The sequence below is a fragment of the Notolepis coatsorum genome (assembly GCF_963971535.1).
Source record: "Notolepis coatsorum genome assembly, chromosome: 3".
Lineage (NCBI taxonomy): Eukaryota > Metazoa > Chordata > Actinopteri > Aulopiformes > Paralepididae > Notolepis > Notolepis coatsorum.
In genome coordinates this window covers 62067742-62139830 of record NC_140167.1, presented here as the reverse complement: position 1 = coordinate 62139830, position 72089 = coordinate 62067742, and the positions used below count along the sequence as shown (strand labels likewise).

The window sequence follows — 72089 nt, the reverse complement described above, 5'->3', positions numbered from 1 at the left end:
TATGAGGCGTTTTAAAAATTAAAACACAAATTATTCTGTTCAGTCCAAAGGTCATTGGCAGCAGTAATTGATCTAAAATGGACAATTTATTAGCGTAAGCATTGTTTTTGTTAGATTTGAAACTTTTCAAGGAACTTCATTTGCGATATCAGGGGAACCAAAGTCTGAGAAAGCCTATAATATTATCATGACACCATTTTCTTTGTGTGCAAAAGGGGAAAGGATACTGAAGGACTCGCAAACATTGGTGTCCAGGTCATACAGACAGCTGCACAACTCTCTGGGGTCAGAGGTGAACCCCGACAGCTGAAACACAGACCCATAAAGATTAGCAAGAGAGGAGAAGATAACATTATAGGAGACAGGAGCATGGGATACAGGTGAAACGGGACGCTCACCCACAGCGCGTCATCGTTGATCACCACCAACGCAAACTCATGGCGCTTGTCGATCTTGTGCTTCGTTCTGACAAACATCTCGATCATCTTCTGAGAGATGTTAAGAGCATTGGTTTTAGACCTGAGAGTAAAGCATGAATACACGGATGAGTCACTGCATTTATATAGCGCTTTTCAAGACGCTAAAAGCACTGTAGTGGGAATTGCTTCCTCCACCAGACAAGGACAAGGGTTTAAGAAACAATGTAACAGTACGAATGTTATTCAAGACCACAGCTGTGACATCTGCAGAAAATATGTTGTCCCCTTTGTTGTCTTCTCTCGTTCAGAATGGAAATGGTATGCACCCACTCACACTCACAGCTGCCTTGGATGAGGTGCTACACTGTAAACTAAAAAAGGGACTTCTTTGCACATGTTTCAGTTAAAATATTCATTTGGATTTGATTGACAAGACAGGTTGGATAACGAGCACTGGGGGTGATCTGAATCTGTGAGAGGAAGTCATCTAAAGCTTACCCGTTAAAGGACTCCAGGTTCTGCAAGGACATCTCCTCGGAAAGATCTAAACAGATGATCTGTCAGACGGAAGCAAACAGAAAGTTAGCCTACCAGCATCATCCAAGACATAGCATTCATAAGCTTGGTGTGAACACCATAGTGTGTAGTAAGTTACAAATAATTTCTTACTGGCCTACTTATGGTGGGTGTCTCTACATGGCAAGAACATAAGTATGTTTTAATGATTCTTACCATTTAGTCATTTAACTGACGCTTTTATCCATAGTGACTTACAAAATGTGAACAACAAGTCACCAGGAGGCGTCTATTCGAAAGGCAACCGGTTCATGCTTCCGCGTTCGCGTTTTGTGCTCTGATTGGCCACTGCTGTTTCTGGTCGCACCAATCGTGTGACGGCAAGTTATTTTGCCGGTTAAGCTTAGGCACTCTTTCGAAGTTGGTTAAGGTTAGAGTTTGTCTTAGAGCATGGCGATAGAACGCCAGCCCTGATTCCAAACTCTAACCTTAACCAACTTCGAAAGAGTCGCCTAAGCTTAACCAGTGATAAACTAGGCGTTAGGTAGTTTGCTGCTGGTCGAGGCGGAAATGGGCACGTCACGCGATTGGGCACACATGTCACATGACCAGAAACGTCAGTGGCCAAACAGATTCGCAAAACGCATGAACCGGTTGCCTTTCGAATAGACGCCACCAGGAGGGGTACATCTCTGGCAGCTAAGGGTCAGTGGCATTGTTCGTCAAATAGTATCGAGCTTGAGTGTTACACTATATAGACACAAGATAGGTAGCAGTATAAAAATAGTAGCATAGTAGTAGGGTACATAATAGTAAAGACAGTCTTTTTCCAGATAGTTTTGAGAGGTGTGTTTTAATCTTTTGAAAGGACATGTATCGTGGTTTTAAAAGGACAGGTGTCATGGTTTTAAAAGGACATGAGTCATGGTTTTAAAAGGACCGGTGTCATGGTTTTAAAAGGACATGTGTCATGGTTTTAAAAGGACATGTGTCATGGTTTTGAAAGGACATGTATCATGGTTTTTGGACTTGCCTTGTTGGATTGTATGGAGCCTGGTGAGGATGCAGGCTGCAGCACAATGCAAAGTTTCTGAGTACTAAAGCAATCAGTGAAATTATGGTCTCTACTAAGTCAACATCATGTCAGACAATGTTTAAATAGGGCCTGGTTTAAAAAACAAATAGTTTACTAGAAACCATCATTTAAGTTGTAGGCAGTGGCACATTAACTAAGAGCATGTGTTCTACAAAAGATGAACATGGCAAAAGGGCAGAAGATGTTGGATTAAAGGGGTTCCTACAGGCTCTGAATCTAGAATAAATAAGGCCAATTTTGAGAAAACATGAATACCCTTTATCACCCACGCACAGATACTGATACTTGCAGAGGAGTGATTTAGGCCCATGTTTAGTCTGTGGTGGGGAGTTTGTTGAGAATAGCCTGCTTCATTTTGATGACCCTTTGATTCTTGAACCGAGAGAAGTTTCATTCTTCAATAATAGAAGTGGCGGACAGTTATTTTTATTTCCCATTGGTTAATAACCTGTTCCTCACACCTGAGCCAGTACAGTGTTCCGTATCCCACACTGGTGCAAACGGCCAAGAAACACTAATTAATGTACAAAACAGATTATATCAGGTATGGGACGATATGCTTATCTCACTAGCGATATGATTCGAGACACAATATGGGGTTCACGGTTCGATACGACCTTGAATGTTACAATGTTACATCAAGCAAATGTATTGCATGCAAAATGCAGATTGCACCCTCCTGTGTACAAATTGTGTAATGGGCAAGAGAGAGCTTGTAAAAGTGATGGGGATAAGTCATTGAAGTACTACGGTACAATAAAATGTAGCCGATATTGCGATGAGTCTTCTCTGGCCCGCGATACATACTGTCACGTTTTTGTATCGTGATATATTAAATTTCTATATATTTTCCCCCATCCCTAGATGAAATCCACCTGGGTCCAAGAATGAGGCTGAATTGACTTGGCTCTTAGCTAGCATTAATAAAAATTTCCTGGGGTCATGTAGAACAAAGCAAGTTTGGAAGTCTCAATTGTCAAGCAGATTTGCATGTTATTTTATCTGTCAAAACCGTCTAGACCCAACGTTACCACTTTGTCAAAACCTTCTAGACATAATGTTACCACTTTAAGTTTCTGTCAAAACCTTCTAGACATAATGTTACCACTTTAAGTTTCTGTCAAAACCTTCTAGACATAATGTTACCACTTTCTGTCAAAACCTTAGACCCAACCTTAGACCACTTTGTCAAAACAGTCAAGTCAATTTAATTTATATAGCACATTTCCAAGCAGCGGCAGCTGGCACCAAAGTGCTTCACAGGCAGGTTGATAAAAAACAAAATAATACGATGCAAGATATAAAATTAAAAACACAGTAAAACAATGAATGTAATAAAAACAGGTAGGACACAGTAAAACAAAGAGGATAGACTGGCCAGGGGTCTAGTGGTGATTATCTCAAAAGAAACTGGTCAGACTACTGCTTGACCTTACTCCTAGAACCCACCTCACCCCTGCCCACTTTGACAACCTAGGATGGCTTAGAGTAGACGACAGAGTACAGCAACTTGCAATGGGCCTGGTCTACAAGATACACTACACGACCAAGGTACCCATGTACATGTCAAAATACTTCCCAAAGGTCAGTGAATACCACGATCACAACACCAGAGGGAGCTCCACAAATCATGTTAAACCCAGATTCGGCTCAAACAAGGGACTAAACACGTTTTGCAATTATGCCACATCAATGTGGAACGCCCTACTCAAAGCTGTAAAGGAATGTGAATCACTACCCACTTTCAAAACCACTCTCAAAGAACACCTACGGGAGACCGTATGTTGAGTGGGAGGCTGTTCCACAGTCTAGGCGCTGCGGTGGAGAAGGCTCTGTCTCCCGTAGTCTTGAGCCTAGTTCTAGGCACAACCAATGGTCAGTTGATCTGAGGGATCTGTGGGGGGTGTGGTGGTGCAAGAGCTCGGATAGATAGGGAGGAGCCGTGCCATTTAGTGATTTAAAAACATTTAGGGCTCATTTAAAATCTATTCTAAAGCGAACAGGCAGCCAGTGGAGCTGTCTAGACCTAACATTACCACTTTCTGTCAAAACCGTAGACCTAACGTTACGTTACCACTTTCTGTCAAAACCTTCTAGACCTAACGTTACCACTTTGTCAAAACCATCTAGACCTAACGTTACCACTTTGTCAAAACCTTCTGCCTAACATTACCACTTTCTGTCACAGGGTATCTGCAGGTTTAGCCCAGTCAGATTTAATGCTTTTTAAGACTTTTTAATGCCACTCAGAATTAAATTTAATACCAATTTCACAATAACAAAATGACAAATCATGCAACGACACCAATTAGTTTAAGTTTAGGGACACATTGGTCCAAAGATGTTTATTAAAACATAACTTGGAAACTTAAAAATCTTGAACTTAAAGGAGTAACTGGATTGGATGAATTTCAACAAAGGGGTGACCAAACATAAATAGCAAATATAGCTATACAAAATATACCAGGGGCCAAGCAGCAAGTGCAACAGCCACTGTCAGAACACATAACTATTACCACCCTCCCCAGGGTATCAAAAAAGTCAACCAACAAACAAGATTCTTGTACTGGATCTCCTCTCTGGTAAACAAGAATACCCTGAAGACTCTAACAGGAGCACTCATTCAAGGGTACTACGACTATGCTTGCACCTCATGGTACCAAAGCACCTCAAAGGCCCTAAAAACAAGATTACAAACATCACAAAACAAACTGGTCAGACTACTGCTTAACCTCACTCCTAAAACCCACTTTACCCCTGCCCACATTCAAAACCGCTCTTAAAGAGCACCTACGGGAGGCTGCAATTAGAAACTGGGCACCGTAAATGTCCAAACCCCCCCCACCCCTCCTAATGTACAGTCTCCTCCCCATCATATGTATATATTTTCTGTTAGGATCTCTGGGTAACAGTACTGTATATTTGCATATCGTATATGTCACAATTGTAACACTACAGTACTATATACCTGTATGTCATGTATGTCCCTATGCCATAAATGTCATGATGTCATGTATGTTGAGTATGTCATAAATGTCATGTCACTATGAATTGAAAATGGGGGACCCTGATGTAAACAAGACACACGTCTTTCTCTGGTCTGCATCCCCTTAACAATTGTGTGTATTGAGCCGTACTGTATTGTACCCATTCTGCAATCTGTTAAATAAAGTTTTCATTCATTCATCCAGTTGTTTTGTTTTTGTGGTTTGGTTGAATGAATGAATTCTTTGTTTAACAGATTGCAGAATGGGTACAATACAGTACGGCTCACACACACAATTGTTAAGGGGATGCAGACCAGAGAAAGACGTTTGTCTTGTTTACATCAGGGTCCCCCATTTTCAATTCATAGTGACATTTATGACATACTCAACATACATGACATTTATGGCATAGGGACATACAGGTATATAGTACTGTACTGTTACATTTGTGACATATACGATATGCAAATATACAGTACTGTTACCCATAGATCCTAACATACATGGGAGGATACTGTACGTCATTAGGAGGGGGTGGGTGGGAGGAAAAAATACATAGTGGGTGAAGCTCTCATCGAACATAAACACAAACGTGTCCTTGTTTACATCCGTGAATAGATTATTTTCAAGTTAAGACCTCAGCTTCAAGCTTTGGCGTGGAGCCGAATGTTATCCGAACTTCTGTTGGTGCAAATGTTATAGTCCTACCTGATGGCGCAGCTGGTGTGGAGGAAATAGTAGTTTGCAGAGGTAACATGCTTAGTGCTCAGCATGTGCGACGCGACTGCTATTTTTTTTGTTGCAGCGGGGCTCGTAATGGTCTTTGACTGGGACCAACCATCGCGCAAACAGTGGATTGTCGAGCCAGTTCTCGTTAAATTGGCACTTTCCCATATTAACGAGTGCAAATGCTAAACTAAACTAAACGTAATGTTAGCGTTATCGCTTCGCCTTGCTAACGTTAGCTAGACTCCGTTGCTGAAATGGTTCCCCGGCCCAACACAACTCCTTGTTGGTTCCGCCCCATTCCGGTCTGCGTGATTCTACAACACGGTCAATGAAAAGTCAAACTTTATTTCCCGTTAACCGTTTTCCCCCAGATTTCATAATAAAACATAAGATGACATTGCATTTTATCTTTCCTTTCTATGGCATTTTTAAGACCTCTGAAAATGGATTTAAGACATTTTAAGACAAACTAAGGCCTTAATTATTGATAAACAAATTTAAGACCTTTTAAGACTTTTTAAGGATCCGCGGACACCCTGTGTCAAAACCTTCTAGACAAGTTACCACTTTCTGTCAAAACCTTCTAGACCTAATGTTACCACTTTGTCAAAACCTTCTAGACCTAATGTTACCACTTTGTCAAAACCTTCTAGATCTAGACCTAACGTTACCACTTTCTGTCTAAACCTTCTAGACCTAACGTTACCACTTTCTGTCAAAACCTTCTAGACCATTACCACTTTCTCCGGACAGTTGACACGAGGCGCTCTGTGCTGGAACTCCACAGTGGGAGGGATGGGAGGAGTCAGTGGGGCCTGCTGAGGCTGCTGTGAGGGTTTGGGCCTCTCCTTGGCTGCAACAGGCACCGAGGTCGACAGCGGCACCGTGGCATTAACCACGCCCACCACCGCTACAGCCGGGGCCACAGCCTGTGCCACGGTGGCAGAAACGGTAGTGATGGCGGATGGGGGGCTGTCGCTGGTGGAGGCTTCCCCCTCCCCTTCCACCCGGCTGCCCACCGCAGGTTGGGGGGTGTTGGGGTTACTGTTGCCCCCCAAGCTGCCAGTGCTGCTACGCCGGTCCTCTGCCCCTTCGGGATTGGAGCGAGTCCGAGGTCGCAGCTCCACCAGGCGCTCCTCTCCATCTGCTGGGCCTGGCTCTGGGGTCTCCATGGATACACTGGTTGCTAGGGAGATTACCATGGGTTTCGGTTATGGATAGTTCACCAATGAAGAAACTAACGTCAACTTTTAATATTAAATTGTATAGCTAAACCAAAACAAACAACAACAGACACCACAATAGCTTTCGTTATTGTAGTCAAGACAAGTCCTTTATAAATAGGATAACTTGGCTAAGGCAAAACTACTCTGAAGTGGATCTGTGATCATTCATTTTCAACTGTTGATTGATTGATTGATTGAAAACTTTATTAACAGATTGCAGAATGGGTACATGCAGACCAGAGAAAGACTTTCGTCTCGTTTACATGATCAGGGTCCCCCATTTTCAATTCATCATATATGACACACACGACATACATACTGTGACAAAATGGCATCCAATGTAATAAAAAAAGTCAACCAACGAACTCGATTCTTGTACCGGATCTCCTCTCTGGTAAACAAGAATACCCTGAAGACTCTAGCAGGAGCACTCATTCAAGGGTACTACGACTATGCTTGCACGACATGGTACCAAAGCACCTCAAAGGCACTAAAAAACAAATTACAAACATCTCAAAACAAGCTAGTCAGACTACTGCTTGACCTGACTCCTAGAACCCACCTCACCCCTGCCCACTTTGACAACCTAGGATGGCTTAGAGTAGACGACAGAGTACAGCAACTTGCAATGGGCCTGGTCTACAAGATACACTACGCGACCAAGGTACCCATGTACATGTCAAAATACTTCCCAAAGGTCAGTGAATACCACGATCACAACACCAGAGGGAGCTCCACAAATCATAACCCAGATTCGGCTCAAACAAGGGACTAAACACGTTTCGCAATTATGCCACATGAATGAATGAATGAATGAATGAATGAATGAATGAAAACTTTATTAACAGATTGCAGAATGGGTACAGTACAGTACAGCTCAATACATACAATTGTTAAGGGGATGCAGACCAGAGAAAGACTTTCGTCTTGTTTACATCAGGGTCCCCCATTTTCAATTCATTGTAACATATATGACATACATGACATACAGATAGACAGTACTGCTACATCTCTACATTTATGACATACCAGATTTGCAAATACAGTACTGTTTGTGATACAAAAAGAGTCCAGAAAGAAAAGAGTATATACATTAGGCGTAGAAACTGTACATTGGATTGGGTGGGGGGGGGACTGTACATTGGAGGTGGGGGGGGGGGGTTGGGTAGGAGTGGGGGGGGGGGGGGGGGGGGGGGTTGGGTAGGAGGAGTGGGTGGGGGCTGTACATTGGAGGTGGTTGGGTGGGTGGGGGGGGGGGGTTGGGTAGGAGTGGGGGGGGGGGGGTTGGGTAGGAGTGGGGGGGGGGGGGTTGGGTAGGAGGGGTGGGTGGGGGGGGGACACTGTACAACTGTACAAACAACACTGTACATTGGATTATTGACAAGACCATACTTGGTAATTTACTGTACATTGGAGGGGGTTGTGTTCGGACATTTACAGGGGCCAGTTTCGAGTTGCAGTCTCCCTTAGGTGTTTTTTGAGAGTGTTTTTGAAAGTGGGTAGTGATTCACATTCCTTTACAGCTTTGGGTAGGGCGTTCCACATTGATGTGGCATAATTGCGAAACGTGTTTAGTCCCTTGTTTGAGCCGAATCTGGGTTTAACATGATTTGTGGAGCTCCCTCTGGTGTTGTGATCGTGGTATTCACTGACCTTTGGGAAGTATTTTGACATGTACATGGGTACCTTTGGTCGTGTAGTGTATCTTGTAGACCAGGCCCATTGCAAGTTGCTGTACTCTGTCGTCTACTCTAAGCCATCCTAGGTTGTCAAAGTGGGCAGGGGTGAGGTGGGTTCTAGGAGTAAGGTCAAGCAGTAGTCTGACCAGTTTGTTTTGAGATGTTTGTAATTTTGTTTTTAGCGCCTTTGAGGTGCTTTGGTACCATGAGGTGCAAGCATAGTCGTAGTACCCTTGAATGAGTGCTCCTGCTAGAGTCTTCAGGGTATTCTTGTTTACCAGTGAGGAGATCCGGTACAAGAAACGAGTTCGTTGGTTGACTTTTTTTATTACATTGGATGCCATTTTGTCACAGGAAAGATTTGCCTCTAGGATGGAACCCAGGTAGGTAATATCTTCTTTCCTTGTGACAATATTGTCACCCACTGTAACTGAGAAGCCGTCGGTCTTGCTGAGTTTGTTATTTGAACCGAAGAGAATGGACTCTGTTTTGCCCATGTGTAATGATAGTTTGTTATCAGCGAGCCATATGCAGATTTTGCTTAGTTCTGAGCTGAGGGTTTTTTCAACCTGTAACTTGTTCTTGTCAGAGACCAGCAGGGCTGAGTCGTCCGCAAACAGGAACAAGTTGCAGTCACAAGCTGACGACATGTCATTTGCATAAATTAGGAACAGTAGCGGACCTAGTATGCTTCCTTGTGGAACACCACAGTTTACTGTGAGGGGGGGGGATAGGGTACCGTTTTACCTCCACCATCTGCTCTCTCCCCTCCAGGTAGGATTGCATCCAGCTCACTGATAGACTTGCTTTTAGCTTGTCAATCAGAATGGTGTGATTGACAGTGTCGAAGGCCTTTTGTAGGTCCAGCATGACCATGCCGCAGTATTTGCCCGCGTCCACCTCTTGTTTGATGTGGTCGTTTAAATAGAGAAGGCATGTGTCAGTGGAGTGGGATGTTCTGAAGCCAGATTGGAATTCGTAGATTAGATTTTTTTCCGCAAGGTATTTTTCGACCTGTTCGTATACAATTTTTTCCATGACTTTCGAGATGGAGGTAAGGATAGAAACAGGGCGGTAGTTGCCTGGGTCTAATTTACTGCCTTTTTTGTGCAGAGGGGTCACTCTCGCAATTTTGAAGTCCTTGGGGACGTGTCCCTGTTTTATAGAGAGGTTTATTATGTGTGTGATGACTGGGGTGATGGCGGCTGCTGAGTCTCTGAGGAATTTGGAGGGGATGTTGTCATGGCCAGTGGCCTTGTTAGGTTGGAGGGCGCTCAGTTTTTTGAGTACCTCATCTGTTGTTACCATTTCCAGTTTGAAGTCGTCTTTGTGGACCCCTTAGTTTTTGTAGTAAGCTACTATGTGTTCTACCCCATAATGCCCTGAGTGGGAGGGTAGTTTGTTTACCAGTGTTGTGGCTATGTTTGTGAAGAAACTATTTAAGTAATTGGCTACATCCAGCTTTTCTGTGATGAGCGTGTTGTCCGTCTTTATGTTTATGTTTGAGAATCTGGTTTTAAGTCAATGTGAAACGCCCTACCCAAGGCTGTAAAGGAATGTGAATCACTACCCACTTTCAAAAACACTCTCAAAAAACACCTATGTGAGACAGCAATTCGAAACTGGCCCCTACAAATGTCCTAAGTACCTAGTTGTACAGTAAATGACCAAGTAAGGCTTTGTCAGTATTCCAATGTACAGTGTAAAAGGTGTGTGTCCCCCCTACCCAACCAATAGATGTGCTTTGGCAGATCTTATTATTCAGAGGTTGACTTGATAAATGTTACCAGTTTACTCACTTAGAACAACACGACTTCAACTTCAAAAATGAAACTAATTATCAACAACAGTGGCAAGCAGACACGGGTGATGTTTTGGCAAGATACTGGGATGACAGTACTGTAGCAAGTTCAGCTAACTAGCGTTAGCATAGCGAACTTAAAAGGATATTATGTTAAGCAAAGACCTAGCAAGGAACAAAACACTTGTGTTAAAAGAAATACAAGATGGCTTACGTGTTTCAGCGAGTATGGCTATTATTCAACCTCAAATTGCGCAAAACTCATTGAAAACAGCTAAACATATTTCAACAACGAACTAGAATTTGTTTTGCACTGACAACTTCCTGACCGGAAGTTATACATCTGGAATTCCGCTGGCGAAAGGCATCATGGTTAATGTATTTCATTCAATAGTAGAAGTAGACAAGGAAATGCCATATTTTCATGAAACCACTGTATGTTTGTTTGGACTACTTTACATAGAATAATGTAGTCTGGGGCTATTCAAAAGAGGTTTGTTTCTCCAAAAAGAAGACAACATGTTACTCACTCAGTCCAATCATTTATATGAGGCAAATAAGGGACTTCCACTTATTTATTTTTTTAAGAATTGAGCTTTTATCAAGTGGTGTATTCCAACAAAAACAAATGTGTGTGAATTTGTAAGGACAAGACAAGGACCACCTCTCAGATGGTAAGTCAACAAAGGCAGGTACTGTATAGAGGAGGTTGGTTTACTGTATGATCCCATTGTCCAGTTAAGGAAGGTGACAGACATAGGCTAATTGGTGGATATTACACTATTTATGTATGATAGATGTCTGTTGAAATTTGAGGTTGTCCTGGTCTTCTCTTCACTAGTTTGTTTACATATCGGACATCTAGCAGTGCTCTTGCTGGAATTTGATGTAAAATCTGTGTAAGCAAAGCGCACGATTCCGGGCGTCTCTTTAGGCATCTTAATTAAGTACTGAACATGAGGGTATCGACGTGAATCCGCACACGTGTCTGCCCTTCCACGAAATTAAATAATATTACGGTATTACGTAATATAGCCATTAATATCTTATGCCAAATGATTAGGGCCTATTACAAAATAATAAATAACTTTATTTATCAATTAACAAGTCCGAGTCCGAATGCAGTCAATGTTCAAGTCCAAGTCTGAGTCATCAGTGATGATTGATTGATTGATTGAAAACTTTATTAACAGATTGCAGAATGGGTACAATACAGTACGGCTCAATACACACAATTGTTAAGGGAATGCAGACCAGAGAAAGACTTTCGTCTTGTTTACATCAGGGTCCCCCATTTTCAATTCATCATAACATTTATGACATACACAACATACAGATATATACAGTACCGTGTTACATCCAGACATTTATGACATACAAGATATACAAATATACAGTACTGTTTCTAAAAGAGAATATATACATTTGAGGGGGAATAAACTGTACATTGGAGAGGGTTGGGTGGGGGGGGTTGGACATTTACCGGGGCCAGTTTAGAATTTCAGCCACCCGTAGGTGCTCTTTGAGAGCGGTTTTGAAGGTGGGTAGGGATTCACATTCTTTTACAGCTGTGGGTAGGGCGTTCCACATTGTTGTGGCATAATTGCGAAAACGTGTTTAGTCCCTTGTTTGAGCCGAATCTGGGTTTAACATGATTTGTGGAACTCCCTCTGGTGTTGTGGTCGTGGTATTCACTGACCTTTGGGAAGTATTTCGACATGTACATGGGTATCTTAGTGGTGTAGTGTATCTTGTAGACCAGGCCCATTGCAAGTTGCTGTACTCTGTCATCTACTCTAAGCTATTAAAGGTGGAGAGTGTGGGGGAGTCTCTGATGGTCTGAGGGAGGGAGTTTCAGAGTTGGGGTGCGTGAGAAGGCCCGATCACCAAAGTTTTTGAGCTTGAATGACAGGACAGTGAGGAAAGCAGTGGAGGAGGACCGGAGGGATTTCTCACTGTTAGAGTCTTCAGGGTATTCTTGTTTACCAGAGAGGAGATCCGGTACAAGAATCTTGTTCGTTGGTTGACTTTTTTGATTACATTGGTTGCCATTTTGTCACAGGAAAGATTTGCCTCTAGGTATGTAATTTCATCTTTCCTTGTGACAATGTTGTCACCCACTGTAACAGAGAAGCCATTGGCCTTGCTGAGTTTGCTCAAGTCCAAGTCGATTCACAAGTCCTGAAAATCACATTGATGTGCACATTGATGACCTCAGTACATCTCTCACACGATCACATGATTATGACAAGCCCCGGTGCAGAAATCTTTTCCTTTACCGTTTACCAGTAATTTTGTCCTTGATACTGCATGTACAGTAGGGGGGGAATTGCGTTTCACCAAAATATTTTATGTTTTGTTAACCTTCCATTTTTTAAAAGCCAAATTACTAATCCTAAATGACCGGATATTGCAGAGAATGCACTGACGCTGGTGACGTCGGGTGACCTGATCTGCAATGATAAGCTAGTTTTGGCTAGAGATTTCCCCCCTCCCTTATCAGAGAGAGAAATGTATATTAGAAGGCTTTGTTCACGGGATCACAGCTGCATTAACCACATATGAAGCTAAGAGCGATCTATTAATAGTCCATTCATTTTCCTAGAGCTGCAGCAAAGACTGAAGACTCAGGAGCAGCCAGAAAATATGTCACTTGTGAGAGGTCTATGACGTGCAACAGGTGCGCAGCCACACCTGCTCCCAGGTCTAATTAGCTTGACCCAGAGCTAGTGGGGCTGCTTAAACCAGCCACCTCTACACCACAGGTGCAAAACCTGCATAAGCCATGAAAGTAAAAAAAAATAAAAAAAAAACAGCATGTCATTTATCCAATCAGGTGCATGGGGAAATGTAAACATATAAAATTTGGACCCGCCATCATTTTGCAATACTTTTATTTCCCATCTTAAAGCTTTGTGGATGTATATATATATATATATATATTAGGCTACTCTTACACAAACATATTATCTATAGTACCTTTAAGACATTTCATCATGGTGTTCTACTTGAAAGTTGATTATTGCAAACTTTTACTTATTGCCCCAGTTCCACCCCTTAATGTGAGTGGGCATCTAAACTAAATAAAGGCATGGAATCAAAACAGGAAGAGGCACAATGTGGAGGGGAATGGGTGGGGATGTTTATCTGTTCACTATTTTCCACATGTTTCACCACCATGCCAAAAAAGTAGCCTTTATCTCTGAGATCCTCAAGAGCCGAGGAGAAGAAACAGTAGAGGAGTAAAAACAGGAGTGTGTGTGTGTGTGTGTGTGTGTGTGTGTGTGTGTGTGTGTGTGTGTGTGTGTGTGTGTGTGTGTGTGTGTGTGTGTGTGTGTGTGTGTGTGTGTGTGTGTGTGTGTGTGTGTGTGTGTGTGTGTGTGTGTGTGTGTGTGTGTGTGTGTGTGTGAGTGGGAGAGAGAGGAGGAAGAGGAAGAGGAGGAAGGTGACAGAGTAACAGAAAAGAGACATTAACAAAGAAAGACAGACTGACAGAAAGACAAGCTGACAGAAAGACAGGCTGACAGCCAGACAAGGATGAAGACATACAGACATGGAGACTGACAATAAGTGAGTGAAAAACGGATCTGTTAAACAGAGACAACGGGATGAAGAGAGAAACGGGAGAGAGAGAGAGAGAGAGAGAGAGAGAGAGAGAGAGAGAGAGAGAGAGAGAGAGAGAGAGAGAGAGACATTGGGACAGCATCAGGACTCTCCACCAGGCAGGCAGTAGGTTCCAGAGACTGGGGAACCATTGGAAGGTATAATTATAGAAAACAACAGGATAGCAGCGTTTGCACGGTGCACTACGTCACTGTGCACGGTTCCTCAAACTAGACGGTCAACAACAGAGGTAGGCAGGAGACCACACTCGAGTCCCTGACATCTGGAGCATGGAGGTAAGCTGTTATCTTGTGACTTTCTGTGATTATCTGCCTTGACAATTATTGTAACAATATTACAGTATCTCATATGTAGAGCATCACCGGGAATGTAGCTGCAATTAGTAATGTTCAAGTTGGCCTACTTCCAAAAGAACTAACCTCTTGCAGGAAGAGTGCAAGAGGTTAGTTTAGGTCCTAGTGTAGGATCTAAGTGTAAGAGAGTTGATTGAGTCAACCTACAGTAACTATTAACTATTATTAAGTCCCTAACTATTATTAAGCCTAACTATTCCAGTATTGAGCTGATGAGTAACTGCTTGATAGACTGTTGCTGAAATGTATCTGTGTATCTATAAATAAATAAGTTAGACCTCTTGTGAATTAAGAGTATCTCATATTTAACATTCAAATGTGTTGGTTACCTGCATTAGCAATATTTGGTGTGTGATGTTGCTTACTTTGTCTCTGATGTCAAAGTGTTTGTGTAGTAAGAGTAATCAGTTATCATCTGGTGACCGGTGTTACGTACCACGGATACTGAAGTTTGTGTCATAAAAAAAGGTTTAGGCTACAGTTGATCAAAGAGAACAGTGTTTATTCTGTCTCGCATGGAGGATGTTTTTTTCACCACTGGTCTCGGAAAAGTGATGTGAATCTGTATAATCTTCGCAATATCTAAAGGTTCTATGACAAGTTATTTCTTCTAGGACAAAGCCAAATCAAACTGAGAGACTGGTGAGAGTAACATTAGGCTCTCAGTCTGCCATTAAAGATGTTTTGTGGCCACCAACAGTATCTGTCAAGGAGTAAATAGTCATCTTTACAGTAACACATTTTAAGCTAATTTTAAAATCGTTTTTAGTGAAACCAGCCGAAATAAGAGTGAGAGATTGTAGGCTGAGTGACGTTTGCTCTCGGCGCGGCACTGAGGATGTTCTGGGGCCACTGGTGGTATTCTGAGCAGGAAATTCACTCTCAGGATGTGTCAGCTCCCCCCCCCCCCCCCCCCCATCCGCTGCTCAACACAATGGCTGTTAAAAAGCAGCAACAATAACCTCCATGTCATGAGCCAAACAGATGTTCTCTGTGTGTGCGTGCGTGCGTGCGTATTGACCCTTTATTTGTAAATGTCATAACTCCGTTCCTGGATGCAAACTGTGTGCACATCTTTTGAATTCTAAATCGTCACCCAGATCTCAAATATGAAATAGGCACGTCATTCTCTGCTGCAGTGAGCATTAGAGCTGGGTTCAGAGCATTAGAGCTGCATGGGTTTAGGGGCATTAGAGCTGGGTTCAGAGCATTAGAGCTGGGTTCAGAGCATTAGAGCTGGGTTCAGAGCATTAGAGCTGGGTTCAGGGGCATTAGAGCTGGGTTCAGAGCATTAGAGCTGGGTTCAGAGCATTAGAGCTGCATGGGTTCAGAGGCATTAGAGCTGGGCTCAGAGCATTAGAGCTGGGTTCAGAGCATTAGAGCTGGGTTCAGAGCATTAGAGCTGAGTTCAGAGCATTAGAGCTGGGTTCAGAGCATTAGAGCTGCATGGGTTCAGGGGCATTAGAGCTGGGTTCAGAGCATTAGAGCTGGGTTCAGAGCATTAGAGCTGGGTTCAGAGCATTAGAGCTGGGTTCAGAGCATTAGAGCTGGGTTCAGGAGCATTAGAGCTCAGGAGCATTAGAGCTGGGTTTAGAGCATTAGAGCTGGGTTCAGAGCATTAGAGCTGGGTTCAGAGCATTAGAGCTGGGTTCAGGGGCATTAGAGCTGGGTTCAGAGCATTAGAGCTGGGTTCAGAGCATTAGAGCTGGGTTCAGAGCATTAGAGCTGGGTTCAGAGCATTAGAGCTGGGTTCAGAGCATTAGAGCTGGGTTCAGGAGCATTAGAGCTCAGGAGCATTAGAGCTGGGTTCAGGATGATGAAAGACTATTGCCCGATTTGACCCAAATGATGCGTCATCTCCCTTTTAGGATTCTAAACTGGTCAGGTGTGACAGCCTAGATGCTGGGTCAGGGTGTGGTGCTGGTGATGAGGAGGAGGTGATCCCCATTGACCTGATGACCTTTGAACCCATCGGCCCTGACCCTGTGGCGAACTCTGAGCCTTCCCCAGCGGAGCTAGCACAGTGTCAGGCTGAGATGGGCACCCTGCTCAGCATCATCGCAGAGCTGAACAGGAAGATGGGGGCGCTGAAGGCACCAAGGTACAGTAACAAAGTGAGACTCAGGGAGACGAGTGTGAGAGAGAGGAGGCGCGTGGATTTGTGTCTATGAGGAGTGACACCGATATCAATAAGAGTGACGTGAATAGATTTATTTCTCGTGTATGTTTGTTTTTGTTTGTTTGTTTGTATGTTTTCTAAATCTGGGTTGGGACACAAAGCTGGGTCATGTTAGAACGGGAGAAACAGGAGAAATGTGTGACTTCAGCGGCAATTTTATATATTTTTTTTATTTTGTAGTCTTAAAAAAAACAAGCTCAATAGCTGTTAAAAATAGATTTGGTCGTGAGAAAAAAACAATTGTTTGACAATATATGGCTCCCCCAGAGAAAAAGTTTGAAAACCAATGGTTATTCGTGCTGCTAATTAGTATACAGTTCATTAGCTATTCACCATTACAGTATATTACTGTCCCCATCTCCAGTGACCCAGAGGACCCTAAACCACCAGGACTGACCAGTCCTCCAGGCCCAGACAAGAGCCTCGCCGCCGGTACCACATCTGACCGTCCGGCAACCAGCAGAGGTTGGCAAAGGCTGCGTGAATCCTTCTGTGTCCTCATCAATCTACCAACCCGGGGCTCTCATGTGGCGTGGTGCTGCTTGGTTCTCTCCCATCAGTCCAGGCCAACAGCAATATTTTGTCTCCAAAAGAACAACCACTGCATTATTTTAGAGGGTTGTTCTAGCTGGTCTGCAGACAGCTAGTAGTCGTCCTGAATGAAAGCAAACTATTCGGAGTGTGTAATTTGCCAACGTAAAGATATACTGAACGCTGAAAATAGACGAGGCAGTTTGCCTTTGACCATTACTATGTTCTTGTGTTTCCTAATGATGGCTAATTTGAGCCCTGGTTGGGCGAAGTTGAAATTCTTGTTTTTGTCTCTGAGGAAGTATATTAACTAATGATGAGTGATAATGTATATAAGCCTATGACTCTCTCACATGTTTTATATAATTTGATGTGTGTGTGTGTATGTGTGTTTGTGTTTTATTTTTATTTTTATTTAACCTTTATTTAACCAGGCAGGTCAATTAAGAACAAATTATTATTTACAATGACGGCCTGGCGAGAGGACAAAAGGGCAAGGGGACAAAAATGTTTTATTAAATAAAATAGAAAAGAGACATACATCACAGAGGTAAGGGAAATTATTAAAACACACATCAAACAAACAACCAAATAAAATAACAAGGTATAATACATGAAGCAGAACAGACAAATTACAGTTAAAAGGCGGGGTGACAGTTGCAGGTGTGTGTAAACAACTCTGCTACAGTCCTTAAAAGTAGTGAGGGGGATCAATTTGTCCATTTTCAAAGTCTTTTGCATCTCGTTCCAAGTGCTGGGAGCAGCAAATTGGAAGAAGGGTTGACCAAAGGATTGATTGATTGATTGAAAAGTTTATTAACAGATTGCAGAATGGGTACAGTACAGTACAGCTCAATACATACAATTGTTAAGGGGATGCAGACCAGAGAAAGACTTTCGTCTTGTTTACATCAGGGTCCCCCATTTTCAATTCATCATAACATATATGACATACATGACATAAAGATAGACAGTACTGCTACATCTATACATTTATGACATATCAGATTTGCAAATACAGTACTGTTTGTGATACAAAAATGTCCAGAAAAAGAGTGTATATACATTTGACGTAGAAACTGTACATTGGAGGAGGTTGGGTGGGGGGGGGGGGCTGTACATTGGAGGTGGGGGGGGGGGTTGGGTAGGGGGACGACGACACTGTACACTGTACATTGGAATACTGACAAAGCCATACTTGGTCATTTACTGTACAACTGGGTTAGGACATTTGTAGGGGCCAGTTTCGAATTGCAGTCTCCCGTAGGTGTTTTTTGAGAGTGTTTTTGAAAGTGGGTAGTGATTCACATTCCTTTACAGCTTTGGGTAGGGCGTTCCACATTGATGTGGCATAATTGCGAAACGTGTTTAGTCCCTTGTTTGAGTCGAATCTGGGTTTAACATGATTTGTGGAGCTCCCTCTGGTGTTGTGATCGTGGTATTCACTGACCTTTGGGAAGTATTTTGACATGTACATGGGTACCTTTGTCGCGTAGTGTATCTTGTAGACCAGGCCCATTGCAAGTTGCTGTACTCTGTCGTCTACTCTAAGCCATCCTAGGTTGTCAAAGTGGGCAGGGGTGAGGTGGGTTCTAGGAGTCAGGTCAAGCAGTAGTCTGACTAGCTTGTTTTGAGATGTTTGTAATTTGTTTTTTAGTGCCTTTGAGGTGCTTTGGTACCATGAGGTGCAAGCATAGTCGTAGTACCCTTGAATGAGTGCTCCTGCTAGAGTCTTCAGGGTATTCTTGTTTACCAGAGAGGAGATCCGGTACAAGAATCGAGTTCGTTGGTTGACTTTTTTTATTACATTGGATGCCATTTTGTCACAGGAAAGATTAGCCTCTAGGATGGAACCCAGGTAGGTAATTTCATCTTTCCTTGTGACAATATTGTCACCCACTGTAACCGAGAAGCCGTCGGTCTTGCTGAGTTTGTTATTTGAACCGAAGAGAATGGACTCTGTTTTGCCCATGTGTAATGATAAGTGTTAATACAGGGAACATCTAGTGAGATATGGTGAGCAGCTCTGGTGTTATAGGGAGTAGATGACAATTTTGTATCAAATAAGGTGTGTGTGTGTGTGTGTTTTAAAATTACGGATCACAAATGAACTGAACTGAAACCAAACTACCGGTAAACTATACTTCAACTCAAAATACAGCCAAACCAAAAATGCATGACTGCACTGTCCTTTATCCCCTGCAGGGGGCAGTGGTGAGGTGTGGTCAGATCTGCTGGGAGTCTTATCAGCAGTGGAGGAATCCATCAGTTCCAGAAGGGCCTGGGCTGTTCCCACCACAGCCTCCGATCAGGACAGACAGGCCGAACACCTCACAGCCGCCCGGGACAGCTGGGTGCAAGCCACGCAGGTCTGAACCCCTAACCCTGGCAGCGTTAGTGCCATGCTCTACCCATTGAGCTACACAGGGAATGGAACCCCTAACCCTGGCAGCGTTAGTGCCATTCTCTACCCATTGAGCTACACAGGGAATGGAACCCCTAACCATGGCAGCATTAGTGCCATGCTCTACCCATTGAGCTGCACAGGGAATGGAACCCCCAACCCTGGCAGAGTTAGTGCCATGCTCTACCCATTGAGCTACACAGGGAATGGAACCCCTAACCCTGGTAGTGTTAGTGCCATGCTCTACCCATTGAGCTACACAGGGAATGGAACCCCTAACCCTGGCAGAGTTAGTGCCATGCTCTACCCACTGAGCTACACAGGGAATGGAACCCCTAACCCTGGCAGCGTTAGTGCCAAGTAACCTTGGGTCTTCTGAAAGGCGCTATATAAAACTACAATGTTATTATTATTATTATTATTATTACCCATTGAGCTACACAGGGAATTAAACCCCTAACCCCAATTCTGCACTGATTCCAAGTATTGAATTGAATAGAGAGATAGTTTGGTAACTGCAAATTCTAAAAACCTTACCGGTCACTGTGCAGTCAGGGTGCTGTATGGATTATATATATATATATATCTATGCTACATTTAATTGTTCCAGGTATAGAAATCAGGATCTCTTAGGATGCTTAGATCTCCTATGTGGTTCCAGGTGTTGGAGGAGATGGAGAGAGAGTTTGGGATCTCCTACCCATCAGACCTGCCTGCCAAGGAGCGCCAGGGTTACCAGACAGACACCCTGGCTTTGCACCAGCTTAACTGTACCCTGATGGGCACCCTGCGGGCCCGCCAGGAGGAGCTGCAGGAGGCGCAGGGCACCGTCAGCCAGATGGAGGAGGAGAGGAGTAAACTGCAAGAGAAGGTGTGAGGTCATCAGAAGGCCATTGGTCATCATTGTTGTTGTTGATGTTAATGATGATGATGATGCTTAAAGTAAAGTAGTTCAAGAAGCAGGATTAATCACTTAACCCAGATAACCCAGATAACCATGTGTCGTTCAGGCTGCCAGACCCATATCCATTAGAGGCCTTGCATAGAACGCCCATTTATCTTCCATGTTGGAAGAGACGACGGTTGCTATGTGCAATAAATTAGTGTTTTATTACTGAATCTTGTAAACAATTCACAGTGGAACTGTAATTGCTTTACCTACTCTACCACTGCACAGAAATTAGGCATTTTTGTTTCAAAAGTGATTACAGTTGCAGGCAGCCATGTTGGAAGAAATAGAGCTACACAAACATTCCATGCAAGGCCTCACAAAATATTCAAAAATTATCTAGAATTGCATACACTTCTTTTTCACAGTTAGTCAGCTAATCGGCTAATTCAAACATTCAATAATATTTATAATACTAAGAATCATTTGTAATATTCTTGTAACACAGGGCGCTCTGAGTGGAAATTGTCATAACAAATTCATAGCAAATTGTCATAACATAACTACATAACTCAACCCCCCTCATTAACATGGAACACATTGAATAATATTAATATTACTACTACTACTACTACTACTACTACTACTACTGCTACTATTTTTTTTCTTTTTTAATTTTGTTTTTGGTAGATTTGTATTGTTTTTACTACCGGGCAGTCCGGTAAAGAGAGAGAGAGAGAGGAAGAACGGGAGACAGAGCGGGGGGAAGACATTTGGCAAAGGACGCCGGGTCCGGGAATCGAACCTGGGTCGGCCGCTTCGCGACGCAGCACGTTACATGGTTCGCCACTTGGGTGCCCCTACTACTGCTACTATTACTACTACTACTACTATCATTATTATTCTTATTATTATTACTACTACTACTACTACTACTACTACTACTACTACTACTACTACTACTACTACTACTACTGCTGCTACTATTACTATTACAGTACTACTGTTACTACTACTACTACTACTACTACTACTACTACTACTACTACTACTACTATTAGTAGTAGTAGTACTACTACTACTATTATTATTTGTATTATTATTATTATTATTATTATTATTATTATTATTATTATTATTATTATTATTATTATTATTATTATTATTATTATTATTATTATTATTATTATTATTATTATTATTATTATCGTTACTACTGCTACTTTTCTTTATTTTTTTTTATCAATGAATAAAAATAGTTTTCAGTTGTAGTCCCTGGGTTAGATGTTTAAGCAAGAAAAGAAACAAAAATAGGACATTAAAGCTAATATAAAAACAATTTACATTACATTACATACAATTTAAAACATATTCTGTACATTCACTCACTAGGCATTCATGCATCTATAAAAACATTGTGTACAGGGACAAATGAAAGCCCATACATGGACAAGCACTGTATAGGCAGGCACATATACACAATCAGGACAGTCAGGCTAGTGGCCAAGCATACAGGGGTTGGGCAGCTGGACTGCGACGTGACTCACTAATGGTCACAGACCTGATTTGAGTGTGTGTGTGAAGGACCTGAGTGTATCAGTACTGCGGATGTGTGATGGGATGGTGTTCCAGAACTCTGCAAAAGTACGTAAACAAGTGTAAACAAAACAAAAATGTTCAATATACATATATACAGTATCTGTACAGTCTATACAATGCAGATACAGTACAGTGTAGAAATGGTGAGGTATAGCTTAGCTTGTGGTGCCACCTTGTGGTGGTGAGGTGCAATGAGGTGCATGAGATTGATGCCAATAAATATAAAGTGGGTTAGTGTCTAAAGTGGGTAAAGTGGGTGCTACAGTGTGTTGTTTATTTAAAGTGAGTGTGTGCGTGTGGATGTGTGTGTTGTGGGTGTATTTGATGGTCTGTTATTGTTCATTGTTCATTGAGCATCCTGATGGCCTGGGGATAGAAGCTCCTTCTGAGTCTCTCTGTGCTTGCCATGAGACTCCGGTATTGCTTGCCTGACCGCAGCAGTTCAAAGAGGCAGTTGTTTGGGTGGTTGGGGTCTTTGATTATTCTCTTAGCCTTACCCATGCAGTGCTTGTTGTAAATGTCTTGGAGAGTGGGAAGCCCCCCTCCAATTGTGCATTCGGCTGAACGGGCCACTCTCTGTAGTCTGCTACGGTCTTGTGCAGTGCTATTCCCAGGAGGTGATATTGCCAGTCAGGATGCTCTCTATTGTGCATGAGTAGAAGTTCTTGAGGATCTTCTGACTCACTTTGAACTTCCTTAGGCGCCTAAGGAAGTAGAGGCGTTGTCGTGCCTTCTTGATAACACTGTCAATGTGTGTGGTCCATGTCAAGTCCTCGGATATGTGGACTCCGAGGTACTTAAAACTGTTCACTCTCTCAACCGGTGCCCCGTCGATGCTGAGGGGGCTGTAGTCCCTGACCCCCGACCTCCTAAAGTCCACAATCATCTCTTTTGTTTTGCTGACGTTCAGGGAGAGTTAATTGGTGTCAAGGTGGTTCTACAGGTCTGAGACTAGCTAGTTATACATTATGTCAGATGGGACATAATTACTGAATTGAAGTCAAGTTTGTCTGTTTCCATGTTGAGGCAGTCTCGGATGTATTTGAAGTTGTTGAATTGATGTTAAATTTTAAGGCCTGTGTGACTTTTCTTACCTGTTTTTTGAAGGTGAGGTTTGAGTCCACGATTATGCCGAGGTATTTCAAATATTTGACTACTTCTACTTCTACTTTGACTACTAATACAGTACTACTACTACTAGTACTACAGTACTATTGTTACTACTACAGTACTACTGCTATTATTGTTATTATTATTATTACTACTACTACTACTACTACTACTACTACTACTACTACTACTACTACTACTACTACTACTACTACTACTACTACTACTACTAAAGTACTACTGTTACTATTACTGCTATTATTATTATTATTATTATTATTATTATTATTATTATTATTATTATTATTATTATTATTATTATTATTATTATTATTATTATTATTATTATTATCATTACTACTACTGCTATTATTATTATTATTATTATTATTATTATTATTATTATTATTATTATTATTATTATTATTACTACTACTACTACTACTACTACTACTACTACTACTACTACTACTACTACTACTACTACTACTACTACTACTACTACTACTACTACTACTACTACAGTACTACTGTTACTACTACTACTGCTATTATTATTATTACTACTACTACTACTACTACTACTACTACTACTACTACTACTACTACTACTACTACTACTACTACTACTACAGTACTACTGTTACTACTACTACTCCTACTCCTACTTCTACTCTGGCTCCTACAACTCATACTCCTACTACCCCTACTCCTGCGGGAGAAGGTGTGAGGTCAGTGGAAGGCCATGGGATATTAACTCTGTTTTTGGCAGCGGCAGCTGTCACACCTCTGTTGTTGGCAAACATCTTGTCCTGCCAAAAAGGGTAAATGAAAGTAAGTGCTGGTGGATGACCACAAGACTCAAGATAGCACCATCTGATAAACAGTCTGTGATGGTAGCACATCAAGCCAAAGGTTAATTACATTATGCTTGTTTATTGGTCCTTGGCCAAAGGACGCCTCAGTGGAGCAGTATTAATTCTGTCCCTTTGGCATCAACCAGCCTCTTCCAGGTCATTTCACTGTTTGTTTGAGTGTTGCACAAGCAGGGGCGTAGCTGGGGGGGGGGGGGGGGGGGGGGTAGCTTAGGATGATTCCAAGGGGAATTTTTATTTTAATTTTTTTTACTAGACATCACTCAGGTGTATTATTGATGCTCTCATTGATACTATGTTTGTTTCTGAAGTGTGTGTGTGTGTGTGTGTGTGTGTGTGTGTGTGTGTGTGTGTGTGTGTGTGTGTGTGTGTGTGTGTGTGTGTGTGTGTGTGTGTGTGTGTGTGTGTGTGTGTGTGTGTGTGTGTGTGTGTGTGTGTGTGTGTGTGTGTGTGTGTGTGTGTGTGTGTGTGTGAGATATATATAGAGAGAGGGGGGGCTTTGGTAGACTATTGCATTGGTCCATTCATTGAAGATGAACGCAATGCGACATCCTTTACTAGGCTCACCCACCAACAGTGCAGGTGCTGAACTGCTGATCCGAATGTATAGGTAAAAACCATATTATGCGTTTTCATCAATAAAAAAATGGCTCGCGCACTTACGCGCGCTCGCATTCACTGGGGGCCTACAAATACATTCTTTCATGGGGCCCAGAATCTGGAGCTACACCCCTGTGCACAAGGCGTGGCGGACTGGGCTCTGAGTAGCTGGTAACTTATGGTGCAAATGTGGTTGATTCTGCGCAATCAAAGCAAATCAGGCTATTTTCTCTCCTGGTTCCACAATAGTGGAATGGACTTCCCACCACAGTCAGTTAATATGAAAAGAAAACTGTCTTTTACTATTATGTACCTTACCATTATGTTTCTATCCTTATACTACTACTTATCTTGCTAATATGTCTACCCAACTACAGAATGCACTCAGAGTATAACACTCAAATTCGACACTAGTTGACGAACAATGGTGTACACCTCCTGTTCGTTTTGAATAAAAGCGTCAGCTAAATGATTAAATGTAAATGCTTAATGTGATACAATCTCCTGGAAATAGATGTACTCCTTGGTTGAAATTCCCACACTTGGCTGACTATTTTCAGTTAGCTGACTGGATGAGATAAGATTAGTAATTCAACAATAGGCCTGTGTTTGATTATCAGTTTGTGATGACGTTTGGGGACATGTTGCTGAAGGAGAGAAAGCGATAGAATGGGTAACCCCCAGTTCCACTGGAGCTGGGGGCATGAAGCTTGAATGTACAATACCATGATTCAACTTGTTTCACATAGCACTTTTATTGGAATGAGGTCCCAGAGAGAGCGTTTGAGAAACATGAGGGATTCAATCAAATGACTATTATGCATTACATGGTTATAAATGCTCTACATTACCCTGTGCCCATTAAATTGGCCTCACAAAACTACTTAGAAATACACAAGTACTAACATGTTCAGTCTAACATTTAATAAGTACAAAATATACTCACATAACCACATGGTTGTCATTGAAAATGTAGTTGGAGGAGGACAAGGCTCTGGTCGCCTTGCCTCCAGATAAACTCCCCTGTTTAGCTTTTTATACTAGTGATGACTCCATCACCTCCACCAATGAGACATGCCAAGGTGGCATTTGGAACATCTCCTAATATGGTCATGTAACCCTTGTTTTCACACCCCCATGGTTTTCTGACTGTGGCATCTGGCTTCCTTAGTAAAAAGCACTATTTTTTAGCATATGGATATAATATGACATTTCTATGGCGTATCTTTAATATAATGATCTCTATATTTCTAGAATTCTAACAGTGTATTGATAAGCTGCAATTTGATCCCGATCCGAATCATGTGATTTTGAGTATCTGCCGATACCGATCTTTCCCGATCCGATCTTTCACATTAGTAACCCATTTGACGCATTTCTGTCAGAAACTGGCGAAGCGAGACAAGCCCCTCTGTTGCCTCAATAGCCCCTCGAGCGCGTCGGCTCACATTACATTCACCCTGAGCCCCTGAGAATGTGCTTCATACGAGAAATATTCAAACTTTCAATCTGTTTGCACATTAGTATACATTCACAGTGTTCGGCGACGATAATCGTCACAAAGCGAATGTTGACGTTAACTTCATTCAAGCGAGGCATTGCAATCTATACAGCTGTTTGGCAGAGCACCAGCCGCCTCCCCCATTACTTTGCTCGCTTTGTTGTTTGTGGCTGTTTCTCAGGTGGCGTATTAGATTGGTCGTGTTGAACGCAGCTCTGTTCTTTCCTCCACGCGGAACGTCCGCCTTGCAAACATTGCAACTGGCTATTGGACTGGCTTCGGTTTCAATTTTAAAATGCTTCCAAACTTCTGACATTTTGTCTAGCTGCTCCGAGTCACTGGAGCGACGCGTTGTGAGCTTGTAGGTCTGCTATTTTCGGCATACGTCACTATCGTGCGACGGTGTAAATCAAAGGCAAATTCTTCTGCTCTGTGTGACAATAAATAAATGAATGATGATATGTAATTTAAAACCAAAACTAAGGCCTCAGTATGAGTTTAAGACATGAACATGGTCATGTTTGTTGAATAAAAGAAAAAAATTAAAAAGGATTTACTCCCGATTTTTTTCCCCCAATCCCCATCTTCCGAAAATCATAAAATCATGTGATCGGCCCCCGATCCCGTTCACGTGATCGGATCGGGAAATCCCTAATTGTAACCATTTTGAAATAGCTCTTTCACAGAATCTAAACATAGTATAGATATGTCACTATATAATTAAAGAGAGAATCACATACTGTTATATGTTTCTCTCAACCAACCTTTTATATTGAATGAAATCCAAGTATACCTTTTAATTGAATAAATCACTTTAATGATCCATATTGTTTGGTTTCTTTCTAGAGGTATAATCCAATCAAAACCAATTTATAATATTGTTTTTCATTCTAATTGAGCATGACATGATTACAGTAACAGTCTTGAATTCTGTCTATAATTCATCAGAGCAAGTTCTGTATGCTTGTTCTCCCCAGCAGCTGTTTCTACATACAGTGACGTTTTGTCAGACTGACGTGTGACTTTGGATCAACATCTCTTTTGTCCTCTATCTTGCCTGTCAGCTGCCACAAACACTCCAGGGGGGGGGCTTTTATTTTTTTTAAGCAGAGTGCACAGTACACTAATGCAAAGTCAACAGGGCCAAGCTCCTCTCTGTACAACCTGACTGAATGTAATGGAAATCTACCTTGTGTGCACTGTGGGGTAGGTTTGTGTCACGTTCAGTCAGCTTGTACAAAAAAGAGCTTGGCCCCATTGACTTTGCATTCATTTCTGTGGCTAACTAAGCAGAGCTGGGTATCCGACATAGAGTCCTTTCTCAGCACAGTCTGTGCTTTTCTTCATACAGATCGACAACATAATTGGTAAGTTGGTATAGGAAACAAGGCCAGGGTTCCAAAAAATCACAACTATCCCTTTAACACATTGGGTGCTAACGATGAATGACGAATTATCGCTTGGTTGCCACCACTCTAATCAATGAGAGGACAAGCACATTTGCGAACGCTTAAACTATATCTTAAATTACACCCGTCGCTTATCAATGACTTGCTTGCAGTCAACATGTACGAAACGGATTGTTTTTTCATCAGTACATTTCCGTTTTATACTGTTTTGAATACGAGTATAGTTTTGGACATTTCTAGAAAGAAAAAAAGATTCTGCAGTAATAGCCATTTACTGGAATACACACAACACGTTGTCATTTTCCGGCTGATTTATGAATCGTTTTCAAATAAACGCTAGATTATCGATAGTATATGTGTACTTACTGTATGCACGCTAGAGAAGCAGGCTGAAAAATCGATTATCTATATATTTTTTTAAAGATATTTTTATTGTTTTTTTTTTCCTTTTTACACAAACAACAAATGACAAAAAGACATTTTTGACAATTAAAAGATTGACATTGAAATACGAATGAGAAAAAATATATAATAATAATAAAAATTACAAAAATATAAAGCAACACCAACAAGCACGAAGTGTTCTATATAAAGGCTTATTACAAAAATGCAAAAAGAAAAGAAATTAAAATAAAAAATGTAATGAACAGGCATGACTTTGAATAAATATAACTCACATCTTGGGTACGAAATACAGATACACTAATTAAGTAAATGATAAATGAAATTACAATAAACAAACTGAGCCCTCCCAGTAACCCACCCCCTACACCCCCCCCCCCCCTATACACACATGCACACACACAAGCTGCATCTACGTATTTAACTACTACTAGTCAGTGTCTGCTCGACAGGTACAGGAGAGCTCCGATAGATCCAGCATGTCAGTTCACACAGGAAGGAGAGACCCCTTGGACAAAAATCGATTATCTATGCCGTGCCTGGCTGATCTGATTACCCCAATACTGGTCAAATAAAGTCCTTACCTAAGATCAGATGTTCTGCAAAAAGATTAATCCAATTCCTGATCGCCATTAAAAATATCGATCGCGTTTATTGATCCAACGTTATACTCCGAAACACATAATCGACGCTTCTTCCAGTGCCCTCAGTGGATGCAATAGTCTCAGGTTACATGCCCCAGAAGTAAAATGTGGAACCCGGAGTTTTCTTTTCTGATGCATTCCCATCGACTCCATTCCAATGGGTGCAATACCATCCGGGAGACAATAGGGGGCAGTATTTGCCCTTTTCGAGCTCAGAGCCATTCCCAATGATAACGTGAGGCTGGATGGATGAAAAATGAATGGATATTGCTTTTATTTATTTAAATAACGAGATTTCTCATCATTGGCACACAATGCATGGCAGCCAACAACAAGATTTCTCGTCGTTGGCACCCAATGTGTTAATGTGGAAACATTGACTGGTGCTGTTTCATTGTCTGCTCTTCCTCAGCTGGCAGGTCTCCATCAGGTCTGGAGGTCAGGGAGCCTCTCGCCTCCCTACAGCCCCACGGGGAGCTCCAGTGGTGGGGCGCTGAGCCCTGGCTGGGCCTCTCCTCCCTTCCCCGGCTCTCCGCTGCTCCTCAGGAGGCGCGCAGGTAGGGTTGGGGAGGAGGGGATTATAGAACAGTGTTACAGATCTGATCTCATTTCAACAGGTGCCCTGGAGCTTTAACAAGTGATCAGAAAGGTTGTGCAGTGTGTGTGTGGATGATGTGTGTCACTGAAGAAGTGATCAAGTCAATACACACACACACACACACACACACACACACACACACACACACACACACACACACACACACACACACACACACACACACACACACACACACACACACACACACACACACACACACACACACACACACACACACACACACACAAATACTGTACACACACACAAACATGTACATAGGCATGAGTGAACCATCTGGGCCCTATTCCCCGTACCTGGTTCAACTAAGTCGATCAAAAGTCCCATTATCCAGATTCAATTAACCCGATGTTTGAATCCGCGCTTTCCCTGTTCCTCGAACGCTGATTCAATCTCGTTAATTGGAACCAGACTTTTCAGCCTCACCTGAAAAGACAGCAGGTGTCGATCGCAGAAATCCTGATTTTCTAACGGCATTGATTGATTGATTGATTTAAAACTTTATTAACAGATTGCAGAATGGGTACAATACAGTACGGCTCAATAGCCTCGCCGACAAGTTACATGCATAATCTATAGGCTAATGTTAAGTCCCTCATTACCCCAATCAATCAGATTATATTTCTTTAAATGTGCCTGCTGGCAGTAGGCTTAATGGAATGAATAATCGAATGAGATCTATTGCTAGCGAAAATAATTAGTTCAACTCTTTCAGAATAAGTAGATACAAACAAGCCCAAAGAGTATCTAATTGATACAAATTAATAGATACTTATGAGGATATCTGTACTGTATGCGCTCGGCTTAGGTACCATGTACTTTATATATAAATACATGGTTCCCAAAGTTTCAAGGCGTGACCCGAAATAACATGTCAGAGAGGCTTGGAGGCTATACAGTTTCACTATTAATCAGGTTTTAATCTGTTTCGGACATCATCCATACATGCATTGAATTGATTAACCTTTTGTTTATACCAGTGACACATGTTCATCATCAGATAACAGTGCTTGAACAGATAAATGCATTTTCTCAAATGCATTAATGTCAACGGCTCATTCAATTCCTCAAATCCGTCAAACAGCGCATCTCATCAGCCATTTTAATCCTAGTTACAATATCACAATAACGTGTTCCTCGTACCTGGCTAACTGAGTTAGCCGGATAATTTTCAGCATAGCTTGACTTAAGCCAGAACTTTCCGTTCCCCGACGTCGGATTGTCTAAATCACCATGGTAACAGATCAGAAAGTTTGAACCTGCTCCAGAGCAGGGTTTAGTTCAGTTAGCTGGATAAACCATGGCCACACCCTCGCAAAGAAATCCCAGCTCGCTTCCTGAAATAATTCTCACAGTCTAGATCCCATTTATACCATTCTGAATTATGTTTTTGTGCTTCGTTCTTCTAGAGGGGGCTTTTGAAATGTAAAATAATATACCTAAAATGCTGATAATAAATCATATTCAGCCTATAGATTTACTTTGTCCTAAATAATACACGTCATAGTTATACGGATACGGCGCTCGCGAGGTGCGATACACTAAGTGGTTATTTTAATAACGGCGCATTGCAAATGTGAATCCTGCGGGATATTTTTAATGAATGAAACCTATTGGGCGTTTGGCTCTGATTCGTTTCATATTATCGGCTGTGGATGTATTTGCTTAACGGAGCGCCCGGATTGTGTTTCATTCAAGCATAAATTGAAGCGTCTATGCGTGGACTGTGGATTATGAATTACGAGGAATCTGAATCTGTGGATTGTTGAATTGTATCACTGTCACTCATACGTTATTGTGATATTGTAACTAGGATTAAAATGTCTGATGAGATGCGCTGTTTGACGGATTTGAGAAATTGAATGAGCCGTTGACATTAATGCATTTGAGAAAATGCATTTATCTGTTCAAGCACTGTTATCTGATGATGAACATGTGTCACTGGTATAAACCAAAGGTTAATCAATTCAATGCATGTATGGATGATGTCTGAAACAGATTAAAACCTGATTAATAGTGAAACTGTATAGCCTCCAAGCCTCTCTGACACGTTATTTCGGGTCGCGCCTTGAAACTTTGGGAACCATGTATTTATATATAAAGTACATGATACCTAAGCCGAGCGCATACAGTACAGATATCCTCATAAGTATCTATTAATTCGTATCAATTAGATACTCTTTGGGCTTGTTTGTATCTACTTATTCTGAAAGAGTTGAACTAATTATTTTCGCTAGCAATAGATCTCATTTGATTATTCATTCCATTAAGCCTACTGCCAGCAGGCACATTTAAAGAAATATAATCTGATTAATTGGGGTAATGAGGGATTTAAAATTAGCCTATAGATTATGCATTTAACTTGTCGGCGAGGCTATTGAGCCGTATTGTACCCATTCTGCAATCTGTTAATAAAGTTTTAAATAAATCAATCAATCAATGGCGTTAGAAAATCAGGATTTCTGCGATCGACACCTGCTGTCTTTTCAGGTGAGGCGGCCGCGAGCACTTATCCTGAGTATCAAGTCTGGTTTGAATTAACGAGACTGAATCAGCGTTCGAGAAACAGGGAAAGCGCGGATTCAAACATCGGGTTAATTGAATCTGGATAATGGGACTTTTGATCGACTTAGTTGAACCAGGTACGGGGAATAGGGCCCTGGTTGTAGATGACTAACATGACTGACATGATGGCCTAAACTGCAATGTGTAATATAATAAAAAATGTAAGTAACCTTCCCGACCCGTCTCACAGGAACCTTCCCGTCTCTGTCCCCGAGCGGGGACCTCTCACCTTTGGCCTACCTGGGCAGCCCCAGTCCCAGTCCCAGTCCCAGCCCCAGTCCCAGCCCCTGCCCCAGTCCCAGTGCCATCGTCAGCCTTGAGAGTGAGACTGAAAGACTACAGAGGTAAGACTCACAGAATCTTGTGTTGATCTGATATTTCTTTCTACCCCGATCGCGGCTGTCTGTGTGTGTGTGTGTGGCTGTGTGCCGTTGAGTGGGAGGAGGTGGCGGGGGAGCAGCTTCATTCTTGCATGAGGAAGGATAATAACGATAATCTAGCGTTGATTTCAGGATGATTCGATAATCAGGCGAAAAATTACAACGTGTTTAGTGTATTCCACTAAAGGGCTATTATCGCGTCTTTTCCTGGGATTACTAAGAATCACCAAAACTATACTCATATTCAAAACGGTATAAAATGGAAATGTACCAATGAAAAAACAATCTGTTTCGTGCATGTTGACTGGAAGCAACTCACTGACAGTCGACGGGTGTATTAGACCCATAGCTATAATATAAGATATATTTTAAGCACTCGCAAGTGAACAAAGCGCCCCATTGACTTACAGCGCTGGCGTAATAGCACCCTCTAGCGCATTAAGCGATGGCGCAAAATGAGTTAATTACTAATTATTGATACATGAATTAATAATTTAGAAACTGTTGGCGGGTCCAAAATGAACATTGTTATTTACATGTTATGTGTATGTTGTGTGCATGTGTCCCCTCCCCCCTTCCCATTTCCCCAATGTGGAATGCACCTGATTGGATAAATGTGCTGCTAGTTGAGAGGTCCCTGTTTCTCTGCTCCTGTTTTCAAAAAGAAAATGGCAAAATTGCTCACTTGTCAACATTCTATTTTTCAACCTAAAATGTTATCTAAAATAATTTTTCTGACAACTAATATAAACTAGTTTGACAGTTTTATCTGAGTTATAATTATTATATCCTATGCAATCCTACTGTATCTAAGCACACTATTGTTTTGGTCTAATATCATTTGATGTCTGTGGGGAAATGCTTTACCAGGCAGTGGTGGCAAGTGTGTTTTTCTATGCCGCTGTCTGCTGGGGTGGCAATATCATGGCCAGGGATGCCAGGCAGCTAGATAAGCTGGTCAAGAAGGCTGGCTCAGTGGTGGGGAGGAGAAAGCAGGGCAAGCTGCTGGCCATCATGGACAATGCCAACCCTCTCCACCACCACACCCTGGTGGGGCAGACCAGCAGTCGCAGCAGACGGCTCATCTCCCTGCGCTCGCGGACTGAGCAGCACAGGAGGTCCCCACAGCCATCAGACTGTTTAACAACTCAGTCTAGTGCGGGGGACCTTGACCTGGGGCGGTTGTTTGTTTCCCGTACCCCACACCTGTTTTATACACCTGTTTTATACACTTGTTTTTATACACCTGTTTTATTTATCACGTTTTTATTATTATTATTGGTATAGCTTATGTACTTTAATGTGATCATGTGCTTACTTTTAATTCATGATGCGGACATACCAGTAGTTGGTGAACGACTGAGAAACTGTCATTGTCTGTGTACTTTTTATTGTCTGTACTTGTCTATTGTGTGAGCTATGAGATACCCTGAATTTCCCCTAGCAGATTAATATAGTATCCATCTATCTATCTATCTATCTATCTATCTATCTATCTATCTATCTATCTATCTATCTATCTATCTATCTATCTATCTATCTATCTATCTATCTATCTATCTATCTATCTATCTATCTATCTATCTATCTATCTATCTATCTATCTATCTATCTATCTATCTATCTATCTATCTATCTATCTATCTATCTATCTATCTGGTGCTCTAGAGCGACATCTACTGGCTGAATGTTATCTATAGCACCTTTAAAGGGGCACTTCACAGAGGAAAATAAGGCAATTTATTTTACACATAATCTCACACATATCCCAAGGTTGTAAACATGTTATTGAGAGATAATACGTTTCAATATCTCCTCCCGTGATGTCATCAGAGGACACTGAATGCGTGTGTTGTGTTGATTACAGCTCAATTAAATGATGATGATGGAAAAAATAGAGACACGGATTGCAATAGGGATTGCTATTTTTCATCTACATCATTAACACAACACAAGGATTCAGTGTCCTCTGATGACATCACGGGAGGAGATATTCAAACTCATTAATGATCAGTAACTGTCAAACTAAATAAATGTGTTGGCAGGGCACTTACATTTTTGTTTTGTTAGTGCATCAAGTGAATGAATGAATGAATGAATGAATGAATGAATGAATGAATGAATGAATGAATGAATGAAAACTTTATTTAACAGATTGCAGAATGGGTACAATACAGTACGGCTCAATACACACAATTGTTAAGGGGATGCAGACCTGAGAAAGACGTTTGTCTTGTTTACATCAGGGTCCCCCATTCAATTTATATAGACATTTATGACATACACAACATACATGACATTTATGGCATAGGGACATATAGGTATTTAGTACTGATACATTTGTGACATAAACGGTATTCAAATATACAGTACTGTTACCCCTAGATCCTGACAGAGTATATACATATGATGGGGAGGGGACTGTACATTAGGAGGGGGTGGGTGGGTGGGAGAGAAATATACATACGGCGGGGAGGGAATATATACATGCGGTGGGGAGGAGACTGTCTATTAGGAGGTGGTGGGGGTTTTGGGCATTTATGGTGGCCAGTTTCGAAATTGCAGCCTCCCGTAGGTGCTCTTTAAGAGCGGTTTTGAATGTGGGTAGGGATTCACATTCCTTCACAGATTTGGGTAGGGCGTTCCACATTGATGTGGCATAATTGCGAAACGTGTTTAGTCCCTGAGTGTTCGTGCCATTGTGAAAAGTTACATTTACATCCGTTTGCAGGCCTCTTCAGTCTCCCCCTATAGTCCTTCCCCATTCAGCTGCAGGATATTTCCCCATTTCCATACCGGGACGTTTAATATTATGCTTGTGAATGTCTGGGTGACCTGACATTAAGAGGTAATTACCATACTGGAACTTACAGTAATAGTCTTTTACATGACTTACCTCTATTTGTTTTGTCCTAACGTTGTAGATTGTGAACGAACCCAAGAGAGGCGTGGTTATCACAGCGCAGTGTTTATGACACAATGCCATCTGACCCCCCCCCTCTGTGCGCCCCAGGTGCATTGAGAGACTGAAGGCTAGGAATGAACGTCTGACTGCAGCTCTGGAGCGGAGGAAAGGAGAGTCAGAACAGGTCAGCATGACCCTGAGCAGACACGAGGCCGACAACTCCGCCCTGCAGATGGCTCTCGGATACTGGTAGACACACACACACACACACACACACACACACACACACACACACACACACACACACACACACACACACACACACACACACACACACACACACACACACACACACACACACAAACGAACGCGCATGGACAGTAGTAGCCCACAAAATAAGTAGCCCACAGGAAACCTCTCCATCCTACATTCAAGTCAACAATACCAAACAATATTGCATTATTTGTCACTGCTCTGTGTTATGTATAAGTTATGTATGTTATGTATAAGTTATGCGTGAGTGCTGTTGATGTGTCTGTTTTTGATTGACAGCGAGGAGTGTGAGGAGGCCTATACTGACTTACTGTCTCTATATGCGGAGAGGAAACAGGAAGGAATTCCACTCTGGAGGGACCCAGCAGGTGCGTAAAGGGGAATGCCACCCATTTTACGAATCTTCTTAGGAAATATCACCAGGATGTCAAATCTGGGGCTGCTCCATAGACAACACCCCCAGACCCCCCAGACCCCCCAATCTCAAATGTTTCTGAATCTATGTACATTTTAAAAAGCTGTAACAATGAAATAATCAGACTCTGAAACTAACTTCATCAGGGTTGGGGTTGGGGGTTTCATTCCAACTGGGGTCACCCATTCAAACATGTATGCACACACACGCACACACACACGCACACTCACACACACACTCACACTCACGCTCACACTCACACTCACACTCACACACACTCACGCTCACACTCACACTCACACTCACACTCACTCACTCACAGAGACTTCCCCTCGTACACAGAACCGACCAGCGACAGGCAGCCTGGCAGTCCAAGACCCCAAATCAGAAATCTGATAACAGAGGAGCTGTCAACCTCCTTCTCAACAGCAGGGGGCGCTGTGGAGAGAGAAACACTGAGCCACACAAGCCAGAGGTACTGTGAAGTCAAGGCACAGCCAACGCTCCCTCATTACATGGGAGTCTTGTTTTAGAGTTAAACCTTGATGAGAATTCTGTCCTTTTTCAATAGGCTTTAATTTAGTCTTTTTTCAATCGTTTTTAAAGGCCCAATCTGGAATGCTTTTTGCATTAGATGTAGCAGTACTGTCTATCTGTATGTCGTGTATATATGTTATGATGAATTGAAAATGGGGGACCCTGATGTAAACAAGACGAAAGTCTTTCTCTGGTCTGCATCCCCCTTAACAATTGTGTGTATTGAGCTGTACTGTATTGTACCCATTCTGAAATCTGTTAATACAGTTTTCAATCAATCAATTCAATCAACCATATAAATGTAGGGTATATTTACATAAATCTTTGAAGATTTGTAATTGTAGATGGAAGATAATCTATGCGGAACCTTCAGTGTAAGTGCAAGGTCTGGTTTTACTCCAGTGTGTTTACAAACATTACCAGCGTCAACAAACCTTTTTACAGCCACAGAAAATACAGCAAATACTATGTCCCTACCCAAAAGTTTGCACGGATGGACGGACAGACAGACAGACAGACAGACAGACAGACAGACAGACAGACAGACAGACAGACAGACAGACAGACAGACAGACAGACAGACACTGTAGATAGATAGATAGATAGATAGATAGATAGATAGATAGATAGATAGATAGATAGATAGATAGATAGATAGATAGATAGATAGATAGATAGATAGATAGATAGATAGATAGATAGATAGATAGATAGACAGACAGACAGACAGACAGACAGACAGACAGACAGACAGACAGACAGACAGACAGACAGACAGACAGACAGACAGACAGACAGACAGACATACGGGTGGATAGATAGATAGATAGATAGATAGATAGATAGATAGATAGATAGATAGATAGATAGATAGATAGATAGATAGATAGATAGATAGATAGATAGATAGATAGATAGATAGATAGATAGATAGATAGATAGATAGATAGATAGATAGATAGATAGATACATTTTAGCACCTTTCATTAAATAATTGCAGTCCAAAGTGCTTCACAGCAGTAAAATAAACATACAATGAGCATAAAATAGACAGAATGAAAGCAATGCAGAGAATAACAAAAAGGGTCAAAGCAATGCAGGTATAATAACAATACAAATATTGACTCACACAGTTTAAGTCTTCCCTGTTAGATGGTCACAAAACACTTTAGTTTGAAGTTACTTGATTTTTTGTCCATTCTGATACGCTGATCCTCCCTTTAGGTTTAGGGTACGCTTCTTGACTTTCTCAAAAACCTTGGTTAAAATGGTGAACAGGGTCCTGAGGACCCTGATATTGTGACTTTGAGTTTGCACAATACAATAGTCATAGTGTGGATAGCTAGATTTGTGCTTGTGCTTATTTATGAACTAGGGCTGCGCTATACAGACAAAAGAAATATCACAATATTGTAACGTTGCTTAGTTTTGCACCACGTTATTCACGACTCTCGAGGCAGATGTATTTCTCAGTTCAGGTCTTTATTCCAACTCTCAGTTACAGGCTGCAGTTCCAGTGCCTTATTGCTACACATTCCCATGCGGCGACGCTATTGGTCGCGCCAGCCGTGGGTTGACAGAGTCGAGAGTGCACGGGCTGACCTGGGGAGGCTAAGAGGGTGGAGCACCTGGGGTGCGGCCTCTTGAGGCATGGGAATGTGGCATTGTGGCAGCTCGACTGACCAACCACCCAAATCCCAGGGTCGCTACAATATACAGAGGAACTGTTTTCAATAAAAGAAAGGTTGAGATCCAAGGCAGCTCTACAATTTTTTTAAAAAGCCTTTATTTGTTATAATATTTTGAGTGTGTGTATATATACATATATAATATACAAATTTGTTTATTTCTATTTAGTATTATTGTATATTCCTTCAACTCAAGTTGAGAATGTTGCTTTGCCTTCATTCATTTGGGACCAGCTGTCCCCCATTGTAATTAGTCACTCCCTGAGTTTTGTTGTTTTTTCCTTTTTTCTTTATTTAGTCACAGTATTGTCTTGTCACAGCTACAACACCCTGAAGAAGGCCATGTAGGCCGAAACATGTCGTTTTTTTTTTATATTTTTCTAAATAATGTAAGCCAACAAATAAAGGCTTTTTAAAAAATTTGTAGAGCTGCCTTGGATCTCAACCTTTCTTTTATAAACGAATCCTACCCCGGATTTAATCCAAAGAGCACCTACCTGAAACAAAACAAGAACGCTGAAGCCCTCTCCATATCCTCTGTTTTGAACTGTTTTCAATATCGATATCTATTTCAAACCGTTTCAAAGGGTGACTTCCCAGATGGTTCTGTGTACCAGACCATCCGTGGGTCAGGTTAAATATACTACTTTACATTTTCTTTACAATAACTCATTCACTATCACCTCACAGGTCTGAGTTGATGGAGCGAGAGGTGGATCTCCGGCAGCAGATTGTGGTCCTGAAGCGGGACCGGTCAGCCGTCTGCCTGCCTAAACCAGGCCCAGGGGGAGAGGGCCAGCTCAGCCCAGACACAGGCACCCTGGCTGGGCCCAGAGGAGGACAGAAGGGCAGAGATGATTCCATCCCTGGAAACACCAAGACAGAGAAGGCTGCTCTACTCTATGAACTTGTCTCCGTCAGGGTGAGGAGGACCTTTTTTTGATTTTATTCTGCAGATTTCGTCATGAGAGGGACATGTGCTAAATTAATTGGACACCAACGTGTCTCCAGAGCTTGGCTGCATCGGCCCCAGAGAAGCTCAGCAGGAGAGCAGACCTCCTCTGAACTGGACTAGACACTATTCTCAACTATTTCTTCAGATTTCCTCAAGTTGGTCCTACTACAATTGAAAATAGTTGAGGAGGACTTCCGGTTAGCGAGGAACAGGTAGACAGCTGCAAGGAAGAGCTCCCGGTCAAAACAAATTCTAAACGGAAGTAAAATGTTCTAAAACACGCTAAAAAGTGACAACTCGAAGACAAGAGAACGATGACAAGACCCAGAGCACAAAACATGAGGATAAATGAGATAACGACTCCCAACAAGGAAAATACACCGAAGGAAAAGCTACTGTACAACACGAGGGGATGACGCAACAGGTACAACAAGCTAACGTAACGTTAGATAACAGTGGGGACCAACCCGGCTGGGTGGCGAAGCAGAAGCTACAAGCTAACATGAAAGCTAACATGCAAGCTATTCAGATGAGCATGAATGCTAATTCAAGTAAGATCGATAAACAGATGAGAAGGTTGGAAGAACGAATAGGCGGACTCTGGGAAATATTAAAGCGGGGGCTGGAGGATTTCAGAAAGGCAGACCAACCAGGCTGGGGGGCGGGGCAACAAGCTAACATACAAGCTAACACGCAGACCGGACCAGATTTAATACAGAACATTCAGAGGAGCATGGAGGCTAATTCAAAAGAATTAAAGCGTACGGGCCCAAAAGAAAGACATATGGACGTTGGAAGCGCCCAGACCAACCAGGATTCAAGCACTGAGGTCACCCAGACCAACCAGGATTCAAGCACTGAGGTCGCCCGGACCAACCAGGATTCAAGCACTGAGGTCACCCACACCAACCAGGATTCAAGCACCGAGATCACCCAGACCAGCCAGGATTCAAGCACTGAGGTCGCCCAGACCAACCAGGATTCAAGCACTGAGGTCGCCCAGACCAACCAAGATTCAAGCACTGAGGTCACCCACACCAACCAGGATACAAGCACTGAGGACACCCACACCAACCAGGATTCAAGCACTGAGGACACCCAGACTAGAGGATGAAATTTTTTCGGGATTCCCACGGGATGGGAGTCAAATTCACATTCACCATCGTTTCGGCCCTGGAGAGGGGGGCCTTGCGTGTTGTGGGGTCGGTGTGCGTGGGGTGGGGTTCTTTTTGGGCCCTCGGCTGCTATGGTCTGGGCGGTCTTGTCTCTGGGCCGGGGGGACCCCAGGCTTGGGGTCACAGGGAGTCTGAGGGCCATTGAGGCGTGGTGCTCTGGCCTTCTGCAGGCCTGGGCTTGGGGTTCTCATGGGCCGGGGACCTGGCAATCGGTGCAGGGGTGGGTGGGGGCTCCGGGTGCTCGGCTCCACGCATAGTGGACCTGGGATATGCAGGTGTCCTGTTTCTTGGGGTGGATGGCGGGAGGGGGAGGTCTCTCTTATGGTGGTCTGAGCTGCTGAGCTTTGCCTTATTATATGAAAATAATTCAAGGGACCCATGTCAATGTACTGTTTTATGTTTGGTTTTGTTTCAGTATTGTATGTTGTAAGTTGATAAATGTGAATAAAAATGTAAGTAAAAAAATATATATAAATAGTTGAGGGAATATAATCTGCAGTTAACTAGAGGTCTCTCCTCCTGCTTGGGAACGAACCCAGGGCGCTCACATGGGAGGCAAGTGCCTTTACCTCAAGACTACCAAGACTTTTCTGATAGCCTCACCCAAACCCTAACCCTAACCCTAACTTTATATCAAGTTTCAAGTTTCTTTATTAGTTGTCATACAGAAAACTTTGTATGAAATGCTTCTTTCTGTTTTGCTCTCGAGAGTGTGCTAGAATCAAATAAAGATAGTATAAAATAAGTATAATATAAGTGTTGTGAAGGGCCAGATTAAAACTGAGAATCTACCTTTATTGTTTGATATACTTTGTATATTATTTATATATACACAGAATATCCCTTTACCTGCGTTCAAACCAGAGTAATATTCGCTCTCCTTATTGGACAGCGCCCCTAGGCGCCAGTTCGCAGGCCCCCAACGTCAGGTTCAAAGACAAGTTCAGGCATGTCAGAACATGCCCGGAGACAGCGTATTGATACCAGACAAAGACTGCGGTTTGGGACTAGAAAATCACTTAAGTATATATACAGCGCAAGGTGCGCACAGCAGTACCTTACCCCACCTTACCCCGAGCACCTGCTTGTCCATCTAAACAAGCCAACGTAGTTCATCGTGGTGAAGTGAGCAACTCGTGCGTTGAGAACATGTGCGAATAGAATAGTAAAGTGTCAGAGTTTAATGCAGTAACATCAAGTTCGACCTAATCTAATGTGAAGTAAATAGTCGTTCATTTATTGTATATCGTGCGGCCACAGTTCGTTCGTGTGTAGCATTACCCAGCGGTTCGTCGTGTTTTAGCTAGTGTACCTTAGCCAGGGTGTGTGGCCTAAATACGTCGCCCACACCCGAGGAGGCCTAGTCGGAGAACCGTTGGACATGTGCACAGGAGAACCAGCGTCGGCGATTGCAGAACCATTACCGGTTGGATTATATTGATTTGGAACGTGTTACCCGGAGAAGAGCCTCATTGATTTCCACTATCGTTTGGGATTCAACCTCGTGAGGATTACAACTCGGGCTGGCCTCGTGGACAGAGGCTGGCTAGTTGTCATCAGTACTATCGAGCATTTGGATTACAACTATTGCTTTGCTGCTGATCGTGGGATTTACAAGGACCGACTCCTGTACGTGGGGTCTCTTTATTCTTCATTGAATCAGACTGAGTATCCGAACATTCCTCTACCCTCCAGGCCTTACACCCCGGAGGGAACCCATTGTCTCCAGGCGGTACCAGCGTTGCCTTCTATAGTTGCTATTATACGACAGGTGGTGTCAACTTAGACCCATCGTAGGATTCCTGCTATTCTTAGTGACTCATGCTATTGACTGACTTTACGCATATTCTTCGCCATTCTGTAACCTAATGTTGCATAATAATAAAATACCCTCAAATACTATTTCTTTGTCAATGCCGTGTTCTTGTGGGTGTTCACCATCTATATTTGATGTACTGTCTGGCCAGTAATTAAAGTACATAACTAGCAGTGGTTTAATCTATCACAATCTTTAATACAGTCAGGGTTTTGTAACCCCTCAGTTACAATAAGTATGAAATAGAAAGTCAAGTACGTAAGCAAGTGTAAACAAAACCAAAGTGTTAAATATAATAAATATATAAATCTCCTACCAATAACATAAAGTGTGTTAAGTGTCTAAAGTGAGTAAAGTGGGTGCTACAGTGAGTTGTCCATTTAAAGTGAGTGTGTACGTGTGGATGTGTGTGCTGTGGGTGTATTTGATAGTTTGTTACATAGTGTTATTGTTCATTGAGTATCCTGATGGCCTGGGGATAGAAGCATAACCGTTAAACGTTAAAACGAACCATCATCATAAATGGCTATTCATCATCATCATACTATTACTGGGTTTGTATCAGGGTGGGTGGGTAGGTTAGTCTAGTAGTGAGAGCACTCGCCCACAACCACAATCATTGTTGGTTCAACTCCTGGTCACAGTGTTTGTTTTGGACTCTTGCCAATATGAAATGTAAATATATTACTTATACAAGATGTAAATATGGTACTCATGGCTACCTTTTTTCCTGTGGTCGATTAGTATTTTATTTACATTTGATGCAGATACATTCTGATGAGACCGTGTTGGCTGAGAAGAATACCAACATACAGTAGAGATCCAGATGCATGTGTATACTGTATATATACTGTATACTTACTTACTCATAGTATTATATTTACACTTAGATTATAGTGTCTATTGTAACTATATTTATTGTAATACAAATATAACTGAGACCCTCATCTGCACCTTGATTTATTTACACTGCCTACTTGCTCATTATGCGCATGCTCGGAGTTAATTACATTGTTATATTGTTTACACTGCCTATTTTTATTTTTCTACTGTACTATAATTTTATGACCTGTATCATGTCTTCTACTATTACCTATGTACATGTACCTCCCCTCCCCCACGCTGCTGCTATGATGCCTGAATTTCCCCAAGGGGATCAATAAAGGAATATCTTATCTTATATACAATGCCTCACTGAGCACAGAGTAACAGTACAAACTCTTGCATATCTTACTGGACTTTTTACTTTTTACATCTATTTAATATTCTTACACTTTTACTGTACATTTTACCGTATATTACTGTAAATTCTTTGCTGTACATTTTAGAATGTATATACATATTTTAGAATGTATATCCTTGACTGGAATTTGATTCTTAATTGTGATTTTTGACTACCTAAATGTTTATTGTGAGCGATCTGTGGTGCTGAATTTCCCTCGGGATCAATAAAGTACTTATATTCTATTCTATCTATTCTATACTTGGCAGTTCCATACTAAAGTATACCAGGGTATAGAGCACGTAACTGAAGTCCCAGTCTGTGTCTCCCTGCCCCTCTAGGAGGAGATGTCCGAGCTGCGGGGCCTGACCCGCCTGACGGAGAAGGAGAGGAGGTGTCTGGACTGGAGTCTGATGGCCCAGAAGGCCCAGGATGCTGCAGGAGCTCTCATCTCAGAACACCTCCAGGAGGAGCTGGAGGAGCGCAGGACCGAGCTGCCGGTAGGACAGGACAGACTTCTTCACACATACAGCAGCCGGTAGGACAGGACAGACTACTTCATAAATGTGAAGCCGGTAGGACAGGACAGACTACTTCATAAATGTAAAGCCGGTAGGACAGGACAGACTACTTCACACATACAGCAGCCGGTAGGACAGGACAGATTACTTCATAAATGTAAAGCCGGTAGGACAGGACAGACTACTTCACACATACAGCAGCCGGTAGGACAGGACAGACTACTTCACACATACAGCAGCCGGTAGGACAGGACAGACTACTTCATAAATGTGAAGCCGGTAGGACAGGACAGACTACTTCACAAATACAGCAGCCGGTAGGACAGGACAGACTACTTCATAAATGTGAAGCCGGTAGGACAGGACAGACTACTTCACACATACAGCAGCCGGTAGGACAGGACAGACTACTTCATAAATTTGAAGCTGAGGGGCGCCCTCGTGGCGCGTACCATAGTGCCTCGCGCACCTACGCGGCCGACCCGGGTTCGATCCCAGCTCCCGTCGTTATTTGTCGCATGTCCTCCCCACCTCTCCTCCCGTTCGCCCTCTCCTCTGTCGGTCCTGCGTGACCAATAAAAGCTGTAAAAATGCTAAAAAATATAATAAATATAAAAATGTGAAGCCGGTAGGACAGGACAGACTACTTCACACATACAGCAGCCGGTAGGACAGGACAGACTACTTCACACATACAGCAGCCGGTAGGACAGGACAGACTACTTCACACATAGAGCAGCCGGTAGGACAGGACAGACTACTTCACACATACAGCAGCTGGTAGGACAGGACAGACTACTTCACACATACAGCAGCCGGTAGGACAGGACAGACTACTTCACACATAGAGCAGCCGGTAGGACAGGACAGACTACTTCACACATACAGCAGCCGGTAGGACAGGACAGACTACTTCACACATAGAGCAGCCGGTAGGACAGGACAGACTACTTCACACATAGAGCAGCCGGTAGGACAGGACAGACTACTTCACACATACAGCAGCCGGTAGGACAGGACAGACTACTTCACACATACAGCAGCTGGTAAAAAATCCAGAGTCCAGCTGAGCAAGTCCAGAGGACAGAGTGCTCCCTGGTGGACAACAACACCACGATACACACAGTTGAAGTGTCCTTGAGCAAGGCACTTAACCCCCAACGGCTCCACGGGAGCAGGGCCGTGGGTGCCCCGCGGCTCCTAGTCGGGATGGCTTAAATGCAGAGGTCAAATTCCTGGTACATGCAAAAATGTACTTTGAAATAAAGACGTTTTATTCTATTCTACATTTTTAGAATGAGTGGCCCCAGTGGGGCCCACATGACGAGACTAATATGGTTGAATGAGCCTGGGTCCCTGGACGAGGCTTAATTACTCATGCAGGTCTCAGGCTGTACAAGGTGAAAACTCCCCGGCCCGGTGCAGCAGATCAAAGTTAAACCCGGCTCTCCACGCGGGAAATCAAACCTCTATACAAGTGGGCCAAAAGGAGCCTCCCTCCGGGCCGCAGGTGGTATTTAGGCTCACAAGGCCTCCTGCTGGGCCACTCTGCTGCACTAATAGTCAAGGATTAACACGCTCAAATCCAACGTTTTCAAAAGGGCTTCGGCTGCAGACTCGTGAACAGCTCATGGATTGTCCACACTTAAAAGGGATAGTTCAGAACTTTGGAGCCCTATTTTCTACTTAATGATGTTGTCAATCGGTCAAGTCCTTTCTCAGCACAATCCATGTCGTTGGATACCCTGGATACCCGCAGCTCAGCTTAACTAGCCACAAACGAATGCAAAGTCAACGTGAACAAGCTCCTGTCTGTACAAGCTGACTGAAACCTGCTCCACGGTGCACACAAAATACATTTAAGTCATTACAGGCAGGGGCTTATGTCCTTACGTGGCTCCCAAAAAAATCTATCCTATTCTGTTCTATTCTTAAGATAACAAAGAAGTGGCCTGTCATACAGAACTGTGAATATGAAATACGCGGGAAGGTTTTCATGCTAGCTTTGATGTGTATCCTAATTAAATCTTTGGCGTTTCAGAGGCTTGCCGAGAATGTGGCTAGATTGGCCAGCGAGGGCGACATCCCAGGTCCTCGCAACAGAACCATTCTGAGAGAGCTGCAGGCCGTTCTGCAACGGTGAGCTATTATTACTGTTTGCTCATAACATAGATTATTTTATGGGCAGGCACAAGAAAGGCTTGGGAAGTAACGGATTACATTGAATGGATTACATCTAAGTAATCTGATTACAAACAAAAAAGGTAACTGTAATCTGTTACTACACTATAATTGTATGTATTTTTATGCGGCCCACTTTATGTCAGAGACTAATTTCCCTCTGGACAAATAAAGTCATCTTGAATCGTAATCAAAATTAAGGTGATTGGTACTTGATTTTATCAATACATCAGTATCAGTATCAATCACCTGTAACCACCTGACAGTACAAAGCATTTTTCTGTGAGATTATGGACACAAACATAATTGTATATAAATCGAAATGACAGCTAGTGGTGGGTGATGATAGCGGCATTACTGAAATTGCCATCAATTTTGAATAAAATTTAAACAGTACATTTGCAGCAATGTCTTCATGAGTTATGGTTTATGTTGCCGAGTTTTGCACAACAAGTGTGTTATCTCTTTTCTTGGGGACACAGACATTTCCGGCAGAGCTCTCGATAAGGAGAAATGATGGTCATGAAGTTTACCGCCCACATGTTTCTGCTTCCAGATAAAGGGTCCCTGGCGACAGTAATCAATGCAAAATGCACACAACAAATCTATCCTTATAGGCATCTGTTGCCTGTCATTGGCCTGTTGCTTGGAAACACTTTATCAGCTGAAATGCAGACTGGGGATGTAAATGGTGCCTGTATGGCTTTCTGCTGTGGCTGACTGTCAGGCGTGGGCTGTACCATATCCTCTGTGAGAGTCACGACAGAGCGGGGGGATAGGGAGTATCGACTACAATCTTGACGTTTTTCTTTCTTAAAGGAATATGCAACAACATTATGGCAAATTCGCTTGAAGATAGTCCTCGCTGTGCGCCGTAGTGTAGAAAGCTATCTGGCTGCAAATTAGCCTAGCTTAGCACAAATAAATGGAAGCCGATACGGCCCACTAGCCTAGTTTAGCACAAATTAATGGAAGCGGATACGGACCACTAGCCTAGCTTAAAACTCCGGGAGAGATGTTTTTGGCCAACAGCTAGGCTAGGTCCGTATCTGCTTCCATTCGTTTGTGTTAAGCTAGGCTAGCTTGTAGCCGGATAGCTTTCTACTGAGTGCACAGAGAGGAGAGGAAATGATAAATGAGAGAGGAAATGGTCTATATCTTTTTGTCTGACTCTGGAGAAGACAGTGAGCACATTTTCCATAAGATTAGCGCGTTCCTTTAACACTTTTGAGAGCGGCTCCCTCCTATCTCTATCGACCTTGTAGCGAAGCAAAGCCAAAGCCCTGTAGTCTTTTAACCTGTTTCCACTGTGATTGCCTTGATTCACCTGAAGAGGAAGATAACAAAGAGTACATTTCTATGGGACACATAATGAGTGGGCTGTTTTTTTTTTGGTCACAGCCATGCTCGTAACATAACAATGAAACATAACAACCGTGTTGCTATGATGATACCCTTATTGAAACGTCAAGCACCCTTACAGCACACAGCCCTCACAGCAGCCAGCGCAAACCCCAGAGAATACAGGCTGGACACGGATGGACTGTTGGGTTTCCTCAGTATGAGCAGAAAGTTAACTCACAGTATTTCTCCTTGAGTAAAATTATGATTGATTTATTCATTGAACCCTGAAATTTTCCAGCCCAATCTCGCTTAATGATATGTAAATAAAGTACGTATCAACCACAGGAAAAAGGTACATAATGTATGTTATAGCCATGAGTAATATTTACGTATTGTATGCGCAATATTTACTTTTCATATCGGCGAAAGGTTTTAAAAAAGTTTTGCAAAACAGCACTTGAACCTACAATGCTTGTGGTGGGAGGCAAGTGCACTCGCCACTAGACCAAGCTGATACAGACTGTTTTGGCCTTTCGCTGATATGAAATGTAAATATATTACGTATAGAATTCGTAAATATATTACAAATGGCTATAACATAGCATACATTATGTTACCGTGTTGCATTTTTGGGACAGCCCATGTATTTGCAGTTCATTTCTCCAAGTCACTTGGAGTGTGAATGAGATGTATCACAAAAAACGACTCTACCTCAACTGTCTAACTATGAGTGAACATGATACTCTAACTCACCATATTTAGATAATAAAGTACTCAACATCTACTGTCTTTAACTATGAATGAACACAACACTCTAACTTAACATCTTTAGATAATAAAGTACTCAACCTCTACTGTCTTTAACTACAATATGAATGAACACAACACTAACTCACCATCTTTAGATAATAAATTACTCAACATCTACTGTCTTTAACTATGAATGAACACGATACTCTAACTCACCATCTTTAGATAATAAAGTCTCAACATCTACTGTCTTTAACTATGAATGAACACAACACTAACTTACCATCTTTAGATAATAAAGTACTCAACATCTAACGTCTTTAACTATGAACATACACAACACTCTAACTCACCATCTTTAGATAATAAAGTACTCAACATCTACTCTGTCTTTAACTATGAATGAACACGATACTCTAACTCAGGGGTTCCCAACGTTTTCAGGCCGCGACCCCTGAAATAACGGTGTCAGAGAGCCGCGACCCCCACTATTATAGGAGGTAAAAAAAAGATATATAATAAAAATACAAATACAAATATATATATATATATATATATATTTATTATTTTTTATTTTTATATAAATGGAAATGTATGGTTGAAACATGCAAACGTTCAAATGCACACACACTAATAAGCATTGGAGGCTTTTAACCAGGGCCGGACTGGGGAAATCATTCAGGCCAGGAAATATAGTGCGAAATATAGCCCCAGTCAGGCCACTTTTTAAGCGGGGGGTCCCCCACCAGGAAATTCTTTGTTACAAAGACTTAATTTCCTGCATTCCGGTGCTGGATCTTTTAAATTTGTACCATTTAAATGCCAGTGTTTGTGATGGCATATTGTTAAAAAACAGGCTAACATAATATGATTAGCAACAATGGATTTTCTGTTTTTTTTAATGTCAGATTGAAAATAATGCAATCTTTTATTCAACTTCAGCCCTGATCATAACACCACATATTCATTTTATAATTCTAACCATTTAAATGCCAGTGTGTGTGATGGCATATATTTGCAATATATCAAATGCAAAGTAGATTTTTCTGGGGGGGATTATTACAGGCTAGCATGTGTCAATGATTAGCAACAACACTGATTTTGATGGATTTAAAGTTTTTTGTAAGGGTCCCGCCTCCACCAATCACATGCGGCTCCCTTTGTGTGTGTGTGTGTGTGAGCAAGAGTAACCTCGTTCCCAGTTTTATCTCCTCCGTGAGCTAAAGACTGGTAAAGCACTACGATCGAAAGTGTGAATTTCCGGTGTATGTACTTCCCCTGGAAGCTGCCTCCGAACGGACCAAACTTTTCCCGAATCCTGTCGGCAAACAAGCTAGAACGTCCCGGTCATGTAGTAAATTCTTCAGGCAAAGCCGTTGCAGTGGCTTAAACGAGGAAATATTGTGCACTTCACACGTTTCTATAATTGTTTTGTCGAAACCGGAAAGCCTGTAGCCGGTACTTCCTGTACTTCCATTTTCACACTTTAGGAGGCATAGCTTTACCAGCCTAGAGAGAGAGAGAGAGAGAGAGAGAGAGAGAGAGAGAGAGAGAGAGAGAGAGAGAGAGAGAGAGAGAGAGAGCGAGAGAGAGAGAGAGAGAGAGAGAGAGAGAGAGAGAGAGAGAGAGAGAGAGAGACCTGACTGCATAAAAAAAATAAAAACATATATATATATATATTTTTTGGAAATCTTTTTATTTATTATTATTTTTTTTAATCATCTGGCGACCCCCCCCCCCCCCCCCCCCCGCGGCTCACGACCCCCCACTGCTCTAACTCACCATCTTTAGATAATAAAGTCTCAACATCTACTGTCTTTAACTATGAATGAACACAACACTAAATTACCATCTTTAGATAATAAAGTACTCAACATCTAACGTCTTTAACTATGAATGAACACGACACTAACTCACCATCTTTAGATAATAAAGTACTCGACATCTAACGACTTTAACTATGAATGAACACGACACTAACTCACCATCTTTAGATAATAAAGTACTCAACCTCTACTGTCTTTAACTATGAATGAACACAACACTCTAACTCACCATCTTTAGATAATAAAGTACTCAACCTCTACTGTCTTTAACTAGGAATGAACACAACACTCTAACTTACCATCTTTAGATAATAAAGTACTCAACCTCTATTGTCTTTAAAGGAAAACTCCAACATTTTGGGAAATTAGCTTATTTAACATCTTCCATGGAGTTAGACAAGAAGATACATACCTTTTTTGTCTCTGTGCGTGCATTTAGCTTTGGGAACAGTCGCTCCGTTAGCATAGCTTAGCTTCATCACTGGAAGTGAGGGAGGACAGTAGCCTGACGTTCCCTACAGGTTTGTTGATATTCTCATTCCTTCAAAGGATCCGAACCGATTGAAGTTTATGGATACCATGACTTAAAATCCTCTTACCTTGACGATTAAAAGCCTCCCCAATTTAGAAAACAGTAATCCAATGGCTGGTATTGATAATATACTACTAACTACTGGACGCTCGGAGCTAACCGGAGCTAACACAGAACAGGATGGTAAAGCAAATATAATGACTTCCTTTCTGGGGTTTTCAAAATAAAAGTGCGACGTTTATAGCGGCGGAAAACGTTTATTTTGTACATTATCTAACGTTAACACGAACCTAAACTAACGTTACAACTAACCTAAAGTTAGTTTAGGTTCGTGTTAACGTTAGATAATGTACAAAATAAACATTTTCGGCTGCTATAAACATCACACTTTTATTTTGAAAACCCCAGAAAGGAAGTCATTATATTTGCTTTACCATCCTGTTCTGTGTTAGCTCCGGTTAGCTCCGAGCGTGCAGCAGTTAGTATTATATTATAAATACCAGCCATTGGATTACTGTTTTCTAAATTGGGGAGGCTTTTAATCGTCAAGGTAAGAGGATTTTAAGTCATGGTATCCATAAACTTCAATCGGTTCGGATCCTTTGAAGGAATGAGAATATCAACAAACCTGTAGGGAACGTCAGGCTACTGTCCTCCCTCACTTCCAGTGATGAAGCTAAGCTACGCTAATGGAGCGACTGTTCCCAAAGCTAAATGCACGCACAGAGACAAAAAAGGTATGTATCTTCTTGTCTAACTCCAGGGAAGATGTTAAATAAGCTAATTTCCCAAAATGTTGGAGTTTTCCTTTAACTATGAATGAACACAACACTAACTCACCATCTTTAGATAATAAAGTACTGAAGCTCGACTGTCGAGGCTTTGTCTCAACACTCTTAAAACCTCTGTCTTGTGTCTGTCTGTCTCATGTCTGTCTCGTGTCCCCCCATCAGAGAACAGATTATGAAGAGGAGAGCATCTGCGGTTCGCGACTCGTTGGACACGTCCCTTTCGGACAGCGCCTCCCGGAGGAGGGACAGCGAGGAGCAGATGGCTCGTCTTGCGCAAGCTCACAGGTACGGGACACCGCTGGACTCTGGGAATCATCTCGTGTCTCAGTCTCGGTTGGCGACCCGAGTGGTTTTCATTTGCTGTGGTTAAAATGCTTTCCATCTGTTGAGCCCCCGTATGTCTGGTTAAGATTCGTGAGTCACCTCTCTTCTTCCTCTCTCTCTTTCTCTCTATCCCTCTCTTTCTGTGGTGGGAGAGCTGAGAGAGCAGCAGAAAATATGTGTTCCTGGTGGTATATCTCTGCAATTTTATGAGGATTAAGTGAGGATAATGATCACTTATGGTTCATGTTCTGTATTTATGGTATGTGTTATTGTATCTTGGTCTGACCCCGGAGTCAATTCAATTTCAATTATTATCATTCAATCAATAAAAAAAAGAGGAACTGCATTTGATACCAAGGCATTCTCAAGTCAATTTCGTTTCATTTAAATTTCAACCTTTATTTATTTTAAAGTCATGGATTTCTGAGGTTTCCCTCATTTACAGAAATGACAATATTACAAATATAGAACAGTGACACAATAAAGCAAGCAATATTCACAATCAAATTAAGACACAAAAGATGAATAAATAATAAATAAAAGTCAGCTAACAACAGTTACATGTAGACACACAATTGTCAGAAATCATACACTGAAACTCTCCAAGGGAAGGGAGAACACTTCAGTGTTCAAGGGTTTGAGGACATTCCAAGAGTTACAAGCATCAAAGGGAAAAGCTGATTTCCCAAGATCAGAACATTATCGACGGAACTGCTGGAGTTGGATAGGACAGCCCTTTTGTCTTCTCTTCTTATCGTGTCCACAAGACAGTCAATTACAAGGCTTGTAAAAAAGACCTGAGCCTCCTAAGGAAGAACAGCCGGCTTTGTCCTTTCTTGTAGAGCGCTTCCGCGTTTGCAGCCCAGGCCAGCTTATCGTCAAGGTGCACACCTAAATATTTATATATATATATAATGTATCTACAAAAAAAAACTGTAAATCATCTGTCCTTTGTTCATTTGCTTAGATTTTTAGTACACTTGGTCTCAAGAAGGTGCTGAATGAGCTCAGTAGCATTTTCACTTTTGGTCAATGTAAAAAAATAATAATCAAAAAAATTATAATCTTAGCAATTTACAACTCATAATGGTAATTTCAATACAGCTACTGTTTAACCTTTTTCAATGAGAGCAAGTAGCATTTGTGTTAAAAAAAAATGTATTCACCAAACAGCCATTGTAATAGCTAAAATAACAAAATCCCTATTAATTTCGACCAGCTAACTCTGTTCTGTTTACGTGGTAACGTGACGTCATATTGGATCCGTAACTGAGCGGCTCCGCTTCGCTCTGAGTGAAAAACTCACTTAACAGGTTGCTCAGTTCCGCTCACTCTGAGACGCTCAGAGTGTTGCAGAGCACTTCCTGACTAGGCTCAGTATACGGCAGAAATGGATCCTACGTCATTTCCCGTGCTAGATGGCGGTTGCACAGCACTCAGAGCAGAGCAGAACGTTAAGTGATTCCAAAAATGTAATCCATTATGCACTTTGTGATTTCTGTGATTCTGTTGTTGTTGTTTTCCAGTAAAGCGGTGGGCTCATACCGGAACGCCCGTAAGAAGTACCGAGAGCAGCTGTGGAGGGCGGAGCAGAAGGTGGCGTTCATGTCAGAACGTCACCAGAGCCAGATCGGAGCGCTGAAGGCCACCCTGGAGGCCCTGGAGTGGAGGAGGGAAGAGACTGTTCTCTGAATGACACGACTATGTCGTTCTGCCTGTGTTGCTACTGCTGCCTTTCATCCCTCAGGCTGGGTTACCCCTGTAGGCATGGGTTGGGACTTGGGAGACACCTGCTCTCCATCAGCCTTGGGCTAAATGGCCTTTAAACATAGTCCACACACTGAGAGTAATGCAAACAATTTCTTTATTAAAGGGGGACCTATTGTGAAAATGGCCTTTTCCTGTGTGTTGCATTGTTTCTACAGAATGAGGGGTTGTCCCAACACTGAGAAAATGTTAAATATGCAAAAATGCAGTGTGCCTTTTCTGCAGTTCCGTTGTGACAAGAATGCTCCCTTTTGAAATGAACAATTCAGAATTGCAGCCACAATCGCTGTAGTTGGTAAGACCTCGTTTGCACCTACAGTATGTTGAACCTAAATATCAGGCACGTGCACACATAGAGGCCAAGGGGTGCTTGAGCACCTGCCTTATTGAGCCTCATCAAAAAAGTGCCCTTTTTGAAAAAAAAAAAAAAAAAAAATATATATATATATATATATATATATATATATATATATATATATATTTTTTTTTTCGTTACGCATATAGACTGCCCTTCCAACTGAAAAATTTCAGGATAGAATCAAAATATTAGGTAAAGAGAGAGAGATGCCCCATATTCCATTGCAGTTTGCACGGCCTCCTCACCGTGCCTCTCCGCGGACCTATATATTTTATGCATAGCGTGGGTGGTGATGATGATGATAGAAACCGCTGTGGCGCATAGAGTTGAATGCTGGTATTACACTCATTGAGGGACACGAAGAAGTCAAGTCCGATGGGATTTGGGAATCTCAAATACAAATCGGGATTGGAATAAAAAATGCATTTATATTAAACAATACAGAATATACAGCACTTTATTATAGTTCAATATTCAATATTTGATCACCAAAACCCCCCAAAAAGCATAAAAAGGGGGCCCCCGCCCGAAAAGGGCCCCTAAAAATCGTGCTTGCGCGCTATGCACGCTCGGTTAATATATACACACAAGTGTAGTGCCCTTTTCAGCCTTTGAGCACCTGCCCCTCTAAAGTCCTGTGCACGTCCCTGCTAAATATGTTTCATATTTGATCTGCAACGTCTAGTCTGAAAGTTGGATCTGAATTGTCGGTACAAGCTTGTGCACCACCGCTAGATGTACGATAATGATCATATTTGTCCCAAAGCAGATAAAAGCAGCTCGCTCGTTACAGACACAGAAACAGCCCATTGAAAATAGGACTGAAACAGAGAGGTATAGAGGCTGCTAGGATGCAATCTGAGTTATTTGTCTTCCAGCATGTTTGCAAGACATGTTTAGGGGACCTCAAAGACTATTAACTTTTTGAAAAAGACTAATATGTCCCCTTTAAGACAAAACCAAAAAGGACTAATATGTCCCCTTTAAGACAAAACCAAAAATTACTAATATGTCCCCTTTAAGACAAAACCAAAAAGGACTAATATGTCCCCTTTAAGACAAAACCAAAAAGTGCTCAGGTTCACAAAAGTGGAGTTCAAGGCAGAGAAACTGATTTTGAAATACGAGGAGTGATCCACTAAAACCTCTCTAAACAACTTCAGTCGGATCAGAACCAGTGGAACGAGGTTCTCATACATTGTGTTTCATGGACTCTAGTGTCACGAAACCTGCTCACAGCACACTCGAGAAACGCATAGAGGCCTCACACGCAATGTTTGTGTAGTTCTCTTTCTTCCAACATGGCTGTCTGTAAACATTGGTAACCACTTCGGAAACGCACCATTTCTGTGCAGTGGTTGAGTCTGTAAAACACTGGAGAAGGTATGGTATTACTGTTCCACTGTGACTTGTTTACAAGAAGAAGAAACAGATTCATTCAATCTTTGTTGATATATTTATCAACATAATATCAACACTATAGAGAACGTTGACTTGCACATGGAAATCGTCGTCTCTTCCAACATGGAGGTAAATTGGGCATTCTAAACATTCCATGAAAAACCTTTATTCAAGCCAAAGAAAATATGGAAATGACCTCAATTTAAGTTAAGAGGTAATGTACCAACCTTGTCAGATTCAGAGTACACTGACCTATCAGCCTAATTACCATTGAAATATACTGTATATGATTGTAGGGTCACAGCGTACCCATATCCACACGCCAGTATAGATGGTTTCAAAGTGACAACAATATGTTTATTTCCTGTTGCAATTTTAGATTTGATTAGATTCAAGTACAGTACAACAAAAAGAAGTTTGGCATCCAACCAGACTGCAAATGTTACAGTAACGTGCAATAGTAATATGCAATGTATAGGTGATTAAACTGGGTATAAAATATGTAAATGAGTACTACTGAGTATAGTGATAATCAGATGTATGTACAGAGTTGTAGTATTAATATGTACAGTGATACAGGTATTGTTTCTCCCACCTTGTCACTACCTGTTGAGCCTAATCAAGCGCAATGCGGAGCAGCTGGGTGCACCCGGTAGGCAGAGACACCTGCTGCATAAAGAGCCCGACAGCCTATCTCTCAGTGCTTGATCGTACTGATCACTTGTGGTTAGTCTAACTAACGTATCTTCAAGTCTTAGTATATGTCTCTCGTGTTGGATTATTCCCTGCTCCGTTGTTTTGTTTTCCCGTGTTGCATGTTATTTTCTCCTCTCTACCCATCAAGGAACTGAACCCCCACCCTGGAAATCCATGTGTCGCTCCCCGCTCTCTCTCACTCACTGCTCGCTCCTCTGGATAACCCCCCTTCCTCTGTTCTGCCTGGACTGGTTAGTACACGCACACAAAAACAACAGTCTGTCACATTTACATACTACACGACATGAGTTTTGCACGCTAGACACACGCACCCATACACATACTGTATTTGACACACACACACATCTCATTAACATTTACCGTTGGCATCCACACATTCCCCCCACGTTAGTTTTTGTACGTTCGTTTTTTTTTTTTTTTTTTTTTTATCTATATTTTTTCTGTATTTTTCTCCCATCCCAATTTAGTCGTTATGCCAATTCCCTTCCTGGTCGTTGCGCGCATTGCCCCACTGTCGGCCTAGGGAGGGTGTAGAACTACCACATGCCTCCTCCGATACATGTGGAGTCAGCCAGCCGCTTCTTTTCACCTGACAGCGAGGAGTCTCACTGGAGGAATGTAACGCATGCGGAGGTTCACGCTATTTCCCCCGATCCCCTCCCTGATGAACAGGCGCCCCGACCGACCAGTAGGAACCGCAGTTTACAACGACCAGGACACATACCCCACCGGCTTCCCACCCGCTAACACTGCCAATTGTGTTAGTAGGGACGACTGACCAAGCCGGAGGTACCGCTGACAGCTGGATTCGAACCCAGAGTCTCTGCGGTGGTAGGCGAGTGCATTCTCCACTGCGCTACCCAGCCGCCCCCGATTGTTGTTTTCTTTTCTTTGTTTATTAAATATCATTATTGTATTCCATCTGTCTCCTGTGTCTGCCTGTCCTGGGGTTCTGCCACACTTGACTGCCTTATGTATTATCATAACAACAGGTATAGAGACACTATGGTCATACTGGCCAGCAGCGTAACTAGTAAGACTAGGTACGGGCTATGTACAGATATAGATATAGTATCTACAGATATGTAAAAAGGATTATGTACAGACAGATGTGGATAGATATATATACAGTAGGGTAAGAATAAATATACTTATATGGTATATACAGCATTATTCTACATGCTATCATACAGAGTTATATGGGCTATATGCACGTGTATAAGTGTGTATATATAGAAGTATTACATGCAGGTATATTCAGACTGACATATATATACAGTATATTATGCATACATATGAATATACCCATACCATAAATGTATATATACGGTATATACAGCACTATTGTACATGCTATCATACAGAGTTATATGGGTAGACTATAGTAGGGGGCGACAGACTGGAGGTAGAGCAGTCATCTGGTAATCTGGAGGTTCCCTGTCCAATTCCCGCTCCTCCCGGGCAGCGTGTCGAAGTGTCCTTGAGCAAGACAATTAACCCCTAATTGCTCCCAATGAGCAGGTTGGCACCTTGTATGGTTGCCTCCACCGTCGGTGTGTGAATGTGTGAGTGAATGGGTAAAATGTGAGGAACAAATTGTAAAGCACTTTGGATAAAAGCGCTATATAAATGCAGTAATTTACCATTTATAGTATGAAGTAGGTAGTTATGATTATCATGATTACTATGATTAAAGTGAAAGCAGTAATGCAATAGTTGACAGGAAATACATTTGGGTCCAAACTGTTCCCTAGCAACAGAATTCCGATTGAGCCTACAGCTTGGTAACTGAACAATGTATAAAAAGAGAGGAGTAAACCATGGAGTGAGTCGTGAAAAGAACGGTTTTTGTGGTCAAATCTGTAGCTGATGTGTACAATCATACAGCTTGGTCATGGAAGGCCAAAGGAAAGTAAGAACGATTTCAACCGAGGAAGGAAGAGAAGAAATCTGTCCAATCTGTTTCAACCTGCGGCGTACGGCTTGGAGGACGGACTGTTCATCATTTAGTCTTCAGTTGCCCTGACCTACCCTGGCCAGCTCCCCCTCTCCCTTTCCTCCCTCCTTCGCTCGCTCTACTTCCATCTGCCCCCCCCCTTTTCCTTGCACTGACCTCCCCCCACTCCTTCTCTCCCACACACCCTAGCCTTCCCCCCTTATCTCCCCCCTCACCCATCCTTCCATCCCTCCCTCCCTCCCCCCTCATCTCTATAACATCCCCCCTTCTCTTCCTAACTCGTCTCTCTGTCCACCCCCACCCCCTTACTTCCTCTCTCCTTTCCTAACATCCCCCTCTCACCCCACCCCTCTGTCCCTGACCTCTCCTAGGGGGTCAGCTACAGCTGTGACCAGCGGTCAGCGGGGTTAAGGCAAAGGTTGAGTGTCACACCCACAGAGGTCAGAGCGGTGCCTGGCTGTTGTGTTAGCCTGTGAATGGAGGGTTCAGCAGGCCAGACTGGACGTTGGAGCCCCTGACGCCCTGGCTCTTGCCTGAGCTTGCCCTTTCCCGAGCAAAGGTCACCGGGGTGGGCCTGACTGCCCTGCACAGCCCCCCTCTCATCTCCACTAGCTCCAGGTCACCGTCGTCATTGTTGTAATAGCTGCCATTAGAGCAGATGACACAATTATCATTCCATTTTGCTGCTCTCGCCCTCTTGCTTCCCTCATTCTTGTGTTCTTTCTCTCTCTCGCTCTCTCTCTCTCTTTCCCCTTCTCCTCCTCTTGCTCCTGAGTTCATCAAAGGTTCTCATAATGGAACATAATCGTTCTAACCTTTGGTTGACACTTGTTTTGCGAGGCTGCACGCTGTGGTTGAGTCCCATGGAAAGCAAATGGAAAGGTATCTACGGCGTATGATGAAAAAGTCACTCAGCATTGATGTATGTCCTCATCAATATGATGGCCTTGCGCTGTAGACGTGGTGCTGATGCGAGGCCTGGGCCGCTGGTGATGCGGTTCTGATGAGAAGGCACTGGACCATGGTATCCCCATCTTTTATAATGGTCTCCTGTACAGGAATTTACTTCCAATAGTCGTGTTGAGTTATTAAAACCCCCTCCTTTAACCTTGACATAACATGACGACGTGGCTCTAAAGTGAAAGGGTTAATGTGAAAGGTGTAATCTAATCTTGGCTGTGATAATCGTATGTGATGAGATACTGTATATGTTTGTATATGTCCGTAAATGTTCACGATGTCATTTGCTTTGGTGCGTTACTTCTGTGGAGAAGCATGATAAGAAGTTCAAACACATCTAATGTTACACAAGGAACTAGTGTTTCAGGAGATTAGACTTTTCCTTTTTCTTTTGGCTCAAAGCACTTAATGCATTATCATGGGTTCATATTTCAGGGATATTTCACTTATCAAAAATCTGCAGATCTTGTTTTATTTTTCAAAGGTAATAAATCTGTAAAGACACATCAAATGCCAAAACAGACACGTACCTTTGACTCAGAAGTGTGTTTTAGGGAAATCTGCACAGCAGTAGTTTATACTAAAGATGTATGGTATTTATACTAGGTCCCCAAAAGTGGTCGCTAGCTCAATTTTAGTTCCTTCTACCCTTGTAAAGCGTATTTGAGCATCTGGAAAAGCGCTATATAAAATAGATGTATTATTATTATTATTATTAATTGTACATGCACTTAATTGTAAATATATTTTAGTTTTTTACCCTTTACCCTTTAAAGCACAAATCCGGAATTATTGGAATTCTATTGGGCCTTAAGAAAAGCAAAATAACAAGGATATTCATAGCAACTTATGATACAATAAAAATTACATTATGCTCCTTGAAGATACATAACATGTTCTAAGAGCATGTTATACAGTATTATAACACATTGTAACCAATCTAGCTGTATGATTTGAGTGGGTCATGTGTGCCTGCTGTTATGTGGCAGCAGATCATGGATAAAGGACTTTTTCAGTGCCTGGGAAGAAAAAAAACAAAGCATTATTAGACAATGACAGAGGTTGTCAATCAGTGCAGGGGTGGGACTGATGGCTCTGCTTCTTACACAGGCACACACACACACACACACACACACACACACACACACACACACACACACACACACACACACACACACACACACACACACACACACACACACACACACGCACACACACACACACACACACACACACACACACAATCACACAATTACACAAACATACGCTCATACATACAAAAGGGCATCTGTGTGAACACACTCGTACATACACATACGTCACACATGCACACGCACACGCACACACACACACACACACACACACATAACCACACACAAAAGTGGATAATAATAACTTTATTTATAATGTGCTTACACGTACATACACAAGCGCATCTATGCACATACACTCACACTCACGCATGCATGTACACACAATCACAAGCACATACTCATAAATTCACAAAAAGCGCATCTGGGCATCACTCACTCATGCACTCACAGACACACACACACACACACACACACACACACACACACACACACACACACACACACACACACACACACACACACACACACACACACACACACACACACACACACCACACACACACACACACATACACACATGCACATACATACATAGACACACACAATCACATAAAAATAAACATAGAAAGCAAATCATAAACTTACACAAAGGGCATCTATATTAAACTCACACACATGCACATACATACACACACACACAAAAGGGCATCTAGGTGCGCGCACACACACGTACAAGGCACAGACGGAGGGCCATGACCTAGGGGTTTAAGGTCATCTCATTTACTCTGTGTATCCGCTTCTCATTTGAATAAGTTGTAAGCTGTATAAAGAGATCACAGCTTGAGGTCCTCAGGACGCCTCTCTTTCACAAACCCATTAGCTCACTCCCTCCTTCGCAACCCTCTCTCTATCCCTTCTCAATCCCTGCGCTCCCTCTACACCTCTCCTTTCGGTCCGCCAGCCGCGGAACAACCGCCTCGCTGACCCGATGCCCGCTGCGCGTCTTTGTCGCTGTGGAAGGCCAGCCAAGGCCGGAGGAGGGGGGTCAGAGCTATTCATGTAGGGAAGCGGGGGGGGGGGGGGTTGACCTCAATCAAACGGCCAATCACATCCAGTTTGTGCCTGCACCCACTCACTTAACTGGGATATTGGCCTCAGAAAGTGGGTGGGAAGTTTGATGGCCACTATGGACGCCGGTCGCCATTTCTAGTGGATCGCTTATATTCATTTGCATTGAGAAATTGAATAGAGCTGCTGGTTGCAGCTTAAAGAAAATGGAACGAAACGTTAGCTTCAATAATTAATTGCCTTAATTGCGAGAGCAGCGTGTGAGAGTTCCTTCGTTTCTTCATAAGAGTCTTAACAGAACAGGACAAGTGGATAATTATTGACGACCTTCTTTGACTTGGCCCGTTCCAAACGCCTGAAATCCCAGACGAACCCCACAGGGCCCTTCCTGTATTGTGGCTTTACTGACTATAAGCTCTGTGGCTCATAGCGCACGTGTCCATCAGGCCAGGGATCATGTTGGACTCAACGTTAATGGCGACTTCGAGCGCAACCAACCTAATGAGGTCACTTAGCCTTTCAGCTGCTGAGTGGTATTACAGCGGTAAGATGTTTAGAGGGGAGAGATGCGGAGGGGTGTGGCCACGGCCTAATCCAGTTAGCCTCAGAGATGTCTCCATTGAGCTGATTAGGTTAATTTTCTGTCATCCTGAACGGCCGAAGTTGACCTATAATTCATGTCTTCACAGAGAGGCCAACATAGTTGGCGGTAACAGATTGGGCTCAGATTTACTGGAGATTGAAGTTGGCGATTGGCAGCATGCTGTTGTGGCTGCCGGGAGTGTTATGCTAATACCAATGTCTGAAAATGGCAGCGTTATTGGACTGGTATAATCCAAGGAGGTATAATCAGTGGTGCAGTCGTAATATGGGAACTGCCCAAACGCCACGTGCACGCGCATACATGTTCCCTCGGTTGCGCACAGAACAGATGATTATTATGCATAAATGTTTTAAATGTAATTGTAGTTACAATTTCTTTAATTGAATTAACTTAAACTAAAAAAGTAAATACAAACTAAATTAACAATGTAACTTAGAGTTAGTTTACAGAAGGACAGTTTCCTTCAGAGACTGAAGCACAACTTAATGTCTCATCCTTCCAGTCGGGACCACAGATCAAGCAACCCCCCACCAATTGGTACAGGGCTTGTATTTTGGTTTGGCTCTTCTCGTTGTTATGCTATCGGTATCCTATTATTATGCAAAGTCTAGGTGATAAGTGCCGGCCGGGTACTTTCCGCACGGCGCGACGAGTCCAGTGACAATTGTGAACGCATTTTTGTGTGCGCGCGTGCACATCCGCGCGCACTTCTGCCTCAGTGATCTACTACAACGGCGTGTAACCGCGTGTGTGCACGACTGCATCGCTGGGTATAATACAAGGAGGAAGCATCAAGAACACAAAACAGAAGCGCTTATTGTAAAAGTAATAATAACACAGACAGGTGAGACATATGTATACTCTATTGATAATAATAACACAAATATGCATAGGTACAGCAGCCCCTTCTGGTATCATATACAGATTATATCCTAAGTCATTCTACAGCTAACTCGGTACAATGTGCAATACTCTATACTGAGTCTTAGTCTACCCTGGTATAAGTAAACAGATTAGGCTGATTATAACAAAATATGAATATGCGTATACAAATAAGCACTGGAATGCGGACTCGGGACTGACTGTGGGCGCTGGGCAGGGGGGTCTGAAAGCACCAAGATATTTCAGTGTTTCAACCTTGTGCAGAGTAGCCCTCTGAGCTTTGCTGTTGAATCATTCATTTTGGAGGTTGATCATGGCATCTTTCAAATCATGCAGTCTACCTAGAATAGTAAGAAGAGGATTGGGCCAGTGTCATGATAGAGATGTTCGAAATAGATTTCTGTGACCCATCCTCTTCTTATTATTCTAGTTTAGAACGTTGGAGCTGTGCATGACCCATCCTCTTATTATTCAAGTTTAGAATGTTGGTGCTGTGCTGGGCATGACCCATCCTTTTCTTATTATTCTAGTTTAGAACGTTGGGGCTGTATTTGACCCATCCTCTTCTTATTATTCTAGTTTAGAATGTTGGGGCTGTATCTGACCCATCCTCTTATTATTATTCTAGTTTAGAATGTTGGGGCTGTATCTGACCCATCCTCTTATTATTATTCTAGCTTACTTTTCAACTACACTTATTTCTACCAGTAAATTAAGTGTATTTAACCCTTGTGTAGTGTTTGCGTTTTTGTTACTCACCCAATGTCTGGTGGACCCACAACATTGGGATTTTAATACAATAAAGCCATAACAATTTATGTAAAACTACTTAATTGATGTTAACTTTATCTCAATTACAAGTAAATCTAGACAGCATATATGATTAATATTTACCATTTACCTCTGCTAGATCACATTCATCAATAAAAGTGTTATTATTTTTTTTAGATAAACTGTGAAAAAATAATCCATTATAATCAAGACATGAATGGAATAAATCATGTTTATCTTGAAAAATGTAAATTAAACAAGGTGAAGACAGACAGTGAAGGTACACAATGAACCTTTTGTTTAATATTTACCATGTTTATTTGTTTTCATCTACAATTTCCACACTTTTGGGTCAATTAATAGTTAATAGTTCTTTTATAATGTTCTTCACATAAAATGAGCCAAGGCCATCTCAAATCAAAGGCTGAGTCTCAGGTTGAAAAAATAATTCCTTATATAATTTCTCTTTTAGTAAACATTGAAAACAGGTCCCACAGACCCGAACACCACACAAGAATTAAAGGACCCTACCGGGTTTTGTCACATGTGGGTTCCAAGTCATTCTACAAAAATCACCATGCCCTTTTTTGTATACATTTCTACTGTTACTGAAACATTATATTTTCTGCAGATTCACCACTGCCATGGGTTTCCATTGTATCTGGACATGTCTTAAACACCACATAAACCCCTGAAAGGCACCACATGACTGACTAAAATGCCATGCCAACATCTGAGGTGCATTTATTCTCCCAAAAGGGTTTTAGTTTTTCCCCTGAAAAGTAGCAAATCTGCAAAAACAACTACCAAACTACCAAAACAGTGACAAGTCAAATATTCTGTAAAAAATAAACGGCAGAGATTTTTGTATAAAGAATGACTTGGAACCCACATGTAAAAACAACTGGTATGGTCCTTTAAATAGCAATACATCAACACACATTGCAAATACACACATTTGATCCAAATAAACAAACATTTGTGCAACTCAAAAACTAAATATGCCGTATTAAAAATAAATGTTTGTTTTGCTGTTCCTCAAATCAATATCAGGAGGGAAATCAACAAGACACGTGGCTGGACAAAGCTAGTGCATTTTTGAAACTCAAAAGCACAACATAAAGTCCTAAACTGTGAAAATATATATATTCTTATCTTCAAAACAATCACAAAACTGTCACCACCCACATTCTAATAGTTCTGTGAACTCCTCTGCACACAATGGCTTGATATGTTGTTCTCAGGGATGCTGGCAGAGCTCTGATTTGAATGACAACAACCCCAGACACCAAATGGGAAGTTTCCCACCATCGACTACTGCAGCTTCCTGGGTGGGGCTCAGGGGAGGGGCACATATTGATTGGCCAACATGGGGTGTCACCACAGCAGATGTTTTTTCTGACAGGTTCCTCTGCCCTGGTTATATTATGAGTCCACTCTGTCACTCAGTCAAAGGCCCTATCTTAGCACACACACACACACACACACATATGTACGTAATTACATACATACATAGGCATGCTCGATATTGGCTTTTTTACCGATACCGATATACCGATATTGTCCAACTCTTAATTTCCGATACCGATATCAACCGATATCACATTTTAATGCCGATATCGGCCGATAATATCGGTAGGCCGATAATATCGGACATCATTTCTATAAAAATGTAAAAAAAAAAAAAAAAAAATGAAAACAGATACAGATATTTTCCGATATTTTTTTTTTTTTTTTTTTTTTTTATCACATTTTAATGCCGATATCGGCCGATAATATCGGTAGGCCGATAATATCGGACATCCCTAATAGGCATACATATATACACACACACACGTACGTAATTACATACATACATAGGCATACATACATATACACACACATACATACATACATACATACATACATACATACATACATACATACATACATACATACATACATACATACATACATACATACATACATACATACATACATACATACATACATACATACATACATACATACATACAGTGGCAGATATCACCCCCCGTCTCATGGATATGTGAAGGATGGGAGATATTACTGCCACGGGAGCAGGGACGTGCACAGGACTTTAGAGGGGCAGGTGCTCAAAGGCTGAAAAGGGCACTACACTTGTGTGTATATATTAACCGAGCGCGCGTAGCGCGCAAGCACGATTTTTAAGGGCCCTTTTCGGGCGGGGGGCCCCCTTTTTATGCTTTTTTGGGGGGTTTTGGTGATCAAATATTGAATATTGAACTATAATAATCAGTGCAGGAGCTCACTTATCCTTGAAAGATACTTTTATCACTGACTTAAAGGCCCATACATCTCCATAAATGTCCATAAGTGCTTACCCTACAGCCCCAAGAAGTGCTGTATATTCTGTATTGTTTAATATAAATGCATTTTTTATTCCAATCCCGATTTGTATTTGAGATTCCCAAATCCCATCGGACTTGACTTCTTCGTGTCCCTCAATGAGTGTAATACCAGCATTCAACTGTATGCGCCACAGCGGTTTCTATCATCATCATCATCACCACCCACGCTGTAACTGAGGGGTACAATTCCCTGACTGTATTACTAGATATGATACTTACTACCACTACCTTTGTACTTAATATTCGGCCACCCAGTACTCGGCATAAATATATTATGATGAACACTGTCACGTAGATGAAACGGATCCAACACAAATGTACGAATTAGAAATAGGTCTTTATTTCTACACAGCGATGGTGTGTAGAGCAAGCACTTAATCAAATCAATCACATTTATGAATGGGAATTAGTATGCACTTTTATGGCAAGAGTATTCGTCGGTATATCAATAGAGAATGTCCAATCTCTGAAGGCGCAGGTGGTACATATACGACCTGGAATAGTTAAGGAATAACAGCAATGATACTTTAATGATTATATACTGGATACACTAAGGGGGGGTTAATCCGGTCGCTTGTAAGCCGACAGGAGTAGGAAGGGGGGGGGGTAGAGTCCGGCTGCCACATCCGGCCAAGGGTATCCCAGGTGAACCCACTGTAGTGCCGTTCAATGCGCCGGCGATCCTTGGACCACAGATGAAAGCAGGTGGACTCTCTGTGAGCCGGCTCTCTCCGGTCCACGGGGGAGAGACGTGAAGCGACCTCGTCTTGCAGAGCGTCTCCTCACCTTGCGTCCTCTCCAGGGGGGGGGGGGTTCCAACACACGCCAGTGTCGGGGGTCTTTATCCATGGAATAATCAACGTATACAAAGCATAATCCGTGCCTGGGAAGGCGGGCTGTCGTCGGTAGAATAATCCGGTATACAGGTCCACTCGCTCGTCGGCTCTGGGGCTCCTCGGGTGCAATCTCACATGGGGTCGATCATCCTGGTTAAGCAGCCAGTTTTCTGCCCGAAACGATGGGGTGCTGACTACGGTAGTATTCTCACCGCACGAAGCACTATATATTAACAGACTATTATTAGCTTAATAGACTACGTCCAACTCGACGATATAGTGCCAAATATGACTATTCAAATATTAATATACACGATGTCTCAATACCGATGGTAGGCCGAACTTGGCCTTACTCCCACACGTGGCGTCGCGGGGAGGCTTTACGTCTGTCACTCTATTGGAGGGTAAGAAACTGGACTGAAAAGGAAGTCCTACTTTAGTAGCGCAGTATATATACGCACTATGAACAAATAGTCCCATTAGTGGTGCGGTAGCCAGATTCCTACGCGGAACTAGGACTTGTTCGTACATGTTGAGCGGTACGTTTGAACTGGGTCTGGGGGGTATGGCAGCCTGGCACCAAGGTCTCGACCAATAGTAGAATGGAGACTATTATGGGATGTTCAGTAGGCTAGAATGGATATTCAATGCATATTGTACAAGGAATATACAAGGGATATCAGGGAATATTAGAGAATATACAAATACAATTAAATATATATATATAATAAATATATATATTCGGTTTAATCTGGCCCTTCACAACAGCCACCCCCTGATTGGTCCCAGACCTAATCAGTTAAGCAGAGACAGATTAATCGCGTTGTCTATTTACACATAAGGGTTTGCTGTAGGGGTCAGTCAACTTCACAAAGTCATAGGGTTATAGGGTCATGGTCATCATCGATTGTGTCTGGGAGTCGGGGCAGTTCTATGAGCCTCGCCACGGGACGGGTGTAAGTGCGACCCTGGACAAGCACTTCAGCTGCTCGGACCTTGCCGTCGGCACCGGTGATCACTTTGTTTACGCGGCCGGCCGGCCACATAGCTCTGGGCAGTGATTGATCAATAATCATGACGACTGTTCCTTCTGTCAAATTGTCTCTCTCCTTTACCCACTTCTGGCGGGTCTGTAGAGACGGTAGGTAGTGCAGTAGGAAACTGCTCCAAAACTTGTCGGCTAATACTTGGCTGTACCTCCACATTCGTCGGCCGTTCGCTTCTTCAGGCCGGTACATTGTCTGGGGTAACGCGGGATCTAGCCGCCCCATCAGGAGTGTGTTGGGGTCTGCGTAGGCGACCACCCACTCTGATGAGGGTATGAGCGTCGCTCTCGGGGGCCAGATGAATTAATCTGCTGTCGGATGGGACGGGCTTTCCTCCCTGTAGACAGGCCAATTCATCGGGGAACGAGTCTCTCTGGGCTCGCTGCAGTAGAAGCAATTCTGCTTCCTCATAGTTAGCTGCTGACATATCAGCGGGGGACTTGCACTCCGGGTGGTACCGCAGGAATGTTCTTTGTTGTGCACTCTCTATGGACGTGCAATCGTCTATGTTAGGGTCGGTGGAGGCTACGGTGCTCAATCCACAGAACACAGACTTCTTATTTTCCACCTCCTCTGGACTTGCTTCCCTCGGGATAGGCATGGGCCACTGTCCTTCCGGGAGTCTTAGGAATGCGGGGCCGTCACTGTAGACATTGCGACGGGTGAGGTCATCTAGGGGCATTCCCCGGGTGATGACGTCAGCTGGGTTCTGTTTTGTATCAACGTAGCGCCACTCTGTTTCTCCGGTTAACTCTTCGGTTAAGTCTTGAATCTCGGTGACTCTGACTCCCACGAAGACTTTGTACTTGCATGAGTCCGATTTGATCCAGGCGAGTACTGTCGTGGAATCTGACCACAGGATTGTTCTAGACACCGGTATGGTGAGCTCACGTTGGATGAGCGTGGCTAGGTGCGCTCCGGCTAGGGCTGCGCAGAGCTCTAGACGTGGGATAGATTGTTGCTTGCGTGGGGCTATTCTCGAGCGGGCGAGGACAAATGCTGTGTAGATCTCTCCCCCCCTTTCTTGGGCCCGCAAGTAGGCTACTGATCCGTATGCGACCTCTGAGGCGTCACTGAAGACGTGTAAGTCCATTTTACATGTCTCTGGCCTCACCGTGGGTGGGAAGTAGCTTCGGCGCATATTAACGCCTGGGAGTGAGTGGAGCTCCATCTCCCACTCTCTCCAGGTGGATGCAAGGTGTGCGGGAATGGGGTCGTCCCAGCCCTGGTCCTTGTCCCACAATGCTCGTACAATCATTTTTGCCCTGGTGGTGTACGGTAGAATACATCCTAGCGGGTCATATTGTCGGGCGAGTGTTGTGTACACACTCCGTCTGGTGGTCGGCGCCGCCGCCGGCCTTCCCTGCTCCGTAGTCAGGGGCTTGTGTCTGTAGTGAAGCGAATCTGTTTTGAATCGCCACACCAATCCCAGGGTCATCTCCTGGGCTTCTCCCGGGATTGTAGCCATCCAGGTCTCGCTGCTGGCTGCCTTGTCCTCGGAGGAGAGGCTGCGCAGTACTTGCGGATCGCTGCTGGCCCACTGCCTGAGATCAAAGCCGCCTTTGATCAATGAGGCGCGGAGTTTAATCAGGAGAGCCTCGGCTTCTTCCTGGGTTGAAAGGCTTTGTAGACAGTTGTCTACGTAGAAGCTGTTCTTTACGCTGTGTCGGACCTCTTCGTCCGCTGCTGGGTCCTCTGCTACATGTTTCTGTAGTGCAAATGTAGCACAGCAGGGGCTGCACGTCGTTCCGAAGGGGAGGACTTCCCATTGGTAGATGGCTGGGTGCTCATCTCCTGGCTTCTCTCTCCATAGGAACCGTAACAGGGGCTTGTCCTCCTCTACTAATCTCACCTGCAGGAACATTCCTTTAATGTCCCCGCTGATGGCCACCTTTTCCTGGCGGAAGCGGAGTAGAACGCCGAGTAGGGAGGGGCCGAGTGTGGGACCGGGCAGTAACTCTTTATTCAGATTTTGGGATCCGATCTGGCAGTTAAATACTATGCGGTCTTTACCGTTGTGATGGACCTTGTGGTGAGGCACGTACCACGATTCAGTGGTCTGGTCAGCCTCTTTAATGTCCATCTTGGTGACGTGTCCCGCTGTGATGAGCTTCTCAATCTCAGCGCGGTATACACTCTCTTGGGCGGGGTTCTTGGCTAAGCGCCGCTCCGTGTTCAGCAGGTACCGTTCTGTGGCGTCTGTCTTGGCGTGGAAAGTAGGCATTCCTTCTCGCCGCAGGAGTGGCGTGGCGTATCTCAACACGCCGTTGACCGGGACTCTCTTGGTCCCTGTCTCGAGGAGGTGAATGGCGTAAATGTCATCTTTAGAGCGAATGTCTTTCTTTCCGTTCTTAAAGGGCATTTGTTCCAAGGTCCATAACCGCTCTACGTGTTGCAGGAGTGCGGTTTCTCCCTCTGTGGCTCGGGAGTGGAGACATCTAGTGGCTGTACTTCGGTTGAGAGATTTGGCGAGCGGGCCTTGGAGAGTCCATCCCAAACGGGTCTCGACTGCTGCAGGACAGCCTCGGGGTCCGGTATGAACCCGGTCTATCGGGACAATGAGGTCTGCATGGTCGGAGCCTATCAACAGGGTCGGCATAGCATTGTCTATGAGCGGGATCGGTAACTTGCGCAGATGTGCATATTTCTCCATCAGCTTGGCGACGGGGTATGTGTACCGCGACAGTCCTATTTCTTGGCTGGTGAAAGCGTCTGTAATCTGGTACCGTCGCTCAGGCTGGCCGCTTGCTGCGATAGAGAATGAGACATTCTCGCCCTTTATCGTCTTCAAATCTCGTCTTATTGTCCGAATTGTCATTTGGGTTTCGCTTCCCCGCAGCCCTAGCTGGGCCGCAGCGGAGGCGAGCAGAAGGGTCTTCTCTGACCCGTCATCGAGGACGGCGTAAGTGTCCAGGACTTTATTCTGGTAGCTTAGTGTCACACGCACTACTTTTAGGAGTACTCGGGCTCCACTGCTGCTGGCGGGATCGATGTACATGACGCTCGCTTTGCTGCTGGATGGTGCGGGTGAAGGGCGCCGTCTGTTACTGTCGTGAAGTATGTCCAGATGGGCTCCATCGCACTTGGTGCACCTTTTCTTTAAGCGGCATTCGGCTGCCATGTGTGAGCGCGCACAGCGAAAACAGCGCTTGTTGGACTTTATCCATTGACTTGCTTCCTCCGCGTTCAGCTTGGGGAAGGAGTCACATTGCGCTAGCCAGTGTTCTTTCTCACAGTAGGGGCACACTATCTTCCACTTCTCCGTTCTGGAGGGGGTACTGTGGCTCCTGCTGCTCGGTACTGACTCCGATTGGTGCATCACAGTCACCGATCTTCTTCCATCATTTAGTCGTCTGGTTCCTTCTCTGGAGCCAGGGGTGCTCCGTCCGAATGTATCTAGCCGTAGGCTGCTGACTTCTCTCGCCAGGAAGCCTGCTAGATCGAGGAGGTTCGGTTCGGGGCCATTCGGGTCTCGGTGATCTCTCTGCCGCCTAAAACGCTCCTGTCGAGCGGGCGGCAGCTTCTCCAAGATCCTTTCCACAATTGAGTTGGCGTAAAGTTCATGCCTCCCCTTCTCTCTCTGCGCTCCCAACATCCCTACCAGGGACTGCACTCTGATGGACAGGTCGTCCAGTGCTCGATTGTCTATTGCTGGGGGTAAGCGGTCGATGTGTCGGATCTCCTGGATCACGTAATCCCATATGCGCCCATACCTCTGGTCCAATGCTACCAGCGCTGCTGTGTATGGGGTGGTGGAAGTCGCGTAGGCGAGCGCTATATTATGTGCGCGGGGTACCTTTAAGTGCTTCAGTAGGATGGCGTATTTGTGGCGTTCATCCAATACATCCACCAACATGGTCTCCAGACACATGCGGAGTTCTGTATACTGGGCCCGGTTCTCTTGGGTGAAGTCGGGTACCATAGGCGTGCCAATGTATGACGCTGACTGTGGATACATCGGCGAGCGTTGGGGGAGAGGCCTCCTAGGCGAGTCTCCTCCCGCTCCTTGGTATGGGCTGGTACCGGCAGTGTACCATGGCCCGCTTGTCCAGGTGCTGTTCCTCGGTGCGGGTCGTGCGTCGTGCTCACCCGGGTATAGAGTCGGGGGTCTGTAGCGCAGCTCCGCGGGAGTATAGCCTGGGCTGTACCGGACCTCCTGGTCCGGTAGAGTACTGTGCTGTCGTCGGGCGTGGTTCTCCTCCTCTTCCTCTTCGTCTTCAGTTAGGTCATCCAGTGCTTGTAGTCTCTGGTTTAGCCTCTCCACAGGATATGCTGCTCCTTCCCGGTTGCTAGGTCTCGCTTGGACCGGTGGGGGGAGGTGGTCTGTGGGGGGTATAGACCTCGTCTGTTGGTCAAGTTCAGGGTTGTTTACTCGGCTAGGGGATGCCGCCCTGGAGGTGTGTCTAGACGAGTTCCTGGAGCCTCTGGCGGAGGGAGAGGGTGTTGTCCGTCTGATCAGCTGTTCTATTAGTTGCGCTTGCTGTCTGTCGCGCTCTGCGTCCCGTAGAGCACCAGCAGCTGCTCGCTGGCTGTCTGCTCGGTCTCGGGCCACATTCTCTTCCCTCTGAATGCGTCTTATTTCTAGACGTATATGCTCTTCTTCGCTCCGCTGCTGGATCTGCAGTCGGTCGCGTTCAGCAGCGGCGTTCAGGCTGATGAGGAAGGCCTGCTGTAGGGTCCTCTCTGCCTCGCTGGGAGAAGGCGGTTGTATAGGGGAGCCTTCCCTCGGGGTACTCCTTGCGGAGCCTTGGAGCTCTATCTCCACGGTGCTCTCCCCGTCTTCTTCCGTGCCGAGTTCTCTCTCGGTAGCGTTGTATTCCTCCCGGGACTCATCGGGGACTACTTCTTC

General features: G+C 43.2%; 2 protein-coding genes across 2 annotated transcripts in view; one reads left to right on the top strand and one right to left on the bottom strand.

Moving 5' to 3' along the window:
- Window positions 1-10799, bottom strand: part of babam1 (BRISC and BRCA1 A complex member 1) — a 23003-nt gene extending 12204 nt beyond the window's left edge. The window contains exons 1-5 of the mRNA XM_084310491.1: window positions 10668-10799; window positions 6485-6933; window positions 918-976; window positions 399-519; window positions 228-306 (exon numbers count right to left, since the gene is read on the bottom strand). Of these exons, the coding sequence (XP_084166617.1) occupies window positions 228-306; window positions 399-519; window positions 918-976; window positions 6485-6919 (694 nt within the window). The 5' untranslated portion in view covers window positions 6920-6933; window positions 10668-10799. The remainder of the gene's footprint in view (window positions 1-227; window positions 307-398; window positions 520-917; window positions 977-6484; window positions 6934-10667) is intronic.
- A 3344-nt stretch (window positions 10800-14143) lies between these two features.
- ushbp1 (Usher syndrome 1C binding protein 1) lies at window positions 14144-53260 on the top strand. The gene is made up of 15 exons (XM_084310454.1): window positions 14144-14352; window positions 16299-16531; window positions 16974-17074; window positions 19346-19509; window positions 20206-20415; window positions 28986-29130; window positions 31945-32098; window positions 35148-35288; window positions 35592-35680; window positions 36070-36202; window positions 38643-38874; window positions 43462-43620; window positions 45683-45780; window positions 51228-51350; window positions 52916-53260. The coding sequence occupies exons 1-15, from the start codon at window positions 14347-14349 to the stop codon at window positions 53079-53081; spliced, it is 2154 nt and encodes a 717-aa protein (XP_084166580.1). The 5' UTR covers window positions 14144-14346; the 3' UTR covers window positions 53082-53260.
- Window positions 53261-72089: the final 18829 nt, after the last annotated feature.

Coding starts and splice junctions, on each gene's coding strand:
- ushbp1 (XM_084310454.1), top strand. Junction 17,075..19,345: donor CCGTCCGGCAACCAGCAGAG/GTTGGCAAAGGC, acceptor TATCCCCTGCAG/GGGGCAGTGGTGAGGTGTGG. Junction 32,099..35,147: donor GAGACTGAAAGACTACAGAG/GTAAGACTCACA, acceptor TGTGCGCCCCAG/GTGCATTGAGAGACTGAAGG.